The sequence below is a fragment of the Trachypithecus francoisi genome, unplaced genomic scaffold (genome assembly GCF_009764315.1).
Source record: "Trachypithecus francoisi isolate TF-2019V2 unplaced genomic scaffold, Tfra_2.0 Lachesis_group8, whole genome shotgun sequence".
In the NCBI taxonomy this organism is placed as follows: Eukaryota; Metazoa; Chordata; class Mammalia; order Primates; family Cercopithecidae; genus Trachypithecus; species Trachypithecus francoisi.
Genome location: NW_022681473.1, coordinates 61,804,245 through 61,876,333, shown reverse-complemented (window position 1 = coordinate 61,876,333; position 72,089 = coordinate 61,804,245). Strand labels below are relative to the sequence as shown.

Here is a 72,089-nt window from a genome sequence, read left to right as displayed (position 1 = left end):
CCTTGGTAAAGCACACCTCTCTATCTCCTGATCCAGTCAAGGAACAACTAATTATGAAGGATAAGTTTATTACTCAGGCAGCCCCTGATATCAGGAAGACATTGTAGAAATGGGCCCTGGGACCAGACGGTACTTTAGAGGACCTCTGAAAAGTGGCTACCTCAGTCTTTTACAATAAAGATGGGGAGACACAAAAGCAGAAGCAGCTTCTATGGCCACCAAGCAAGCCCACAAACCCCAGAATTTCCAAGGTGCACCTATTAATTGCTACAGATGTGGCAAGAACAGTTACTTCTTCTAAAGTTTAGCCACTCCTGTATAATTTTTTTTCACCAGGGCGAAACAGCTCAGGGTACAATGTTGTTAGTATATTTCACTTTTTATTTTCATAATCTTTGGCACTAGATTCTTTCCTTGTATAATGCACATTTAACCCATGCACACTTAACCTTATAAAACTATTTCTCTTGCCTGGTGACCAAATTCCAAATGGTCAGGCAACTGGAGCCTCAGACGATGGCTTCCCTTTGCCGAGGACCCTTAAATAAAACTCTGGGAGGAATCTGACTGCTATTTTCCCTTAACCACCACTCGTCAGCAGGAAGTAGCTAACATTGGTCATTATCCATATTCTAATGGCAGTTAGATGTGCCTCTTCAGAGGGGGAAATGATACAGACAAGAGACAGGGAAATAGACAAAAAAAGAGGGCAGTTCCTCAGCAAAGGCCCCATTCTTAAGCCTGGAAACCTGTGGTCCTAAATGGGAACAGGCATTCCCATTTTCATGCCCCAAAGTTGCCTTTTGTCCCACCATGCCCCCCCTATCCTGTACCCATATAAGCCCCAGACCCTAGGCTCCACAAACAGATGAGCAGACAAGGAAATGAACAGAAGAAAAGAACAGAACAGCGTGGCAAAGAGAAAAGGAACGTATGAACTCAGTTTGGCTGGGGGTGGTCAGAGAGAAGATTGACCACTGGATGGTCAAACTCCAGGGGAAGATTATCTTCCCAACCCATCCCCTTTCCAGCTCCCCACCCATCTGGCTGAGAGCCACATCCACCATTCAAAACCACCACATTTGTCCTTCAAGTTCATGTACAACTTGATTTTTCCTGGACCCCAGACAAGAGCTCAGGATACAGAAAGCTGTCACACTGGCCCTTTGCCCTTGTGAAAAGGCAGACGGTTCACTGAGCTGTTTAATGCTTAAGCCATCTGCAGATGGTAAGGATAAAATAACATACTGTTACACATCCACTTGGGCTTCGGGAGTTGCAGGTTCCTGCCCCTGCATGCTGCTGTGGGGCTGGAGCACCGGGTCCTGCACCTGCCCATCTGCCTGCTCCCCCTCCTGTAAGGTGTTAAGTGTGCATGATGGTTGAACAGATGAGCCATGCCCCTGTCACACATCCTGCAATGGGGGCTGGGGGAACTGTGTTTCACTAGGGTGGCTCTTGTAGGCCTGAGAAGTAGTGATGACCAGTGCTCAGCAAAGCAAAAATACTTAGATTGCCCTGGAAGAAGGTAGAGAAAGAAGAGGGACGGGAACATATTATAATATATATATATATAAGGGCAGAAGATTCAGAGGATTATGTCCAATGAGAGAATCTAGAGGACAATAGTCACACCAAGGCCATCATAAATGATCTGATGACATGGACACCAACACTATTTAGTGCAGTGATGACTTTCTTCAGGCCAGAACACATGGGAGCAGAAGTAGTCAGACATAGGCTCATCAATACCTATGGGGATAAAGGGGCTATAGTGAGGCCAGGTGGTAACATTTAACCCTGAGAAGTCAGAAGGCCGCAGTTCTGTAAGAGCTGGCAAGGTCAGAGGAGACACTAAGGGGGCTTGACCCAGAGAGAGTTGGAGATTGTTAAGCATTGTCCTCCAAGGACCAAATTAGATATGCAGCCAGCAAGGCTCTGCTCACCACTTATGAACAAGGCAAAAATGGAGGATCAGAAGGCTCAGATGGTCACTAATGAAGTCACAGTTTCTGCCTAGTTCCCCAACTTGTGTCAGTTTCTAGATCTAGAACTCATTGAAGAGGTACCTGAATTCTTAAGTAGAAAAGCCCTGAAAAAGCCCTGACTATATATCATGATTATCACAGTTCCTTCTCCAAGTTACCTATGATAATTTACTCAGGCCATTGTACTTTGGGGAAAGAACGACTAGACATTGAGGATTACTGAACAGTTTGAGTTGACATTGACATCCAGAAATTGGAAGCATAGTCGTTGTTCCTCTGTTTACTGCATAGACTAATATCTAGAATAGAGCCCCTACTTTAAACAGTCTCCCTGTATCCTGGTTCCACAGACCCACTCACTGGTTATTTTTCTAGTCACTTAAAGTTAAATTACTATACCAGGTTATTTGAATAACTACCATATAGACTTTGTTCTGTAACTGCCCTTCCCACCAAAATAGAAAGCTTTTTAAATGCATGATAGAGAACTTGGCAGTTGTATTGCTTTCTATTCCAGTTATAAGAGGATCAGAAAGTTCATATTCATATGGGATAGAAAATAGGACTCATACAGTTTGCCTCAGGGGCACATTAACTCTACTGTCATGTGTCATAATATAGTCCTAAGAGACAGGGACTGCCTGAACATCCCAGAGAACATTGCAGTGATCCAATGGCATCATGTTGATTGTGCCAAACACACACGAGGTGCTTTGTACAGTAAAGGCCTTAGTAAGACACATGCTCCAGAGGGTAGAGACAAATCCAAAGAATTTTTAGGACCCATCATGTCAATAGTATTTAAGTAGGTCCAATGATCAGAGTTACATTGAATGTCTCCAGAGTAAAGAAGCAGCCTTCATCTTGCATTCTCTATCCCAAAGAGGGCACAATGAATGGCAGGCCTCTTTGGATTCTGGAGATAACATTTGTCACCTAGAAATCCTGCCCTGGCCCATATATAAAAAGTCATAGAAGACTTCCCAACTTTAAGAGGGCCCAAAGCAGGAGTGAGTGCTATAGTAGGTCCAGGCTTTGGTGCAAGCATCACTGCCACTTAAGCCTTAGGAACTGACAGACTAATGTTGGAGGTACCAGTGTAGAAGAGACGCAGGATGAAGCTTATGGAATTATCACTATAGAGATCCCTGGTATTTTGAAATTAGTCTTATCTAGAGCAAAACAATTGTAGATCTTTTGAGAAAAAGCTCCTGGTATTTTACTGGGCTGTGGTTATGGGGTACCAAGTGATCATGTATTCAAAACAGCCTCTTGTGAATTGGGTTTGCCTGACTTACTACACCATAGACTTCCACTGGACCTGTCCAGGTCTATGAGATGGAAGTGGTTAATCTGGGAGCAAGCCTGACAGAACCAGAGAGCATAAGTAAGTTGCATGAGCAGGTAGCCCAGACTCATGACATCCACAATATTTGTACCAGTCCTCCTTCCTCACATCCCATCAGTGACCCTATGGAGTAGTGCCATATGACCAACTGAAGGAAAAAAGTTAGAGCCTGTTTACAAATGGGTTGGCAAGCCATGGTCGTGCATGGCACGTGCATTACCGGCATATCCAGGGGCAGTTTCAAGAGAGTGGAGAAGTAGTCTTCAGTTAGTGAAACTTGTTATACTTGGTAATCCACTTCCTGTGGAAGAAAAAGTGGCCCAAGATGAGAATTTCTCTAAATCCCTGGGTAGTGGCCAATGGCCTTCTGTCTGGTCAGGGGCTTAGATACCAGATGGTTAGAAGCAAGAAGGACTGGGAGAGGGGCATAAATGTGAGTATATGGGAGTTAGGCACAAATTGTGAAGATTGTGTCTTTAAAACACATCAACCAGAAGAGACACTGAACAATCAAGTAGGTGAAGTGATTCTGCCAGTTGAAGTTATCTAGCTTTCATTGTTCAGCTCAGAACTGGAATTATGGGTTACAGAATTGACATCAGTGGCAGCAGAAGATCCTATGTATGGTTCCAACCATGCGGGCTCCCATTGGCCAACTTTGACTAGCTGCTGCCACCCACCTCTGGATATCCAATCTGTCAGATCAACACTGAAGCCAGTGTTGATTTATTGCTCCTCAAGGAAGCCACTTAGTGGCAGTTCAGAACTACATTGAGCCTCTTTATTCTGGAAGGGCCAGTGGTTTCTACTTCCAGTTATGTCTGTTTTGGGCATGGGTTTCCCTTTCTTGTCCACAAAGCCTTGGCTATTAGTACTACTTTAAAGGCTTCCAAAATCCCTTGTCTACAGGCAAGGGACCCCACATGGCACAAGATCAACATAGACATGTTTCACAGCAAAGGATATGCAGGATAGAATAGGGCTGCTGACCATGGGATTCACTAGTAGCATGACATTATCTTGACTACCAGAAGCAGCTGGCCTCAGAATATTGAGGGTACCTTCTAAGAACCCAACTAAAGCAGCATCTCAGAAAACTCTCCACAGAAGCAGAATGTTAGCCTTCAGAATACATTGTGTGTCTTTAATTAGAGATCAATATGGTTCTGGGTCTCCAATAGGAGAAGTACCATATACCAGAAGCCAAGGGGGTAAAGCAGGAATAGCCTTATATAGTCATTTCTAATAGTCCACTAGGAGACTTACTTCCCATCTCTGAAAGTCTTGGCTCTGCAGGGTTGGAGATTCTGATTCCCAAAATAGGTTCACTCTGGGCAAGGGACTCAAGGTCCCATTGAGCTACAACTTACAGCTGCCATCAGGATACCTTGGACTACTATGACCTAGGACCAACAGGTGAGGAGGAGTTGCCATACTGGCAAAAGTAATTGATCTTGATTAGTGGGAAGACAGGGATGCCTTTATACAATGTATGAAGGAAGAGATATGTAAAATATGTGAAGCCAGGTGATCCATTTGGACATTTTCTGGTGCTTCCTTGACCCATTGTGACTATGGGCATATATATCTGGGGATCATTCCCCAGATAAGGGTATGATTAATGTGTCAGTCCCCTCAGGAATAAAGGATTGAGGTCACCCCACTAGGTAAGCCACCATGATTTGCAATGGCAATAGTGGAGGGTGAGAGGAATAGAGCAGCGAAGGAACGGGGGAAAAGTTGTGGCCTAAAACTTCAGAAACAAGGGTGGTAGTTTGTTCTACTAACCTTCCTCTAAGTTTCCTGTTCAGCAAGGGAGGCCCACTGGAGCTATGAAGATGTTCCCCACATCTGTTTGAAGGAGATCCATGCAGTACAAGAATGGACTGTGGTGGCCATGAAAACATGTCTTTCAGATTTGAATGCAGAGAACATATTTGATGGCCTCAATCACTGTGCTCTAGAAATACATGGCATTGTCTAGGCTTCGCTTCCCTTTGGTTGTTTCTGACCAACGATTGAGCACAGAGCTATTAAGACAGTTCTAATCCTGTGAGATGCTGTATTCCTTATAGGTGCCTCTGGTTCAAGGTCTTCATTAACCTTGCCAAAACTTTCTTAGAGATGCACAGAAACCTAAGACCCTCTTTATTTTCCTTCCGCCCTCCCAAAGGTGATACTTGGATTGTGACCTCATGGCTCTTCTAGCCTCTTGAGATCCCTCTTTCCATCTTCCTTTATGGCCATTTTCCCCTCCAGCCTCCTTCAATAAACCTGAGCTATCTAATTCCATCTTTATCTGTTCTTGGGAAGACCCATTCTAACACAATTATGCAAGTCGCACAGGAAAGTCTTCAACTTTAAGGCCACAGCAGTCTATCTTTGGGAAGAATACCTGTTATGGGTAGAGTCCTTTGAGATCTCTTTTCAAAAACTTCTTTCAAAGCCATTTAGGAAGGAATGAAGGAGGGAGGGGCCAAGATGGCCAAATAGAAACAGCTCTGGTCTGTAGCTCCCAGCAAGACCAATGCAGAAGGCAGGTGATTTCTGCATTTCCAACTGAGGTAACCCAGTTCAACCCACTGGGTGCAACCCACTGAGAGTGAGAAGCAGCAGCATGGGGCATCACTTCACCTGGGAAGGGCAAGGAGTTGGGGGACCTCCCTCCCCCAGCCAAGGGAAGCTGTGAGGGACTCTGCTACCTGGCCTGGGTAGTACGCTTTTTCCATTTTTTGCAATGCAAAGATCAGGAGATTCCCTTGTGTGCCTACACCACCAGGGCCCTGGGTTTCAAGCATGAAACTTGGCGACTGTTTGGGCAGACACTGAGCTAGCTCTGCAGAAGTTTGTTTCATACCCCAGCGCTGCCTGGAACCCCAGCGCTGCCTGGAACCCCAGTGAGACAATCATTCACTCTCCTGGAAAGGGGGCTGAAGCCAGGAAGCCAAGTGGTCTTGTTCAGCAGGTCCCACTCCCACATAGCCCAGCAAGCTAAGAACCACTGGCTTGAAATTCTTACTGCCAGCACAGCAGTGTGGAGTTGGCCTGGGATGATAGAGCCTGGTAGGGGGAGGGGCATCCACTATTACTGAGGCTTTAGTAGGCAGTTTTCCCCTAAGTACTAAGGAGACTGGGAGGTTTGGGTTGGGCAGAATTCATCACAGCATGGCAAAGCTGCTGTGGCTAGACTACTTCTCTAGATTCCCCCTCACTGGGCAGGGCATCTCTGAAGGAAAACAGCCCCAGTCAGGGGCTTACAGATAAAACTCTCATCTCCCTGGGACAGAGCACCTGGAGGGAGGGGCAGCTGTGGGTGCAGATCAGTGGACCTAATCTTTCCTACGTGCCAGCTCTGAAGAGAGCAGCTGATCCTGATGAGGGGGATTCTCCCAGCACAGCACACCAGATCTGTTAAGGGACAGACTGCCTCCTCAAGTGGGTCCCTGACCCCCCGTGCCTCCTGACTAGGAGAGGCCTCCCAACAAGGGTTGACAGACACCTCATACAGGAGAGCTCTGGCTGGCATTAGGCCAGTGCCCCTCTGGGATGAAGCTTCCAGAGGAAGCAGCAGACAGCAATCTTTGCTATTCTGCAGCCTCCACTGGTAATACCTAGGCAAACAGGGTCTGGAGTGGACCTCCAGCAAACTGCAGCAGATGTGCAGAAGGGCCTGTTAGAAGAAAAACTAACAAAGCAATGACATCAACATCAAGAAAGACCCTCACACAAAAACCCCATCCAAAAGTCATCAGCCTCAAAGATCAAAAGGTAGATAAATCCATGAAGACGAGGAAAAACCGCACAAAAATATTGAAAATTCCAAAAACCAGAATGCTTCTCCAAACGATCACAAATCCTCTCCAGCAAGGGCACCACACTGGACAGAGAATGAGATTGACAAATTGACAGAAGTAGGTGTCAGAAGGTGGGTAATAAACTCCTCTGAGCTAAAGGAGCATGTTCTAACCCAGTGCAAGGAGGCTAAGAATCTTGATAAAAGGTTACAGGAACTGCTAACTAGAATAACCAGTTTAGAGAAGAACATAAATGGCCTGGGGGAGCTGAAAAAACACAGCACGAGAACTTTGTGAAGCGTACACAAATATCAGTAACCAAATCAAATGAAGCAGAAGAAAGGATATGAGACTGAAGATCACACCTTACTGACATAAGGTGTGAAGACAAGATTAGGGAAAAAAGAATAAAAAGGAATGAACAAAGCCTCCAAGAAACATGGGACTATGTGAAAAGACCAAACCTATGTTTGATGGGGGTACATGAAATTGACAGGGAGAATGGAACCAAGTTGGAAAACACACTTCAGGATATTATCCAGGAGAATTTCCCCAACCTAGCAAGGCAGGCCAACATTGAAATTCAGAAAATAGAGGCCACCACTAAGATACTCGAGAAGAACAACCCCAAGATACATAAGCATCAGATTCTCCAAGGTTGAAATGAAAGAAAAACTGTTAAGGGCAGCCAGAGAGAAAGGTCAGGTTACCTACAAAGGGAAGCCAATCGGACTAACAAGCAGATCTCTCTGCAGAAACTCTACAAGCCAGAAGAGTGGGGCCCAATATTCAACACTCTTAAAAGAATTTTCAACCCAGAATTTCATATCCAGCCAAACTAAGCTTCATAAGCTAAGGAGAAATAAAATCCTTTAAAGACAAGCAAACGAAGAATTTGGTCACCACCAGGCCTGCCTTACGAGAGCTCCTGGAGGAAGCACTAAATATGGAAAGGAAAAACCAGTATCAGTCACTGCAAAAACACACCAAAATATAAAGACCAATGACACTATGAAGAAACTGCAACTAATATGCAAAATAACCAGGTAGCATTACGATGACAGGATCAAATTCACACAGAACAACATTAACCTTAAATTTAAATGGGCTAAATGCCCCAATTAAAAGACACAGACTGGCAAATCAGATAGAGTCAAGACCCATCGGTGTGTTGTATTCAGGAGACCCAGTTCATATGCAAAGACACACTGGTTCAAAAGAAAGGGATGGAAGAATATTTGCCAAGCAAATGGAAAACAAAAAAAGCAGAGGTTGCAATCCTAGTCTCTGATAAAACAGACTTTAAACCAACAAAGATCAAAAAAGACAAGGAAGGGCATTACATAAAGTTTACCTTTATGTCATCAATCCAACAAGAGCAGCTAACTCTCCTAAATATACATGCACCCAATTCAGGAGCATCTAGGATTCATAAAACAAGTTCTTAGAGACCTACAAAGTGACAGACTCCCACACAATGGCAGACTTTAACATCCCACTGTCAATGTTAGACAGATCAATGAGACAGAAAATAAAGATATTCAGGACCTGAACTCAGCTCTGGACCAAGTGGACCTAATAAACATCTACAGAATTCTCTGCCACAAGTCAACAATACATATTATTCTTAGCAAAGCATAGCACTTATTCTAAAATTGACCACATAATTGGAAGTAAAGCACTCCAACAAATGCAAAATAATGGAAATCATAATAGTTGCTCAGACCACAGTGGAATCAAATTAGAACTCAGGATTTAAAAACTCACTCAAAGCCACACAACTACATGAAAATTGAACAACTTGTTCCTGAATAACTACTGGGTAAATAATGAAACTAAGGCAGAAATAAAGTTTTTTGAAACCAATGAGAACAAACAGACAACATACCAGATCTGTGGGACACAGCTAAAGCAGGGTTAAGAGGGAAATTTATAGCACTAAATACCCACATCAGAAAGCTGGAAAGATCTGAAATTGAGATCCTAACATCAAAATTAAAAGAACTTGAGAAGCAAGAGCAAACAAATTCAAATGCTAGCAGAAGACAAATAACCAAGATCAGAGCAGAACTGAAGTAGATAGAGACACTAAAAACACTCAATATGCAATTTCGCAGTGCTTTCCCTTTTTCTCTCTAGGGAGATCAGCTCTAGTGCAGACATAAATCTGAATGACTTGGTGTTAGTCATCTCCTACAGCATTTTGAGTTCAAGGTACAGCCTAAATGCAGAGCAGGTCCCTTGAAGTTTATAGGCATTACATGCAGTTAATACACCTAAAGGGCATGAAAGCACAGCTATAGGCATAAGCTGTTAACTTCTCCGCACTAGCAGATTGACAATTACAATCCAGCTTGATTTTCTCCATTAGGAGCTTATTTTTATGTTAATCCTAGTTATGGATACAGAACTCAATACTCCTGCTTTAAGGTTTTTATTCTGAACTGCTCCTTTCTCCCCTTCCCAATTCTTGGACTCAGAACAAGTGGGAGGATATAAGAAATATGAATAAGTGCTTGACCTTTGCTAGGACAAAACTGGATAGTTCTGGGTTCTTAGAGCAAGCAGACTGAGAAATACCCTAAGCAGACTGAGAAATACTCTTAAGTTTTCACATTTATCTTAACTCAGGAAATTCAGTCTTTCAGTCACTCAGCTGAATTTTTAGTTGTATGGATACTTCCCAAGTGGAGGCCCCACTGTGTTCACTAAGGCTACTCTACCCTCTCTACTCCAGAGCCACTCTCGGCAGATGTCAGTTATTTTATGGCTCTTACCTAAGAGGAAAGTGTCAGCCCAAAACTAAAGCTTCCAGATTAGGACAGTTATAGCTAATGGTCTTTTCCCATCCTTAGTGACAGTGTTGAACTTCTAATTCATACATGAGATCGAAGGAGACCAGAATATGTTACCCCAAAATATGCCTCAACATAGAAGTTTGAACTAAAGCAATTAAGCAGTAAACAGGAGAGCTCTATCCTCCCCACTTTCTGCCTAAAAACAGGCTATCAGCTTACAAACCTTACTCCATTATAGTTTCTTCTCAGGTATTTACCCTCCCAGTTTCCTGCCTTTGGAAGCCTAAAGGTCACTTTGTTTTGTTTCTCTACAAGTTTTTTTTTTTTTTTATTTTGCGGTGTGGGGAGGGGGCCAGGGCGTGCTGGAGATGCTACATAACCCTAGGCTTAGATCTTAGGCTTATCTTTTGAAGTTTTGGCCTTGTGATATGCATGACAGGACACATTAATAAACTTGTTTTCTTGATAATCTCTTCACTGTTGCAGGAGTCTCTGCCAACTACAACCTTACCAGGGTTGAGAAAATAAGTTTCTTCTCCAGTGAAACATAGCTTTCTACTCAGACTGCAACCTCTATGCCTTGAATGCTGTTGAATAACTTTGGCTAAAAGCTTAGGGTTTTACAGGTGGATTCATTTACCTCATAAGTTAAAAAAAATCAGTATTCTTCTGTAATACAGAATCCATTACACAAATGTCACAAACATGGACAAATCTTAGAAGGGCCTATTAGAATCACAAAGTTGAACAAACAGGGTTAAGAGCAACTTTTAAAGACTGAGTCCTGAGCATTCCCAAAACTCTAGGTGTGAGGTTTTTTGGCAAACTAGCATAACTGCTAGCTCCTTTTCTACCAAGATCAGTCTGAGAAGTACCACATATACAAAAACACAAATTAGACTTTGAAGAAGGCTGGACTGAAGAATGATGGTAGGTTTGTGAGGGGTAGCCTTGGCCAGAGACAGGAGATACTCAAGCACTGCTATGGGAAGATGCAATAGAAAGCGAACTGTGAGAGTTTGGGCCTTGTTAGTCCCCTGCATTGCCTTGGAGCAAACAGTGCCTAGGTAACACTTGCATAAACTCAGAGCCCTGGTTCGTATGTCCCCAGAAATACATTCAGGGCAGCGCATTCATGAGCCCTGTGCTCATGAAAGTCATGAAAAGCAGGTAGAGAGTGATTTTAGGCAATAGTGTTCCCACCATTTTTTCATATTCTCAGCACTGGTTACTTATTCATGAAGAATTCTTGTTAGATCTGCTTCTCCCTAAGGGCCATAGGTTTCATTTTGTGGGGAGGGAAGGTTTGCTATTCATTTTTATTTTATTTTTTTGAGATAGTTTTGCTTTTGTTGCCCAGGCTGGAGTGCAATGGCCCAATCTCGGCTCACTGCAACCTCTGCCTCCCAGGTTCAAGCGATTCTCCTGCTTCAGCCTCCTGAATAGTTGGGATTATAGGCATGCACCACCACACCCGGCTAATTTTGTATTCTTAGTAGAGATGGGGTTTCTCTATGTTGGTCAGGGTGGTCTCGAACTCTTGACCTCCTAAAGTGCTGAGACTACAGGCATGAGCCCCTGTACCCGGCCTCGTTTGCTGTTCATTTTTGGTGTCTTGGCCTTTTCATCCTAGCACTCATTTACCCTCTCATGGGCACTGGGAAGTCTGTGGTGCATGTGCATTACCTGACTATGTGTTGTTCTATCCTAAACGCAATAGGACAAAACAAAGACATTTGAGAAACAAGTAGTTCAAAAGCAGCTGAATTGAGTCCATCAGAAAAATCATTAGAACAGTTAAGCCATTATCAGTAGTGTTCACAAGTTTGAATTAGTATGTCCATAAGACCCAGTAAGGCCTTAACCTGGCATGAAGTTTATACTCAGTTTTATAGAGTGGACAGGAAGTTGAGCAGTCCACTATCCTCGATCTCAATGAGAAGCCATACAACTGTCTGTCGAGAAGAGTCAAACGCTAAAGATACTTATTCTGAGCCAAAAATGAGTGACCATGGCCCATGATACATCCCTCAGGAGGTCCTGAGAACATGTGCCCAACGTGGTTAGGATGCAGCTTGGTTTTATACATTTGTGAGACATGAGACATCAAATACATTTAAGTAGTACGTGGGGTGGGTAGGGGGCGCTTCCAGGCTATAGGTAAACTTACATTTTCTGGTTGAAAAAACTTCTGGTTTATCTAAAAGACCTGGAATCAATAAAGGAAATGTTCAGATTAAAGATTGTAGAGACCAAGGTTCTTTTGAAGTCTCATAGTGGCTGCCCTTAGACAATAGATGACAAGTGTTTCCTATTCAGATCTTTAAAAGGTGCTAGACTCAGTTAATCTCTAAGATTTGGAAAGCCTGCAAGAAAAAGGATCTAGCTTTGTTAGATTCTTTACAGATGCAGATTTACCCCCACAAATGTCGGCTTTGCAGGGCCGTTTCAAAGTATGCCAAAGAAATATGTTTTTGGGGTGAAGTATTTTGATTTTCTTTGTCACGTAATGTTATGCCAGAGACAGACTGGAAAGTCACAATATATAAGAGTTAAATAAAACCCATCTGATGAGAATGTATGGTTTGTAGGACATGAGTCCCCAGACTCCTTAGACAGAAACTTGGGCAAGATTAAAAAAAGTCAGTTTAGTCCTCAGATCCTTCACGCCTGCAGGGATGTGAATGGTTGACAAGGATGAGACAAAAATGCATATGTGACACCTTGACATGGATCACTGCACTGGTATTCCAGTTTATCTCAGTTATATAAGTCCAAGATGTGTGTCATAGGCTCTTGAGTCCAGATATGATCGCTCTCAGACCAGTTTTGATATGGACAGGAGACAGAAATACTGGGTAGAAGAGGGCGGTTCCCTGGCAAAGCCCCACCCTCAAGCCTGGAAACCCACAGCCCTAAATGGCAACAGGTATTCCTGGTTTTGTGCCCAAAAGTTGCCATTTGGTCCACCATACCTACCTATCCTGTACCCTTGTAAACCCTAAACCCAAGGCGAGGAGGGCGGCGGGAGGAGGGCAGGACCCTGTACCCTTGTAAACCTTAAACCGAGGGCAGCGGGAGGGCGGCGGGAGGGCGACAACGTCTAAGAGAAGTTCAACTGGGGACAGTTGGAGAGGAGATTGGCCAGTGGATGGCTAAACTCCAGGGGAAGATCATCTTCCCACTCTGTCCACTTCTCAGCTCCCCACCTATCCCTCTGAGAGCCACCTCCACCACCACTGAATAAAACCCCTGAGTTCATCTTTTGAGTCTGTGTGTGACCTGATTTTTACTGGATACCAGACAACAGCTTGGAATACAGAAAGCTGTCACATTGGCCCTCTGTCCTTGTGAAAAGGCAGAGGGTCAGCTGAGCTGTTTAACACTTAAACTGTCTGGGGATGGCAAAGCTAGAAGAGCACACTGTAACACATGCCCACTTTGGCTTTGGGAGTCACAGGCACCCACCCCTGAACGCTACCATGGGGCCAGAGCCCAGGGTCGCTCACACCGGCTCCTGCATCTGCCCATCTGCATGCTCCCCCTCCTGTAAGGGGTCTCTGTGTACACCCCTCAGTGTGTAAGGGGTCTCAGTCAAACATATGAGCCACACCCCTGTCACACATCCTGTGAGAGGGGGCTTAGGGAACTCTCCCATTGCAGTTTCAAGTAAGTCGGCTCCTTTATACATTTTGCGTGTGTCTTAACTCAGTAATATGAGTTATTGGAGGGTCTACTCAATAGTCTAGTTGGAAAGCATCTACAAGCGTGTTATAAGGGTGTTGGGGGAGATACCTAACATGGAGGCTTGGAGTTCATACAGACTTTCCTTATGCTAGGAATTAATTTGGTGTATCTCTTATTCCATCATCAACTGCTAACCTTGGTTGTCAGGTAAAAGTGTTTCCTTATCAGCAGCAAACTTAATCTTATTAGAAAATGTAGAAACAGGTCACTTGGCTGAAAAGTACTTAGGCTTTGAAAGAAAGCATTTGCCAGTAGACTTTGAAAATAGTAATCCTAGGTCAGGCAGTTCCAATGATGCAATTCTCAAACATCTTATTTATTAAATACAAAGGATGCTTAGATAGCAGCACTTCTCTGGTAGGAATACAGACCTTTGAAATTCTCATGAAATGAGATTTGTGGATTTCTCGGGGTAGTGGGGGGATTGGATATGTAAGGGGAATATTGACCACTAGATTCCTGGGCTTTCTAGACTTTGTGGAAGGTAACTACTGAGTAACATAATATCTGTGAGTAACTTTATTAAAAAAAAATAGCTAGGCCATGACCATTTTACAGTCTATTACATTACGATATTTATAACCCTTTCCCCTGTGTTTAGGCTTAGGACACATTGATTGCATGTGTCTTCCTTCAAGGAAGGTGTCAACAGCTTGCTATGAGTTTGATAGTGATTCCCCTAATCCTTCCCCTAGGGGGACCTATGGTTATTCATGCAGGTAATTTCACACTGGAGAAAAGAATAACCAACCATTTGTAGAATGTGTGACCTAAGCTTTAGAGAACACTGATACCCAGCAACCCAAAATTCATTATGGCTCCCCAGTCAGTGGGGGAATAGGAAGCCGGGTAGTAGATTTTAGTTCATAGTGGAGTATAATGGATAGCCAGCTCATAGGGGATCCCCGATATTGGAATGCACCTGGGGATCATTTTCCTCAAAAACGTATACTCAGAAGAGATATGTCTACTTATAACTTTGGCCTATGAGGCAAGTGTTCTCAGTGGGGAAAGCTAGATGGAAGCCTTTGAAACTTCCCTTTCTCCGCACAAGACAGTAAACAGTGTTATGTAACAGAAGGGATACAGAACGTTAGTGACACTTAAAATGGTCTCAAGGATGCAGTTAATGGCCCTCATCATATCCCCATATAGTTCACCAGTATAGCACCCAAAACACAAAGATCCTACAGAAAGAGTACCTCACATTCAACCAAATGTTAGCCTCAATTAAATTGGTCTGCCAGATACGGTATCTGCCACAGCACAGTAACACCTGAATCAGCATCTGATTTAATGATCACCATACCACAGTCATTGATTTGGCAAATATTTTTCTACATCAGGGCAGGGACTTCAAACAGTTCACATCCACATGAAGTAAAATACGATCTATACACATAGGTTTGCCCTATAAAGACTTGGAGCAGTGCTAGGACAGAATGTTCTGATGGAAGTGTTTTGTAATCAGTGCGGTCCAATTCAATGGCCAGTCCCATGTGGCTATTGAACACTTGCAGTGTTGCATGTTGGTAGCTTTAAGGCTCATACACTACAGAGCATGAAGAACAAACACTAAGAAAACGCCTAAGTTTGTTTCATAGATGGATCACAGATAGAGTACGAGCCAAAAAAAAAAAAAAAAAAAAAAGATGGATGGCTGCTGCATAACTCCATTTAAGCATACCTTGAATGACAATGGAGGAAAATATTTCCAATGGACATATTCAGGTGGTGTCTGGTTGTTCATTGTGAAAAAGCCCTTCATTTCATGATGAAGTTACACACATATACTAATGTTCAATGGCAAATTGCTTTACTGCTGGTCAATGGCAGGAAAGGAGAAAATAACTGAAGACCTGTAACAAGTTGGAATGCAACAGAGGCATATGGATTGGAGTAGTGCATGAGCACATCTACAGAAGAGAAGCATCAAAATTCAGTAGATGCTGGGAAGATCCCAGAAATATTGTGAAATTTTGAAGTACCCACTTCATTTCACACAAGAGACCAAAAAAACAATGTGACCAGAAGGGGAAAGATGATTACTGTTACCAAAGTAGCTCTAAACCCGTTCAAATTCTATGGCATTGTTTTGCCCATTAATGGCTGGGGCACCAAGAAGTCTCTAGGAGATCCAGCTAGAAACCACAGGGTAAGACATTCCCCACAGACATGAAAAAGACACGGCCTAAACCTGACCTGCTAACCAGAAAGAGCATGATAAGATCCATTAAGTAACATAGAAGCTGGTGTTTCATTGCTCCCACAGGTAGAAGGGCTGAGATCCAGGAAACAGAGACTCTACTGGAAACATGTTCCAGATAGCAAGGTCTTTGAAGGGCAAGAGAAGCGATGTTGAAATGAAAGAGCTCTAGGAGGCGGCACATAAAGGATGAAAACTGTTACAGAAATTCAATTTACCATTCACCAAAACATCTTGGCTTCTTCAATTTCTGCCCATCCTGGCAGTTTTGAAGTTTTCAGCACCTAACCCTGAGATTAAAGATTCAGATGTGCCGATATCAGATGGAAGATGCCTGTTGAAACCTGTCCCCTCAATTTAACTCTAATACCTCCTGAGAAGGACAACAAGGTTGACATTTTAAATCTTGACATGCCACATAGTATCCTTTTTTCCAGCTATCAAGGTAATGGACCAGTTAGAGCATTTAAGGCTTCTTGACCTTGAGGTTTGACAACTTGAGGTGGGGTGCAGGGTGGCATTATTCGGAGGCATCTCATTCAGGAGAGCCATTGTCTTAATGTTCACTCTGAGTCTAAAGACTCTTGACTAAGACTCCAGCTAGGGTTTGCACACTGGAGCTGCAGTAAGCATTGTCCTGAAACTTTAGGACAGTATTTCAAGGTATATCACTTTCATATTGAACTTTGTATTATTTATTTGTATTATCCCACATTATAAATATAGGAATGTCCCATATTTCCTTCTATTAGCTTTTATTCTAGACCCCTTCCCCTGAGCAGACAAGGGGAAGCTAGCACCTCACTTCCCAGCTCAGTTCCTGAACTAGGTCTTCTCTGCATCCCAATACCAGTATCTTAGCTACTTCTAGTCAGTCACTTGGTCTTTGTGGCCTCTTACCATCTTCCTCTTGATTCCAAATCCTGACATATTATGTGATGGTTAATTTTATGTTATCAACTTGACAGGGCCATGGGGTGCCTAGACACATGGGCAAACATTCTGGGTGTCTGAAGGGTTTCTAGATTAGTATTTGAATTTTTAGATTAAAGCTGGCTACCCTCCCCAGTGTGGGTGGACCTCATCCTATCAGTTGAGGGCCTCTGTAGAAGAACACAATGGCAGAGTAATTGAGAGCACCCTTCTGCCTGACTGCCTTGAGCTAGGACATTCGTCTTTTCCTACCTTCAAGTCAAAGTCAAATGTTGGCTCTCATCTCGAGCCTAGTTTTTGGACTGGAACTTACACAATCAGCTTTCTTAGTCTTCAGGTCTTCACACTTAAACTGGAACTACACCATCAGCTCTCCTGGGTTTCTAGCTTGCCAATTCCTTGTAGTTCTGTGTGTACAAGCATTTTATTGGTTTTATCTAAAGAATCTTTTTTAATCTGGAAAACCCTTCTTGTTTTCCATGTCCTTTCTCTGGATTAACCCCTGAATCCCAGCCCCAAAATCCACCAACCCACCCCCCCCAACCACTTATGGTCTTTTTGTAGGCACAGTAACGTGTTTTTATCAGCAAGGATCACTTACTTGGTGGAAAAGAGGGAAGTTTTAAAATTAACTTATTTTAGGTTCAGGATATGCATGCAGGTTTTTATATGAGTGTATTGTGTAATGCCGAGGTTTGGGATACAAATGATCCCATTACCAAAGTAATGAGCATAGTACCCAATAATTGTACTCTTGCTCTCTCTCTCATAGTATACTCCAGAGTCTACAGTTGCCATCTTTATGTCCATGAGTACCCAATGTTTACCTCCCACTTATAACATGTGGTATTTAGTTTTATTATTCCTGTGTGAATTCATTTAGGATAATGGCCTCAAGCTCTATGTTGCTGCAAGGGTCATGAGTTTACTCTTTTCTTATGGCTGCATAGCATTCCATGGTGTATACGTACTACTCCCCCATTCACCTCCCCAATCAAATCTACCTTTTATGGGAGCTTAGATCGATTTCATGTCTTTGCCATTGTGAATGGCACTGCAGTGAACATAGAAGTGCATGTGTTTTGGCAGAATGATTTTTCTTTGGGTATATATCCAGTCAAATGGTAGTTCTAAGTTCTTTGAGAATGTCCCAATTGCTTTCTACAGTGGCTGAATTAATTTGTATTCCTACCAAGTGTTGGTAAGCATTTCCTTTTCTCCACAGCCTTATCAGCATCTGATTTAATAATCACCATTCTGACTGGTGTGAGATGGTGTCTCATTGTGGTTGAGTTGCATTTCTCTGATTAGTAATATTGAGCATTTGTCTACTGGCTGCTGGTATGTCTTTTGAGAAGCATTCACAGTGTCACTTTAATTTTTTTTTTTTTTTTGGCTTGTTAAGTGGTTTAAGTTCCTTGTAGATTCTGGGTATTAGCCCTTGTCAGATGCATAGTTTGTAAATATTTTCTCCAGTTCTGTAGGTCTGTTTATTCTGATAGTTTCTTTTGCTGTGCAGAAGCTCTATTAGTTAGGTCTCACTTGTTTATTCTTGTTTCTATTGCAAATGATTTTGGGGACTTAGTCATAAATTATTTCCCAAGGCCAATGTCCAGAATGATCTTTCCTAGATTTTTTTAGGATTCTTACAGTTTGAGGTCTTGCATTTAAATCTTTAAATCCATCTTAAGTTTATTTTTGTATATGGGGAAAGGTAGGGGTCCAGTTTCATTCTTCTGCATATGGCTAGCCAGCTATTCCAGAGCCATCCATCGAATAGGGAGTCTTTACCCCATTGCTTATCTTTGTCAACTTTGTCAACAATCAGATGACTGTCAGTATGTGGCTTTATTTCTGTGTTCTCTATTCAGGGCTATTGGGCTAAATGATGTTTTTGTAGCAGTGTCACGATGTTTTGGTTACTGTAGCCTTACAGTATAGTTTGAAGTTGGGCAATGTTATGCCTCTGGCTTTTCTTGTTTAGAATTGCTTTGGCTATTCAAGATTTTTGGTTCTATGAGTTTTAGAATAGCTTCTAGTTCTTTGAAAAATGACATTAGTTTGAAGTAGCATTGAATCTACAGACTACCTTGGATAGTATGACCATTTTAGCGATATTGATTCTGCCAGGCCAAAAGCATGTATATTTTCTCATTAATGTCATCTGATTTCAGCAGTGTTTTAGTCTCCTTGTGGAGATCTTTCACCTCCCTGGTTAGATGTATTCCTAGGGGTGTGTGTGTGTGTCTATTGTAAGTGGGATTGCCTTCTTGATTTGGCTCTCAGTTTGAATATTATTGGTGTATAAGAAGTGCTACTGATTTTTGTACATTGGTTTTCTATGTGAAACTTTGCTGAAATTATTTCAGTTCGAGGAGGCTTTTGACAGTCTTTAGGTCTTCTAGGTCCATGATTATATCAGACAGTTTTACTTTTCCTATTTGGATGCCCTTCTCTTGTTCAGTTGCTTTGGCAAGAACTTGCAGTACTACGTTGAATAGGAGTGGTGAGAATGGGCATCCTTGCTGATATGGTTTGGCTGTCTCCCCACCCAAATCTCTTCTTGAATTCCCATGTGTTATGGGAGGAACCTGGTGGGGGTAATTGAATAATGGTGGCAGGTCTTTCCCATGCTGTTATGACAGTGAGGAAGTCTCATGAGATCTGATGATTTTCAAAAGGAGTTTCCCTGCACAAACTCTCGTCTGTTGCCATGTGAGACATGACTTTCACCTTCCACCATGATTGTGAGGCCTCCCCAGTCACGTGGAACTAATACACTTGCCCTGTTCTAGATCAAGGGGAATGCTTCCAGCTTTTGTCCTTTCAGTGTGTGCTTGTGTCCTTTTCACCTGTGGGTTTGTCACAGATGGCTCATTTTGAAGTATGTTCCTTCAATGCCTAATTTGTTGAGGGTTTGTTACAAAGCAATGTTGAATTTTATCAAAAGTATTTTCTATGTCTATTGCAATGATCACGTAGGTTGTTTAAGCTCCGTTCACGATGAATCCCTTTATTGATTTGCTATATTGTACCAGCCTTGTATCCCTGGAATAAAGCATATGATTATGATGATTTGACTTTATGTGCTGTTGGATTTGGCCTGCTAGTATTTTGAGGATTTTTGTGTCCATTCTCAGGGATATTGACTGGTAGTTTTGTTATCTTTGCCAGGTTTTGGTGTTAGGGTAATGTTGCCTCATAATAGAATGAGTTAGGAGGCAAGTCCCTCCTCAATATCCTGAGGTAGCTTCAGTGAAATTGGTACTAGCTCTTTATATGCCTGGTAGAATTTGTCTGTGAATCCATCTGGTCCAGGGTTTTTGATAGGTCTATTACTGATTCACTTTTAGGACTAAATATTTGTCTTTTTAGGGTTTTAATTTCTGATTCAATCTTGGGAGGTGGTGTTCCCAAAAACTTATGTTTCCTCTAAGTTTTTCTAGTTTGTATGCATGGAGGTGTTCGTTACAGTCTGATAATATTTTGTATTTCTGTGGGATCAGTTGTAATGTCACCTCTCACCTGATTGCACTTACTTGAATCTTTTTGTTCCTTTGTTAGTCTAACGAGCAGTCTAGATATCTTGTTTATCCTTTCAAAAGCCAACTTGTGGTCGATTCTTTGTATGGATTTTTGTGTCTCAATTTCATTCAGCTGGTTTTAGTTATTTTTTTTTTTTGCTAGCTTTGGGATTTAGTTTGTTCCTGTTTTTCTAGTTGTAGATGTGATGTTAGATGATTAGTCTGAAATCTTTCTAAATTTATTGTAGGCATTAAATACCATAACTTTCAACTGTTTTTGCATCCCAGAGACTTGCATATTGCACTTGCTTAGTTATTTCAAATAATTTCTACCATAATTTTTGTTTACCTAAAAGTTATTCAGAAGTCAGTTGTCTAACTTCCATGTAATTGTGGTTGAAGAGATCTTGGTATCAATTTCTATTTTTATTCCATTGTAGTCCTAGAGTGTATAGTTGATATTTTCTGAATTAAGACTTGCTTTATGGCTGAGCATGTGGTTGATCTTAGATTATTTCCCCCTTTGCTGATGAGATGAACGTATGTTTTGTGGTTGATGAGTGGAGTATTCTGTAAATGTCTACTAGGTCAAATTGTTAAATGTCAAATTTAAGTCCAGGATTTGTTTTCTGCCTTGACCTAACACTGCCAGTGGGGTGTTAAAGTCCCTCACTATTGAGTGACAAAGTCTTCTCATAGATCTAGAAGTACTTGTTTTATGGATCTGGGTGCTGCAATGTTGGGTGCATACATACTTATGATAGTTAAGTCTTGTATAATGGAACCCTTTATCATTATGTAACTCCCTTTATTGTTCATTTAATGTCTGCTTTATCTGACGTAAAAGTGACTCCTTTTTCCCACTCGTATGATTTCTTACAATTCTTTATTAGATGTCATATGTATGGAGTCTTGTTTAATCCAACTTGGAACTTTGCCTTTTAAGTGGGGTGAAAAAACTGAGACACTAACAATTCATGTGATTTATTAGGTAGTGTTAAGCTTATGCTTTTTATATGCTGCTATGGTTTGAATGTGTACACACCCTCAAGATTCATAAGTTGAGACCAGGTAAGTGTTAGGGCCTTCAGGAGGTAATTGGTAGAATTCTTGTAAATGGAATTAGTGCCTTTATAAAAGGGTACCAGAGAGACCCCTGGTCACTTATATTTGGACCGCAGCTACTGAAAGTGCATGTTAGTACTTTCTTACTCCGAGGGCATTGCTGCATTCCTTGAAGGGCATCCCTTGGGGCCAGATACCTACAGTACCCTAAAGCAAGGTATTTTATCACCTTCTGCCAAGGTGTGGTCATTACTACCCATCACCACACTAGACAGCACTGTTAGTGGGTGGTTGGCCTGGTGTATGAACACATCCTCATCTAAGTTAAAGGCTCTGTAGAAGTTTATAAGGATATTTTTGGATTATGTTTCCTATCATGAGCCATCACAATCTGAAACACAGGAGTCTTTATTTTACCCTGAATCAAGATAAGCTCTTCAAAAGAAAGGCAGCCACAGGTGAGGATGGCTAGCTTTGCTGGTTTGACAGTCTCAGTATGTGATGAAAGGCATCTGTGAGCTCCTGAATTAAAGGCATAGCTCTGCCCTCAGTCAGGCAGAAGTAGCTATTCATGCAACCCCTACGAAAATGCTTTGAAAGCCCTTTAAAGCAATAGGCAACTATGAGTCCCTTACAGGAAGGACACTTAGATTTTTTTAAAACAAGTTTAAGGGTTATACAGTTTTGTTACATGGATGGTGGTGAGGTCTGGGTCTTTAGTGGTCATCACCTGAATGACATACATTTTTACCATTAATTTTTCATCCATCTTTCCCCCCTCTTCTGGGTCTCTAGTGTCTGTCATTCTACCCTATATAGCTGTGTACACTTAGGTTTTACCCGTCAACAAGGGTCTCAATGTACTTCATGACTTCTGCCTTTATCAGGGTTCTTCCATTCTGAGGGCAGAAATGTCTTGGAGATTGAGGGAAGGAAGATAACTTTTAGGATCAGCATCACAATCCCATTTACTGGTCCAATTCCATCCCCTAGCCATGTACATTTCAGAGGTATTGTTGCTTAGAGCAGAGAACATTGAAGTTAAGTGGAGACCCCTCAAACTGTAGGCTGAGGAACATCGAAGCAGAGATCCCTATTAGAAAGTGAGGTCAAGGCCGGGCGCGGTGGCTCAAGCCTGTAATCCCAGCACTTTGGGAGGCCGAGACGGGCGGATCGCGAGGTCAGGAGATCGAGACCTTCCTGGCTAACACGGTGAAACCCCGTCTCTACTAAAAATACCAAAACTAGCCGGGCGAGATGGCGGGCACCTGTAGTCCCAGCTACTCGGGAGGCTGAGGCAGGAGAATGGCGTAAACCTGGGAGGCGGAGCTTGCAGTGAGCTGAGATCCACTCCAGTCCGGGCAACAGAGCGAGACTCCGCCTCAAAAAATAAAAAAAAAATAAAAATAAAAATAAAAAAAAAAAAAAAGAAAGTGAGGTCAAGAAATCTGTAGGTTCTACATCAAGTATGGAAAAGAACTTGTGGGTCTAGGGTCCCACAAGAAAAGCAAGATAACAGTGTGATGATCAATTCTAGTCTAGAATTTTGGGGTCATAAGGGATCCTGAACAAACAACAACTAAGAAAGTAATCTCAAGGACTAAAACATCTAGGAACCCTTTCTTGAAAACACCTAGGAACCCGAGAAAGTATGTAGTAAGAGGGACCATGTATACTTCTATGAGGACAAAATAAGAAATGAGTTGTAAACTTCGATTTGTTTTGCGACAGTTTTGCTCTTGTCACCCAGGCTGGAGTGCAATGGCACTATCTTGGCTCACTGCAACCTCTGCTCCTAGATTCAAGTGATTCTCCTGCCTCAGTATCCTGAGTAGCTGGGATTACAAGCTCCCACTACTAGACCTGGCTTTTTTTTTTTTTTTGAGATGGAGTCTTGCTCTGCTGCCAGGCTGGAGTGCAGTGGTGCAATCTTGGCTCACTGCAACCTCTGCCTCCCAGGTTCAAGGGACTCTCCTGCCTCAGCCTCCTGAGTAGCTGGGACTACAGACATGTACCACCATTCCCAGCTACAGTTTTTGTATTTTTAGTAGAGACGAGGTTTCACCATGTTGGCCAGGATGGTCTCGATCTCTTGACCTTGTGATCTACCCGCCTTGGCCTCCTAAAGTGCTGGGATTAAACGCGTGAGCCACCGTGCCCGGACTGGATTTGTAAGCTTGAATGGCAAAGGAAGAGGAAGCAATGAACAGTGGCTATGAGCACACTAGGGATATGTCCATTTCCCAGTAAGTCATTCCCTAGCCTTGTGGTCTCCCAATTTCCATCAAGACAAAGGGAATCAACCTAAATGAATACCAAAGGGTCTTCTAAGTCTTAATCCACCAGAAAGGTCAATTGGGAGAGAAGGGAGAGAAGAAAACTTAAGTCAGAATAATGGAACTCTCATGTTCTGAAAAAAGGCTTTGTTAGGGAAAAAAGCCTTAGCCAAGGCAAGCATCCTAGAAAGTGAAATAACATTTAGTCCTTCCGGAGAGAATATTTGGATGGCTTCAGAAAAGAAAGCTATAAAATAAGTAAAGGCATCAAGAGGATGGGGTATGTATAAGCAACTTCCCTCTGATGGGGAATATTTTGAGTTGGTTGGAAAGTAGCTCACAACCTTCCCTATCAATAATGGTAAGGCCAGTTTGTGCCTGAGTCATAAGTGAAGCTTGAGCCAACCAGAGGTTTTTAAAAAAAAAAAACAACAAAAAAAACAGTTTCACTCTTGTTGCCCAGGCTGGAGTGCAATGGTGCAATCTCTGCTCACTGCAACCTCCTCCCCTCCCAGGTTCAAGCAATTCTCCTGCCTCAGCCTCCTGAGTAGCTGGGATTACAGGCATGCGCCACCATGACCCGCTAATGTTGTATTTTTAGCCAAGATGGGTTTTCTCCATGTTGGTCAGGCTGGCCTCGAACTCCTGACCTCAGGTGATCCGCCTGCCTTGGCCTCCCAAAGTGCTGGGATTACAGGCATGAGCCACCGCGCCCAGCTGAGAAGGTCCTTCTTCTAGCCTTCTGTTGTAAGGGACATTAAGCTTACGAATTAGAAATAGTCTTTCTAGTGAAAGCAGGGTTAATGCTCCCATCCCAGCTTCTTAGTGAGGCCCTTCTTTAGAAACTGTTCCCAGTCTGGGGTTACTCTAATGGCCCCACAATAACCACAGGAAGAAAGTGGTGAGAGAAAGGATGAGCTTTACCAGAACTAAGAAGTATCTTCTAGTATTTCACCAGCCCAAAGCATCTCAGTTCAGTGCCGATTTTCACTATTTCGTTAGTGAAAGTGAGGAATGTTGAGCTTGTTGTTCCAGTCTTCACTTCCTGGGCAAGTCGTGGGATTATGAAAGAGATGGAAGGAAATGGGACTAAACCTAGGTCCCTTATTCATTTTGTCTTTCTCAAAGACAATCAGCAGGGAATTTCTTACCTCTTAAAGGAAGCAGAAACAGAAAAAGCTGAGAGAAAGATACAGACAGAAAGGAAAAAAAACCTAAGAAGTTTCCCAGTCTCTACCCAAACTACTCAGACCCCACCCACCTCATTTCAGTCAGTGGCTTACAGAGCCTACAGACAGTTGAAGTTTAACTTAAGTAGAAGGTGAGAGAGTGCCATTGGTCAGAGTTCTTGAAGCCTGGATTAGCTGGAGCCACAGAGTCTCCTGAACTCACTAAACCAGAAGCAAAGTGGCAGTTGAGAGCTGGGGCTGATTTTTTAAATTGGGAGACTCCTGAGTGTGTCCACCTGTAACTATGGTATCATAATTCACCTTCCAACATTTAACATCAGGGTTCACAAGAAAAAAAAAGTTGCAATTGCCAGACATGGGCTAGAATCTTAAACTTGACAGTAAAATAACTCTGTACATTGTGAAATATACATCACTCCCTAGATTCTAGATCAGATCTAGAACCAACTCAGAATAAAGACACATAACTAATATTAGTTAACTTTCAGTGAATTTTTCCTATCAAAAAGTACCTTTTAAACTAGCAAAAGAAGAAGAAAAGGGAAGCATATGGTTTAGCATGGTAAGGACTCTCCTGCCCTAATTGTGTTCAGGACAACTTAGAAAACAGTCTTCTGGGTCCTCATTTCCAGCCTGTCAACTTATAATCACACTTGAGAGTCCATTTTCTGGGGCCATTCCTGCTATCAACTGTCTTAAGTTGGGTTCCTTAGAAACTGACTTTAAGACCTTTCCATGCTGAAAGTTTATCAGAAAGTAAGTTCAGAAACAATGTCTCAACAGGTGCAAAGGTGGCAGAATTTTGCAGAGGGAGAAGGTGAATTACAACGCAGTTTCATCAGACTTCCCAGCTGATTTACGAGAAACTCTGGAATAGAGATGGTCCTACACACTTGTCCTGAGTTAGGTAAGGGAGTCAGGCCTTTAAACTCACTATCAACTAGTCATTAAATACAATCATTGCAAATGGAGGGTGGCTAATTTAGGGTAATATACCTCCCTTTGGCTGAAGGTAATTCCTGGAAAGAAATGTAGGTGTGAACTACCAGCAGCTGATACTCTCAGCTTATGAGGTAATAAGTGCTTCAAGGGGGATCTGTGTGGAGCTACACAGTTTACAACTGGGGAAAGTAATATCTGATTAGTCTTCTGAGAGGACTTGAGATGGGTGTCAGATCCCAGAGTTCGGGTCCAGCCCATGCTGAAGTCTGTGAAGAGAGTGGATGGATGAACAGAACACTCGGCGGTCCGTAGGCAGGTGAAAGATGATTTCATTCAGCAGCCGTTCTTATTAACAACTTCCTCACACTGTCCACCTTAACTCAACTGTCTGCTCTGGCTCCTGCTGCCCCCATGCCTGCAACTGCATGGCTGGCTCTCCCTTGCCTTCAGGGTCAGCAGCTTACCTCTTTCTCTCTCTGGGCACCAGCGTGAGCCATGTTGTGGGGCCCCTCTGTCCATCTGCAAGATGGATAGCTTTGCCTGTCTTTCTCTGGGCCCCAGTGCCATATTGAGTTAAGCCAAGCCCCAAAAGCCCCTGTACAGTGTTAGCAGGGCGATTATACCTTTTACAGACACTAGTGGCTCAGAGTCAAGCATGAAGTTACACAAACAATCTATATAACAAGTAGAAGTGTGCACCTGTCCAACAAACTCGCTGAATCATGCAGGCCTGGATATCTGCCTTGGCTTATTCCTTGACCAAAACACATCCATATACCTTACAATGGGTGAAGGGAATAAATGGTCAGATTTTTCCTGATGATAGAATGGACTCTCCCATTGTTGCTCCCATGCTTCTTATCATAGTTCCTGTTTGTTAAGACATTATGAAACAGGTAGAATAAAATTAAACATAATTTAAAAATATAATGAGGACCAAAAAATAAACAAAAGTCAATAAGAAGCAATATAAGCCGACATAAAAATATATTCACCTTCTCAATTTTGATTTTTAAAAGATCCAGGCATAAAATAACAGAAACAAAACTATTAGAACTCAAATAACAGAGACAAATTTGGAAAATACATTTAAAGCTTGCTTAAAACATGCTTGTATTTATTGATTAGCTTTTTAGCAATGGAAACTGTAGAGAAGGACACACATAGAGAGCCGGAAGTGATAGATTCTCCTGGCAGGAGGCCAAAGACCTTAAGCAATTGATGTGTCTTGACCTGAACCTCAATCTCAAGAGACTCATTAAGCTCATCCATCTCTAAGGATATTCTGCTATTTGAACGATTCTGCTGCATTTTCTGTAATAAAGAGATACTTTTGTGAAGAAATAACCAGAATCTTATAGATTTTTTCATTAGGTGGTATTATGGCTGGCTCTTGATGGCCCAAAATGAATTTATTCCCTTGGAAAATATGACAGGGTTCTTCCTAGTGAAAATTAGCTCAAGCAAAAAGGGCTGTGTGATTGAAATGGGACTTGTGTATCAACACTTGGACGCATGCATGTATGCACACACAAACACATACACACACAAGCCTGACACTTGCCTTTATGCCGAGGTGGCAAATATGAACAAAGCTTTGGCCTAGTGAATTGTAGACTTAATCCCTAGTTCCCCTCAGGATAACTTCTGAGATTATAATGTCTTCAGGCAGTCAAAGATTTCCACTATACCCTAAAATCCAGCCACTTGTCAACTATATCATCTCTTCCTTTTATGGTATACTTTCTTCAGCTGTCTAATGTGTGTCCTAGTCCATTTTAAGTGCAAATTTCCATTATAAAAAAGACTACAAAATGGATCCAAACAGGTTGGAGTCATTAGAGTTACTGAATTCAGACCTATATGTCACTTTATCAGCTAGAACTTCAGCATCTAAATTCTCTTTCTTGGCTTCACTCTGGAGCCTAACATATCCCTGATGCCTACAACACTGATGTAAAAACTATACAACATATTAACATTTGAGAAGTCCCTATTCTAAAACACTCCAATATTTGCTAATATTTTATTTAGTATTTTTGGGTCAGTTCTTATAAGATTAGTCTTTAGTTTTTCTTTTTTGCACACTGTTTGCCAAGTTCAGTCATCAACACTAACCATCAGTACTGTGGTACCTCTTAAAGGGTGAGAAAGGCAGTAAGACAGGGTAACATGGAAAGCACTGTGTGTTTATAACTAATTTGGACAGTGAAATCTCATAGCTTTTGCAGAATTCTATTCATTAGAAGTGAACCATTAGGTCCAGCACCACTCAGGAAGAGGGGCTTACACTGGGGCACAAATGCTAGAAATGGAACACTGGGTTTCATTTGTGATAACTACTACAGGTACCTCCTAGGGAATCTTAGTAATATTTGGGGCAGGGGACTTTCAGGACCTCAAGATTCTGCATCAACTAATGTAAATAGCCAAGTTAATAGACTTAGATGACATGTGTGTTCCTGAGGATAGATCTTTATGTATTTCTAAATGCCCCTATTGTGTTGGAGTACAGTGTGGAGATTTGAAAAGGGAGAAGAAGGAACTGAACTGTTTTCTGAAGTTTGAAGACCTACATCAATATTTCTTAGGTTTCTTTAGCCATATTTTCTTGAACACAAGAAGGCAACTTTAGCTGGACACAAAATCAAACATTTCTGCTCAATTTTTGAGATACACAACTCTTGCCTATTTTTGTCTGCTTTTTCTGTTCTCTTATAGGCTATGGCCGCTTTGTTCAATGATTGGTTTTATGTCATCCTAAGCATTCTTCTATGTGATGTAGGTTATAAAGGTTGAATGGCAAGGACTATAAGCAAATAATGATAAAGGAGGCACAATCAAAGATGTTGAAAGCTCTTGCTTCCATATAGAATACCTTCTCTTGTGTCATTATTCTGTTACCTTAGGTCTTTGTCATTTTTGGAATATTTCTATTTGGAAGTCTTCCTCCATGGGATTGGGAATGAAAAAGTGAGTTTAAGGCCACCATCTGTTTGTGAGGATCCAATACTGCTCTGAATGCTTCAGTAGGAACAGGTTGAATCTTAGCAAAGAGTATCACAGTTTAGCTGACTCATCTCATGCTGGGGTTACTTAAATCATATCTCAATTGTCTTCTGCATTTGATTGTTCACTTATCAATGTTCAATATGCTTGCTGATGTTTATGTTATGGCCTGCTCTCTGAATGACTCTACAGGGAATCAGATTTTGGAGTTAAAGATACTAAGCAGGTGTTGGGAGGACTAGTCATTTTGCATGCTTGAAGAATGGGTCTTCTATCAGATGTTAAGTTAAACTGAAGTCCACCTGGTCTTTAAGAATGTGCTAGTTTAGGCTGAAGAAGGCACAAAGCCTATTCCCACTCCTTGCTCATCACCCCTCAAAATAAGACAACAAATGGCCTCTCATCATTCTCTTCATAAATACCTATGCCTCCATTGAGGTTTGGGAGAGCTGGGAATATGCAGCATTGTCTCCTGATTTTTTATATTTCCAAATATTTATATATTCTTTGCCATTAAAAATACAATCAACTTTGTATCTTCTGCCTGTTGACTTCTTTCTCTCGTTTACTTCTTCCCAAAGATGATGCCCAGGCAGAAGTCATGACCTTGAAAACATGGCCCCATGTACCCCTCTAGGCTCTTGTATTTTCATTCCTTTTGAAGTCCCCTGACTCTACCACCTCTGGTTTATTATCCATCTGGAGAATATTTCCCTTCTCATACCTTTGTGCTTAGGCACATTTCCTATCTCCAGTTTGAAAAGCTCATCTTTCTTGCTCTCCCTAATATCCTATTTCCCTTCTGCATTCAACAGGCCATTATAGTAGTGTCATGGGAGACATTTAACTAGCAAAGTCTACCTTGAGAACCCAGGCAGAATGAGGAAGAGTGACCTGGACTTTAAGATATTAAGTACACTGTTAGTGTGAACAATTCTACAATAAAATAAAGTGACTTATAGTTATCAGAATTTAGATCTTAACTCTCTCACTTACTAACTTTGTGACCTTTATGAACCTCAGCTTCATCTATAAGATGTCAATGAGATGATGACAGTTACTTCAGGAGGTTCTCAAAACTGACTAAGATAATTTTTGAAAAGCATTTATTAGGATGCCTGGCACATAGTAACCTTTCACAAATCCTACCAATATTTGATCTTCTTTTTTCTTTCAGTTTGTACTCTATACTCTTGGTCTAACTTTTAGGTGTCCTCTGAGGACTTGAAGAAACAAGGACTCTCCAGCCACTAAGCATCTGTCTCTTTCTGCAATCTGGAAAGCCCCAAGTGCCAGAGCACAAAGAAAAACCAGTCTCTGGAGGAGGTGCAGTGTTCGGCTGCTGGGCAGAGGCCAAAGTAAGGTGGGTGTCCAGGGACAAGGCAGGATGATAGAGTATCCAGAAGGAAAAGAAGGCTCCCAGTGGGAATTCTTTGGAAAAGAAAATACTCCTCCCCATGACTTTCCATTGTTTATTGTATTTTGTGTCATTTTTTCCGGCTCCTCTTGAAGAGTCCTGTACAAACCCCTCTTCTTTTGAGTAAAAGAAATGTGGACTACCAGGCATCAACCCATCAGGGAAAGTTGAACAGAGAAAACTCCAAGGATGTAGGTAACTGACCTGGGAATCAGGTGTTGGGCTGATAGAGATCGAATGTTGGGCTGATGACCTGACGTCAAGCCTGGGTCACCCCAGAATGAAAGTTACAAGCCCTCATGCCTCCCATATAGGGCTGTCTAGGTCTGGTGGTATATCCGCTGATATCAAGGCTTTATGGAAATGATGTCTGGATGAGGGAGGTAGAGAGGGAATGGAAATATGGTTACTTTGATTCAAAGCAGAGAGAGGAAAGGTAAGTCCAATTTTGAGTTGGTGGAGTAACAGTTTTCAGGGACCAAGAGAAGTTATAAGAAAAGAATCCAAGCAATAGGGGTGACTCTGAGTATGCTTGGTTGGACAGTGGAGGTACTCAGGAAGAGGCACAGGGTTGTCATAAAGGGAAAGGCTCTATTCAGATGAGTTACACATTAGTTATTTTACCTGTAAGACAATTTCAACTTGAATTATGTACTTCCCTCTCTTGTAATAGAAATGAAAAATCCTCACAGGTCTTGTGCTTTGTGAATCATGAGTTATTGACATTAAGAGACTTTTTATTTTTATATTTATTTATTTTTTATTTTTATTTGAGATGGTGTCTCCATTCTGTCATCCAGGTTGGAGTGCAGTGGCATGATCTCGGCTTACTGCAACCTCCACCTTCCAGATTCAAGTGATTCTCGTGCCTCAGCCTCCTGAGTAGCTGGGACTACAGGTGCTTGCCACCATGCCCAGCTAAGTTTTTGTATTTTTTGTAGAGACGTGGTTTTGCCATATTGTCCAGGCTGAACTTTTGAGCTCAAACAATCCTCCCACCCCAGCCTCCCAAAGTGCTAGGATTACAGACTGAGCCACCATGCCAGGTCGAACTTTTTAAAGCTACTTTTCAGTGACTGGGCCTCTAGATCTGCATGTGAAAGTTTCCACAGGATTAAAAACAAAGGCAGACGCGGGGCTAGAAATATGTCTTAGGAGAGCTTGGACAGAGCATTCTGAAAACAGTATGCCTTACCAGCCTGAGAGCAACAGTATGTATATCTTGGTTTATTTCTACATAGGTGTGTTCATGTGTTCACATTGTAATTACTCATCTAACTGAACACTTGAGATTTGTGCATTTTTCCAGTATGTCCATAATGGTTCAAAAAGAAAACCAAAAAATTAAGGAACAGGCAGTTGTCTGAAATGTTTTGGTAAAACAGAAAGAAAAAGAGTCACTGGACTGGCAACAGATCCTTAATGGAGATGACATTTGATCTTCACCAAGAAATTTTCAGTATCAATACATTGAGTAAAATATACATTTTAAAAAGAAACAGCCAACAAAATCAAATATCTTTTTCTTCGAAAAGATTACCAACAATTAAATCTCCAGCAGTGCTAATTAAGAAGAAAAGTAAATGAAGAATTAAAAAAAAAAAAAAAACACTCTCGAGGGCATGAAAGGTATGCCCAGTTAGTTTCCAGGGCTGGAGGATTGAGGCAAGCATCAGCTGAGGCTGCCTCCTGAAGAAAGATGAATTTACACAGGGCAGCCAGGGGAGGAATATCCTGCATCAAAGGTGAGTGGGGAAGAGGCTGTTTGGATCCCCAAGCTTTCTGCAGTCCTTTATGCAATAATGCATAAGCCTGAGTTTGTGGCATCCAGAACACATGCGGTAGTTTCAAGCATATCCTGAATTTTCTTTCACTCTTTACTACTATTCTACTTCAAAAGCTTTCCCTAATCTTCTTGTGACCCATCACTTAAGATGTCTCATCCAGTGTCCCAGCAGTTTACAGTAAGCCCCTATAAACTGACTGTGATGTGGAGCTCACTACTCTATTCAATCTGTTCCATGAAATAGCATTTCTTAAATTCAGGGATTTTCTTCTTGTTGTAGGTTCATTTCTTTTATACAGACCACAGCGTGTAATCATGTCCCAGAAATCTGGCTTTTTAGAAAACAGCTGAGGACTCCCATCACAGCTATTATTGGCATCTGGGTGTGGAGTCAATCAGTGCTAGGCTTTCTAGAAGGTTAATTGAAGGGGCAAGCATATGTCTTTTGGTTAGGATTGAGAACTTGGTAAACATTCCTCTAGTGCTCGGCTAACAGGGAAAATGTCTACTGCAGTAGATGGGATTCTGAGCATAGAATTCCATTAATCTGATCTACCTCATCACTCAGGCAGAACTGATGCCCCTGATGAGAACTTAAAAAGGGGAAACTAGAGACAGTATACAATGGCAGCTTCCTACTATGGAAATCCTTTATTCGGGAGACGCACAGGAAGTAATAGATAAAGCAAGCTAGTCTTGAGGTTTGGCAAATAAGCACACATCATTTAAGAGTGCCTGAACACCTAAGACAGTTCTTGGGCTATATATAACTACTGTTATGTCAACACAAATCACGCAATTGATGTGGTGAACTACTAGGCTGAGGCCTTGAGATATATAAATTAGAACCACGAGGGTTTGAGAAGAGAGCTCACATGTCCTTAACCTATTCTAGTCCATTCTTGGCATCCAGAGTTCAGGTCTGTGACCAACCTACATATCCATTTCTCTGGAAGCAAAATGATCTAATGGCAATAGGAAAAAGAGTTGAAGTAGCAATTTAGACTGAAAAAGAAATATTTGTCATACCTGCCTCTGCTCCATCCTTAATCTGAATTCAGTTTGGTAAGAGTTGTTATATGACAGCAGAAGTGGAGCTATTCTTAGGCTTTCTAATTAAAGAGGGGTTGTAGGCAAAATAAGGACGATGTTGTCACAGGTGTGATGAAGAAAGAAAAAAAAATAGCAAACTAGCAAACAAAAAAATTCTAAACTTGAGACCTGATCTATAATGGGACAGACAGTGGGCTCCTCATCATAGTCCAATTAGAAGAATCTTGCTGTGTATAGCCTGTGGGTGAGACATCTTCAGCGGTGGATTATGGGAGGACAGGAGAAAAGCTTCAGGCAATGTGGGTTGAGTGGCTTTTTACTTTTTAATAGTGGTCTTCAAGTCACACACTCTCATTTAAGGATGCTACTTGGAGCAATCTAAAAGTATGGGATTTATGCAGGGAAAACAGTTTCATTTTATATTAGCTACATTTTATTCAGCACCAAAGCATCAAGCATCACGCTGAGCACTTTTACAAAGCTTATCACTTAAGTCTCAAAATATCTCTATGATGTAAGTACTGTTACCTCCATTTTATGGATGAAGAAACTGGGGCTTGGTGTGTTTACATAATTTGACTAAGGCAAAGTGGCTAGCAAGTGACAGAGTGGATTTTTAAGTCTAGAGGTATGAATCTAGAACCAATGCTTTTTGCCTCTTGATGATGTAGGAACAGTACCACATTTTGAGTGTGGTGCATGAAACTATGCAGGATTTGTAGGCTGTATTCTGAAGAAAAAAACCTAGGGGTTCCATGAAGATCAGCCACTGTCTCCCAAAGCTGAATGTTACCATCAGAAGCAGCAGCAACCCTTGCAAAGAATATTCTTACATGGCTGGGAAAATGTGTCCATGACCAAACACCATATGAAATCATGGAAACCAATCATCCTATGGAGAAAGTAACTAAAGGGCTACCACATAGGACTGTAATGGTAGTTTAGGCTGACTACTTCTATTTTGGGTTCTCCAGCCAGATTATTACACATTATAGGATATGGTAACACTTGAGAGAGGCAATGGATGGTGAATGCAGCAATTAACAGAGCATCATGCTAAGCACTTTTACATAGCTTATCACTTAAATCTCAAAATATCTCTGTGAAGTAAGGATTATTAACTGTTTGATGGGTGAAGAAGTTGAGGCTTACGAGTTACATAATTTGACGCAAAATGGCTAGCAAGCGATAGAGTAGGGTTTTCAGTCTAGGAGTGTGACTCTAGAACCAATGCTTTTTACCACTTTGATGTTTTGCTATCCTGCCCCTTGATGATGTGGGACCAATAACATATTTTGACTAGGGTACATGAAAGTATGCAGGATTTGTATGCTATATTCTGATGAAATAGAATCTAGGGGTTCCATGAAGAAGATCAACCAATGTCTCCCAAAGCGGGTGACATCACTAGAGGAAGAAGCCTCCCCTTTTAAGGAGTCTTCTCATATGGTGGGGAAAATGTGCACATGACCAAACACCATATGAAATCATGGAAACCAATCATCCTCAGGAGAGAGTAACTAAACAGCTATCACACAGGAATGGAATGGTTGTTAATGCTGACTCCTTTATATTCAGGTTTCTCCACTTAGATTGTTACATATTATATGATATGGTAACACCTGAATGAGGCAATAGATAGTGAGTACATCAATAAACAGAGATCAACAAGTGGTGTACCTCAGCTGTTGGTTGTGCACAGCGGTAGCTATCTTTGTCTCATCAAACCTGGCCAAGTGAAGCCCCTAACCTTGTTTTATCCATAGTTGTCTTGTTGACTATCCATGTTGGGGTGGATGGACACCTGGGAGTCACAGCTTAAACCTAAAACTTACCATAGTCACACACTGACTACATGATCTTGGCTAGAATATTTAATCTAAATTATGCAAACTGTGTTATATGGAATGGATGTTTGTCTTATTTTACAAATGGAAAAATACACATAGATTATGAATACTACACTGTTTTAACATAGTACTCGCATATGCTATGTTCATAATAAAGTGCTTAACTTTTTTTTTTTTTTTTTGAGACGGAGTCTTGCTCTGTTGCCCAGGCTGGAGTGCAGTGGCCGGATCTCAGAAGTGCTTAACTTTCTAAAGGATAAAGCTTTCTTGTTTGGAATATCTTGGTTATCAGGAAGAGGGAGTTAGTTGCATTACAGAACCATAACTTATTGGGGAGGGGGGTCATCTATAAGGTAACCCTAAGATTTTCCTTGTAGTAATTTAATCTATTAACGGAACCAAAGTGAATAAGATCCAGGGTAAATTTAGAGAAGGATTATACATATTTATAGACAATTTATAATCTCCTGTAAAATGTGATGTTATTCTCTAATGGTTTTATTTTACTGAACTTATTAATGTATTTCATCAATCACAAGAATGCTGAATTTATGTTTTGTCTATGCAATTTACTGAGCATATAAAATGTGATGTTTGTTCTCAAGTTCTGGTTTCAATAGTAAATTAGCACACTGAGATAAAAAGACATTCTTTCCTGTTAATCATTCTTTCTGTGGAAATTGTTTACTGTATAAGTATATATATCTCCATTCAAGTGATATATCTTCATTCAAGTTGACTTGTGACCACAGCTATGGATCACAATCTTAATATAAGGCCATGAATAATAGACATGCACTTGAGTGCATACCACAAACTCATAGAGCACTGGAATTGTCGATTAAGTCCCTATTGGAGATTTCAGGAAGCTGCAAAAGTGGTAATTAACTTAACCTGGGCATGAGGTTGAGTGAGGAAGAGAGCAGAACACAAATCCCAAAGGAAGGAACTCACAATCTGATCCTTCAACAATAAATAGAAACTTGTAAGGAGGATGAAAAGTAGCATAGTATTAGAAGTCATTTTTCTGATCCTACGATACCACCAAGCTGAGAATAACCCTAGGTTTTCTCAACATCACAAATGGGAACTAATCTTAAAGGACTGCATCGTTCTTTTACATCATCTGTGCATTAACAGGGAAGAAGTCTCTCACCTGTGATGCTGGGTCCAGCCTAAAACCACACAATGGAAACCCTGCTTCCTTCCTCCTTGTGGGTATCCCAGGACTGCAATCTTCACATGTTTGGCTGGCTATCTCACTGAGTGCCATGTACATCATAGCCCTGTTAGGAAACACCCTCATTGTGACTGCAATCTGGATGAATTCCACTCTGCATGAGCCCATGTGTTGCTTTCTGTGTGTTCTGGCTGCTGCGGACATTGTTACGGCCTCCTCGGTGGTACCCAAGATGGTGAGCAAGATGTCTCTGCTCAGTAGACAGTTCCATCAGCTCTAATGTTTGTTCCACTCAGATGTTTTTTGTCCACTTAGCCACAGTTGTGGAGACAGGGTTGCTGCTGACCATGGCTTTTGACCGCTATGTAGCCATCTGCGAGCCTCTACACTACAAGAGAATTCTCACACCTCAAGTGATGCTGGGAATGAGTCTGACCATCACCATTAGAGCTGTCACATTCATGACTCCACTGAGTTGGATGGTGAGTCATCTACCTTTCTGTGGCTCCAATGTGGTTCTCCACTCCTACCGTGAGCACATAGCTTTGGCCAGGTTAGCATGTGCTGACCCCATGCCCAGCAGTCTCTATAGTCTGATTGGTTCCTCTATTATGGTGGGCTCTGATGTGGTCTTCATTGCTGCCTCCTGTACCTTAATTCTCAGGGCAGTATTTGGTCTCTCCTCAAAGACAGCTCAGTTGAAAGCATTAAGCACATGTGGCTCCCACGTAGGGGTAATGGCTTTGTACTATCTACCTGGGATGGCATCTGCCTATGGGGCCTGGCTGGGGCAGGATTTAGTGCCCTTGCACACCCAGGTGTTGCTGGCTGACCTGTATGTGATCACCCCCGCCACTTTAAATCCCATTATCTATGGCATGAGGACCAAACAATTGCGGGAGAGAATATGGAGTTATCTGATGCACTTCCTCTTTGACCACTCCAACCTGGGTTCATGAACACAATATCTGTTCAGATCTGGAGCATTCCAGCCACCTTCAAAGATGCCTTAGAGATTTGTGGAGCTGGATTGGTTTACCTGGTACTATAAGGAATTCTAAGATGAAGCTGTAAAGGATATCTTTGTGTCACTTTTAAATTTCTACCAAGAATATGAATGAAATGTTTCTAATTTTCTGACATTTTTAATGGGTTAATACAATAGTGTCTGAATCAGAGTAAGTTTGGTATAGAATACAGCTCTGGAATTTTTCCTTCTACAGCTTCTGACCCATATTTCCTACCTACTATCCTACCATCCCCTCTGCTGAAGAAACCAAGTGTTTGGTATCTCCCCCGAAACCTGACTGATATTCTCAGAACTGTTCTTTTCTCCAAGTGATTATATGGAAGAAGCTATTAATATATGACCCTGCCCTCTGGCCCAATAGTGATCTCACTCCATTTGGGTTCTATGTTCACACCTAGACCAGGGTCCTTCCCAAGCCATATGGTTTACTGTTTATCTAGGGAGATATAAACTTGGGATCAGAGATGGTGGTAATTCTACAACACATAAACTGGAAGGAGAAAATTGGGATTGGCCCATGCATCAAAGGCCAATCTCCAAGAACAGATGAAGAGAATAAGTCTTTGGTTCTCTGATTCCAAATCACTTTGGACACCCAGGTATATTGTTATGTTCTATAAAATTACCACTTAACTTTTAAGTGTATATCCTATTGTTAAGCTAGTTGGAGTTAGTATACCAATTACCAGCTTTTTGTTTTTAAGCAACAGAAGGTAAGTTAATACAAGTTTGGTTTTGGAAATCTTTCTTGTTGCTTCCTAGTCCCCATCTGTATAACTTAAGCTTAAGGCATAGAAGAGAGGGATCAAATATACACAGGTCTTTCTTCTTGTGGGCACCTCTCAGGGGGTGTGCTCTGGGATGAAGAGGTTAATACAGAACAATATAGATAAAGAAGTTGAAATGTAAGCATTCTTCTTCAGGTTACTGGATGCTTACATGATTTTTGGTTTTGTTTTTCCCTTTCAGAAAATCTTGAACTGAGTAATCAGTATACGTTAAAAGAAACAGATCTCATATATAAGAGATATGTACATTTAAAAATCTTAATAAAAAGATAATTTCCTACTAGTGTTAAAATTCACAGTGTGAGAAGAAACTGTTGACAGCAAGTTACTATACCTGAGTCTTAACACTTCCTGTCTATTGATAGAGAAAACAACATTAATTCAGAGTATTAAAAATTAAATAAATAAAACATGGAAAGCAGATAACACTATCTCTGACATATTGTATGAACTTAAAAATATGCCCAATACATTTCTAATTCCATAATTTCAAGGGAGTAGTCCTATACAGACCAGTACTCATATGACAATTCTTTCAAATAGACAAGCTCCTTAGTAACTTAACATCCATACCTTTTGCTAATATTAGACTTGTTTACCTGCCAAGAATGTATTCAATTTTTTGATACCAACAGAGTAGAAATCAACCTCTTAAAAATCTGATAATGATGTACTAAGGTCCCAAAGGGTAGTAAAGTGAAATTTTTTTCCCTCACAACCCCCTACCATAAAAACAAGATTATAAGGTTATAATATTTAAAAAAAAAGATTATAAGATTATAAGGTTGTTAAACACATTTGGTAAGATTTTCATTTTGAAATGTCACATTATTCTTTCTCCATAACTAACCTGAAAAATTGGCTAGGTCCATTAAATGAAAGCATATTGGATGCATTAAAGAATCTAATATAAAGCAACAAAGGTATAGTCCCGCCTGCACCCCAGACACTAATTTCTTCCCAGCATTTCCATCAGGAAGCTTGCCCAACCAGGTCTGTGTTTCATTCTCATTGTTTTTTTCTAAAAGCAGATGGAACCCACTGCTAGTACTCAAGTATTTACTGAACCACATAATTCCCAAAGTGTGCTGATTCCTTTCCATGGCTACCCCGAATGGAAACACCTGTGCTTCTTACCATACATTCAGACACTGCCCTGGCCCATCACATTAAGCAATGTGTGCTCTCTTAACCAGTGCCTGGGATGCACAGTAGACCCTTCATGTTTGGATTTTAAGAGATTACAACCAATCTTGATGGAAACAAATGAAGACTGCCTATCTGTAGGTAGTTGTGAACCTAAGGCTTTGCCCCTATGTCTCCTTTTCTTTCTTTTTTTGCAGTATCCTGGCATTTTACCCTCTTTGCAGCCTTCTCCCTTAAGGCTCAGGTATTGCCTCCCTCAGTTTCTCTGCAAAACAAGGGTAGGCAAAGCTCGTCCCTGCCTTGCAGTGAAGGCTTACACCAAACTGGGGATGCCACTCTAGGCATTGCAGGGAGCAGTGCAGGGACTCCACCTCCACGTGGCCACCTACCTCCTGCCCTACTAGACCACTTATGAAAGGTACGGTAAAAGAAATTACCCATTAAATTCATATTTGAACAGAAGCATAATTAGGTATCCTCTAGTTTTCACTGCCCCTTTTAGATAAAAACAGATTATTTTTGTTTTGATTCCAGTCATATGAATGAAAGTTCCCTCACTTAAATATTTAATACACACAGACACACACACACGCACATACACACAGTACTAGACTAGGGGTACAATGGTGAACAGACAAATAAGGTCCTTGCTTTCATATGGTTCTCAGGAGGGAAGTGTAAACAACTACTCTGTAGAAAATGGTTTTCAGGCACTTAGAGCTTCAATCTTCTTGTCTGGTCTTAAAATCAGACAATCTGTAATAATGTGGATTGTTTAACCTTACAACTCTTCTAACAAGTAATCAGAGTACCCAAACAGGCTTATAAATGTAAAAAACAATCAAAGTAACCTAAAAGAGTACATTGCCAATGACGCCATTTCATTCCTTCCTTCATTCTAAGTTTGAATGAATTCATCACCTAACAATCCTCCGTTTCTAGGAAACTTCCAAGATTTGTCCTAATAGCGAAAGAACAACATTGATTTTTCCTTAACCCTTTTGTGCCAAGTGTCCACAGACATTAACTGAAGTCCTTCCTAGGGACCTACTTCTCAATTATCCCCAGGGAATCCCCCGACAAAGATGCTTCTCTAATGGTGGCAGGCTCAACCCTTTGCCAGCACCAGGGTCTGTGACTCACCAGCTCATTCCCCTCCAAGCAGATGATGGAAACTTCTCCCCTTCTACTGCTAATTCTCAAGATGCAGCCTGGAAGCATGGTGGGCAGAATGATTTTATTTCTCCAAGTTTGGCCTGTTTTAACTCCTACATACGTGAACAGCCAATATAATACAATTAAAGTAGAAACACAATTTTTAGTATTCCTTATCACAGCCATTTGAAGCACCTTTCTGCCTGAAAGCCTCTAGACTATCAGGAGAGGCCCTGAGACAAAGGCACTGCTATAAGATGCGGGCTGTATCGTGGCACAGTGGCAAGGTCACCACGTCCAAAATCTGTGGCTTGCCTGCCTCTGTGCCTCAGACCGAACAAATGCATGGGATGGATCTGGGATCTATACAACAGTTCCATGAGGCAGGACAATAATATGAGGTTTTATGCTGAATTACACCCATTTTCCCAATGAGGACACATAAAACCTTCCAAACATGTGAGAAGTTTCAGATCCCAATATAATAAATGATGTACAGGCATGTGACCTGTGAAGTGAATTTGTCAACCTTGTTTCATATGAGTGTGAAAAATGCTTTATAATTTTTATAATCTCATCTTCAGCAGCTTTGTAAGAAATAACTTGCTCCAGCGGCCAGGCGTGGTAGCTCATGCCTGTAATCCCAGCACTTTGGGAGGCTGAGGTGGGCAGATCACGAGGTCAGGAGATCGAGACCATCCTGGCTAACGTGGTAAAACCCCATCTCTACTAAAAATACAAAACAATGAGCCAGGTGTGGTGGTAGGTGCCTGCTGTAGTGCCAGCTACTTGGGAGTCTGAGGCAGAAGAATGGCGTGAACCCAGGACGTGGAGCTGGCAGTGAGCCGAGATTGTGCCACTGCACTCCAGCCTGGGTGACAGAGCGAGACTCCATCTCAAAAAAAAAAAAAAAAAAAAAAGAAATAACTTGCTCCATCATTAAGGTCATTTCAGTTTCCCCATTCATAAAGTGAAAATACAAACTAAGGCTCACAGGTTTTCTGATCCTGCCACTTAGAGAAAAAAAGCAGGGCTAGGACACTGGTCTCCCAGGAGTCCAAGGGACAGTGATTTGCCCAGCTTGTGCTCAGAGAGGGAACGGCAGTGGGGTGGCTTGGGTGGGTCTGTGTCCCCCTGCTGCATTGAATTTCTCTTGCCAGGTGGTCAGAGGGTGAGGGTCACATAAAGGTTGCTTAGTTGTAGCAAACCTCAGGGGAAGCATCCTCTGACTGGCCTCAGCACAACAACCAGCTCTGGGTATGGGCAGCATTTTTTTGGCCTATTGGGAAAGCCTATCTAATGGTGTCCTGAAGATTGTGTCTACTTCATCATCCTCACTGACTTAACTGTGACACCAGACAGGAATCAGGGAAGGGGGGGGTTGGCTACTCCACGGACAAAGTCCTGATCCTTACCCCAACAAGTCACCTTAGAACTGCTCTGATCCTCACCATCAGCCCTGTCACGCTTCCCTCATGGGGTGCAATGCTCATTTGACTGGGCCTCTGCTTTTTAAAATAAGTGGTTTCATGACAGACTTTAGCCTGGTAGCAAACCAAAGGATCAGACAGAGGAATCCTTGGATTCTGAGCTCACGTCAGTTTCAGGGGATACCTATCAGTGGCTGGGTCCTCCAAGCCCCATGGGGGCCAGGCCCAATTCCAAGGACTCTCTGGTTAGGATGGTAGCTCTCTTAGTCCTCCCCATCCAGGGAGCAGATGGCCAGAGGAGCAGTATTGTTGGTTCCAATGCTGTAGCAAGGACTAAAATAGGGCAGGAGGCGCCCAGGGAAGGGATAGCGGGGGAAAGTGAAGATGTGGGAGCCATAGTCAGTCACATTGTAGAAGGAAATGTCATGGGCCTCATAATCCACGAAAATTCCCACCCGGCGAGGAGGGACGGGCAAGGACAGGAGGGGGTACTCATCGGTGCCTGCTCGGTACTCATTTCCTTTCCTCAGCCTTATCACCCAAAATCCATAGTGGGGGGATAAGTAGACCACCTCCTTCCGGTCTACATTTTGCTTACATACTCCCAGGCCCCACTCAGACCTGTCTCCCACCTCCACCTCCCAGTAGTGCCGGCCTGAGGAGATGCACTGGCTTCCCAGGACAATATTATAGCGGTAAAATCTCTCAGGATTGTCTGGCAGTTTCTGGTTGGTGTCTCCATAGTGCACACGTTTTCTGTCTTCAGACACGATGAGACGGGAGTAAGCAGTATCTGGATCCAGGCGCACATCAGCTAGAAAAAAAGGTCCTGGTTGGTAATAGTGATATCGGGCCACGGGGCATGGGTGAGGGCTGTCTGATAAATTCAGCCACAGATTTCTCAATAATGAGTGGGTGAGGCTGGATGGAGCACCCAGAGGGTACTGAACCATTGAGGGTCCCTCTGACTGTCCACTATAGTCTCCCCCAGGATCCATTACCTGCATAGGTCTTCAGGATCTCTCTTAGCCCCAGCACACGGCAATCTGTCTTCAGCTCCAGGGAGATTGGTTCTGGCCGCTGCAAGCTCCAAGATTTGCTCCTGGTAGAGGAGGGTGAACCTCAGGGCCAGGAGTCCCAGCTTTGCCACATGGGCCTTATCTTAGTACAGAGAAGAGGGGCTTGGCCAGGGACGTTGTAAAGTGCCCCACCCCAGCAAAGCCGAGACATGATGGTTATGGTTATTTGGCTGAGTCTCAAGCTGTTTGTGTGCAGAGGTGAGAACACCCGCATGCCCATGCTGTGGGAAGGGTTGGATGTATATTTGATTCTGGGAGAGGAAGAAGTGCACACATTTTCTGTTGGACATGAAGGAGTCATGGGCAGTCTTTTTTCCTCTTTGAGCAATCGACTTGAAACCACATATTTTATAGCTTCACTTGATATACATTTGATAAAGTACAAAGAAGAAAAAGGAAAGATCAACAAAGATTCCTTAGCCATTACCATGTAAGTGGGATGAGACTGTGGACCAGCACCTGCTTTTCTGTGTGCATCGAGTCTGTGCTCTGTCCCTACTTCTGGCTCCAGCCAGGCCCCACTATCCCCTACAGGGCTGCTTACAGGCTCCAAGGGTGAGAACATACCTGTTTAACACTTCCTGAATATCCTAGGAGGAGAAAAAAAATGCAACACCTGAGTATGTGCTATTCCTCAGAGGGAAAAGACATCAAACTGGCAGGGAGTTTCTCTACGGGAAGGGAGACAGATACCAAGAACGGAGAGATGCCATGCAGAGGTAAGGAGAAGCCTATGGAAGGATGGAAGAGCAGGCTGAGCTTTGGCTGAACTGGCCAACTTCAGGCTCCATCTCAAGACTCTCAGGCTAGAGGAGAGGGCCTAGAATGATGCCAGAGCTGCCTGAGCACTGTCCCACCTATGACACTACAACAGAGCAGGTCATCCACCAGCCAGGGAGAGGGAAACAGTAGGTATTCGCTGGGGAAACACAGGATCCATGATCAGCTGGCAGAGTGCTGGCAGTCCCTACTAAAGAGTAATGGATGCTCTTTCCTGGAGTCTCAGTCTATCTTCAGCTATCACTCAGGGTTACCAGGAAAACCTGCTACTCACCTGCAACATCCAGCGGACAGGCCTCTGTGACCTCTCTTTCAACTCCGCAATCATCCTCCACAGGACCCGGCTCTGCTGGATGAGCTCACTATGGTTCAACTCCAGTTTCTGCATGGTCTCCGCCGCCTCCTGCTGTAGGCTGGCCAGAGCTGCTGTTACCTCTGCCTCCAGCTGCCGATGTGGTGGCTGCTTTTTCTCCAGTAATCGCTGGTATTTCTCAAACTCCCATACAATACTCTGTTTTCGGGTTTCCACCTGTATCTGTGGAGCCAAGATGGAAATCAGCACTGATACTTTCAGTTATCCGGTATCGAGCATACTGACATATGCATACACACATACTCTGCAGCGGTACCAACCATGTGACAGGCTATGCAGGGGCAAAGATAAAGGATACTATTTTTCCTAGCTTCCTGTTCCAGCTCCACCACACGCTTCTAAGTCTCTATTGTCACTCTTACTGACTCCAGTAGGGTCCAGGATATTATCTAAATACTACAAGCTCTAGACTATTTTCCATTTTCAGAATAATGACAAGATGTCTTACATTTAAGTCTCTAAGGCAGTGTAACATAACTACACTGTTAGGTGGTTCATTTTCATGTTGATATTATATCTGTTCAATGTGCTGTTTTAGATTGGTTCAGTGTTACTTTCTGCTGATCAAAAGTTCTAATAGTTTGATACTTACTGGCCTCAAATTTATTTCAGAGGTGATTTTCCAATATTTTAATAACCAGACTCTTAGCAAATATGCTCTAACTTGGGAAAGTGAAAGAGAAACTCTGCTTTACTAAGCATGATATAAGCCACGCTGTTGTGAGCTGACACACGTGAGCATGTGCTTTCTCTTTCTCATATACGAGGATACAAGACCAGAGGTTATCCCTACATCACCAAGGAGAAACTGGAATTAAGAGGTGACATGGCCTACCTAAGGCCTGGGACAGAGAAAACAGGGATTAGAACCCCAGGCTCTGTGATTTCAAGCCTTACATTCTGCCTCACAGAGATAAGAATGCTACCCCAGGCCAGCTCCAGGACCGCACAGGACAACTGACACAAACTCTTTTCCCCACGAGGCAACCTGCCTTCCAGGTGGCAGTTCGTTTCCTTTCACCAACTTCCAGCTTCCAGGCCTCTTCTTGCTGTTTCTTCAGATGTTCGAGGGCCTCATGAAGTTCCCACTGCAAGAGACAAAACCCTCATGAGGCCACCTCCAGCAGCCTAGGCTTCCTAGCATTGGGAGGCTATGGGAGAACCAGGGTCCTTCAGGCAACCAGCCACAGTAAAGGCTGTGGGGAAAGGGAGTGCGACAGAGGAAGTAGACTGCCCAGATGACATCCAAGGTAGCTCTCTGGGCTGAGAATAATTTCAACTCCCACAGTCTCTAAATGTCTGTAAACTGGAAGAAAAGGTCCATTTCCAGCCTCTCCAGAAAAGTACCTTGGACTTTCCTTTCCATGTCAATTTTTATCCTTATCTTATTTATTTTTATCTTGCTGTCTGCCAGAACCTTGTTACTCCAAATGTAGTTCAAGTGGATCAGCAGCATCCACATCACCTAGGAGCTTGTTAGAAATGCAGAATCTTGGCCTCCCCTTAGACCTACCAAATGAGAATCTCAATTTTAGCCAGATCTCCCAGATGGTTCATATGCATATTAAGGGTAAGAAGCACTTTCCTAGAATAGTAATGCAAGGGATTTCTACTGAAAAGCATAAAGTGTGCAGACACACCATTTAATTCTGCTATTTCAACAAAATAGCAATTATTTTGTTAAAATTTATCAAAAGCTAGGTATATTTTAAGCTCTAAATATGCATGTGATATTTACAATCCCCTGAGCCTGGTATTAACCTCATTTTATAGGCAAGAAAACTGAGGCTTAGAGGGTGACCTACCCAAAGTCATTCAGGTAATAAATGGTTGGGCTGGGATTTAATCCAGCCCTTTACCCCTGTGTTATACTATCTCCCTTTTCTAATATTCTCAAAAACAGAATGAGTTAGTAAACACTTTTCATATTTTAGAAATCCCTCCCATATAGGAAAAAAGCTATTCAGGGTATTTGTCTTACACTCTCACCTTCCTATTTCAACTCCAAAAAACAGAATTAAGACCAATGCTGGATCACTGGTCACAGAATCACTGAGATAACGGTTCCGATAAAGGTGTCATTATGGGCATCTGAGGAAGAGTAAAGAGAAGCCCAGAAGCTGGAAGTTGATGAGGTAAGGAACAAAAAAGGAGTCCCAGGTTTGTCAGAGATGACTTGTCAAACAAACAAACTTGGGAGAGGAGAAAGAGCAAGAAGACTTGAGTCACAGCCTCTGATCTTCCTTTCGCTAACTGGACCTGAAGTCATAAAGGACCTGAGAAGATTATATTAGATGACCTCTCTCACTCCTGTGATTCATTCATAGTTCTTTCCACCTCTAAAATAAATTACCATGTTTTCAACTTTCTAAGCCTCACTTTCGTCTATAAAATGAAGGAGTAAGTGATCCATTCAATGCCAAACGACTACTTGCAGCATTGCCAGGAGTTTGCAGGTCAGGTGTAGCCTTGACCATCTATATAAAAGCCTCATGCCTAAACTCATCCAAGGCATTCAGAATCTAGTTAAAACCCAAACTGATTTCCTTTACATTCTCAGTATTGAAATCAGCCTTGGGTTAGGCATTGAGCCATGTTAGGATCTGGGATGGGGTGTAGAGGAAGTGGGAGGGCAGGAAATCAAGGAAGGTCATGAATACAAGGAAAGGTATAGCTCCCTGTATCAGATTCCAGGGATCTGTGGGTGTCAGGAACCAAAGGAATCAGCTCTCAGTCTGTGATGCTGGTGGTCAAGCCCTTGATCTAGAAATAGCCAAGTTGGCGCCGGGGGAAGACTGGAGTGGCCAGTTTCCATCTCTCACCTTGTACTCCCAGGCAACATCTTCCATTGGGACAACACTGTGGGCCTCATGCTCTGGGGACCGGCTGCAGGCCTCGCACATTATCAGGACATCCTCTTTGCAGAACATCTTCAGCTTTTCCCCATGGCACTCACACAGATCACCCTTCAGCCCCATTCCTGGATGTAGCCTTAGCAGACGGACTTTTTCTACAACATTGGCCAGCTGCCAATTAGGCCGCAGGTTCCTTGGCTGGACAGGAGCTCGACAGAGGGGACAGGTGTAACCCCAGTTCTGGGATTCTCCTGGGATCTCCCAGAGTCCGGAGAGGCAGCTGTGGCAGAAGCTGTGGCCACAGTCAATGCTCACAGGCTCCCTCAGGAAGGTCATACAGATGGGACAGGCCACTTCTTCCACAATGGCTTCCACCAAGGCTGTGGGATCCATGGTTCCTTCTCACACCCTCCTCAGAACATGAATGAAACCAGGGAGAAGTAGTAAAGGCTGAGAAGAAGAAAAGAAAGACAAATAAGAGAAAAAGGTAACAGAGGAACAGAGAGATCAGTAACAGGAATAATTAATTTCTGGGGAAAAACCACCTTCCTTTTGACCCTTTACTGACCTTCTTTAATAAGCATTGGCCTTTCCAACTGAAGGGTGCATGGTCTGAATGGGTTACATTACTCACATCATGAAGGGGATAATGGGGATGCCTAAGTGAGTGAATATTGGGAGTCCTCAGTCTTCATTCACTTGGCCAACTCTGATTCTCCTCTGGGTTCGTTCTACTAGACCATTACCATTCCAATCATGCTCTATAAATCAGCATTATTTCTCTTAAACTTGGGTAAGTTCATATAAAATGTGGTATTTCAGTATCTGAAGTAAGGCCATAAATACCTCCAGACTCACTCTCTGGTATCTTTATATTTACATTTATACAACTCAAAGTGTCAAAAGGTAGTATGCCAGAAGCGCATTGCCTACACGCTCAATTTATTTTCTTGTGTTGCACACTAAAATGTAAAAACTGTGAAGGAAACAGCAGTTCTTTTCCCATGCCTTTTAAACCCCTGCCCACTAACGTACTTATTATTCACCAAGACACCAAGACATTCTTCTGAGCTTTTAGTGATATGTTATAAGCAGAGATGAAATAACATCCCTTGGCGATTAAAACAAAGATCATTTGATGATCATCACACCCATATTGATGAAATCACTACTCCAGCAAGAAATCTGAGATTTTTGCCAAGGCCACATATGGGCATGGAACTTGAATGGTCAATGGCAGGCTCTTGGCTCAGTTGGCAATATTTATTCATTCACTTTGCTAGTTCGTGTTACCAGCTAGAATCTATACAAGGAAGGGCCATGTTGGTCCTAATTCCTGTTGCATCCTCAGCACCTAAACAGTACCTGCAATGCAGATATTGCTGAGTAAATATTTGTTGAATGAATAAACCAGCTAGACATAGAAAATAGTTCCTAAACCCAAAATCCTTTTAGAATTTGTGAGGTAAATTGAGAGCATACATGAATAATAAAAGCAAGTACTCTTTGAGCACTTATATGATGTGCCAAGCACTGTTCTGAGCACTTTACATGAATTAAGTTGGTTTATTTCACAACCCTAGGCAGAGACCATTATTGTTCTCATTTTACAGATGTTTGGCTTGGGGCTCTGCCATCTATCTTGGACAAATTTCTTAGCTTCTTTAGCTTTAAGGTATAATACAAATTCAAAATGAGAGAGAAAAATCACTAAGGTTTAGGGCAGTCCAGTAGTAGGAAGCAGGGCAGTAAATTTTGCAGGACTCTGATATGCCACTGGCAGGGTGTGCCTTCTCACTAGACTCCCTGCCTCCTGCTTTTCTTCCTCCCACTATCACTACCAAACTGTGGGATCCAGTATCCTAAAACCTCCTTTTGGTAAATCACTAACTTACTAAAGAATCTATCCTGGCTCCCGGTTAACAAGATATCTCCTTGAAACAGCACCTGTGCCCCGTTAGGCAAAGGAATAAACTTCCGCACACTCCCGCAAACTCCTCGTCCATTAAATCTACCTGACTTGGGTTCCTGCTATTCTCCCAGTTGAAAATGACTTCTACATGATCCTGCTTTTGACGTCATTTGCCATGTGTTTGTCTATTGTCTTACTTCCCATACTAGAACTTTTTCATGCAGATAGGGTCATTGTCTGTTTTGTTCATTTCTATTTCCCCAATGCCAAGAACAGTGCCTCAAATACCTGTTGAATACGTGAAAACTAAATGTAAATGTTGAGTTCCAACTGATAGATTGACTAAGTGGAGGATGTGTTAATATCCTTAGCTAAGTCAGTAGAGACATTAAGAGATACGATCTAAAGTCAATAGAACAATAAATGGAAATTGATACCTATTATTTAAAGCTACAAATGGAAGACCTAAAATAGCGATAGAAAATTGACAAGATTGTGGCAGTAGGAAAGCAAGGCAAAGAAATATCAAAATGATAAATCCAGAAATACAGAGGAACGCACATTATTTTGATTTAGGGTGATAAAAACATCTAAATGGAGAAAAATTAAAAGTGGCAGCCTCCTGCAAAGATCTGGGGATGGGTAGGCATTGCTCTTCAAAATAAGACCTGCTTCAATGTTTGACTTTTTATTATACATGAATTACTTTGAGAAAATTCAAATAATCAAACGTTCGGTTGCTTTGACTGTGCCTTCCATAGGGTACAGTGAGAGTCTGAGAAGGGCATTTGAGAAGGGGGCGGGGCCTGGAAGACTTCCAGGAAGGACCCCAGTGGGAAGGGGGCAGAGGGGCGGGCGGTAACCTCCGGAGTCAGGGAGCAGCTGGGGACAGTAAGCTCCTGGCCTGGCCACAGGGCGTTGGGCAGGTCCCCAGGGCAGCGGGCGGGTCGGGGTAAAGTGAGCTTGCAGGATCTGACTTCAGAAAAGGCAGAGTTCTCTACCCACCTCCCTCCTGGGCCCGGACTGGCGCTTCGCGGCGGAAACTCAAAGTGAAGAAGCCCGGTTCCGCAGCGTCCAGTGGCCCAGCGTCAGAAGCGGCCGCTCCCGGTAGCTCAGCACTTAGGGCCAGAGAGCGCCCGAGGCCCAGAGTCCAAAGCCCGGCAGTGCAGGCCCAGTAGCCCGCAGCTCCTAGGATACTACACCCGGCTCCAGGCCCAGGTCGCAGGACGGCAGCCAATGAGCGGCCGGCTGGGCCCAGGGTGGCTTCGCCCAGGGGGCGGTGTGTTTGTGGGGACAGCCAATCACAGGCAGCGACCAGGGTAACCCTAGACAATTGGTGATGAGACGGGGGTTCCGGCGCTTCTAGGCATGTCAATGCTTTTTCACTACTTCCTGGGTTTTTCTTGTCCCTTCACCCACTCAGATTCCCTTAAAATGTAGAGGGTTCCAGAAGTTAGTTCCAGGATAGGTCAAAGGATTGAGGCTCCCGAATGATGCCGCTCAGGCTGTGCATTGAGAGACTCAGGTGGCTATTCATTTGCCAGTTTGTCTTGTTAAACTCAGAAGCTTGAGATTGGCCACTCTGGTTCTGTGACCCAGCTTAGCATAGGGTTGGGCACACATATGGTGTGGACTCTGCTGTTCCTGGGAATATTCGCGACCTCTCATGGTTCCAGGCTGCAAGTACTGGGTTCTTAAACAAACAAAACAAAACAAAACAAACAAAACCTCTCTTTTTTCCTGGCACACTCTTACTGTTCAATACTTAAGTAACCAGCTTGTCATCACTATTGCCACAATCCACTTTTAAAGGTAAAAACAGACAACAGAGACCGAGAGTTAATGGAGAAATTGAATCCCTGGTCAAAAATTGTCGTTAAAACAAGAAGAAAAAAATTAAACAACTGGTATCCCTTCCTCACCCAAACACATAGACACATGCACGCGCACACAAAAACTGTTACTTAAGACAGCGATTTGGGTTTTTCTTTGTACTCCCAGGGCCTTGTCCTTCTCTTGACACTTAGGTTTTAATAAGCAAGTGAAGGCACCTCCTATCTACGTAGAAAATAACCAGGAAATCCTCCAATTGAAGCTCGGTTCCAAATTATATAATATCTTAATTATTAGGACAGAGACTCCAGAATGCTCATGCCAGTGTCTGAGCACAGGCCATGGTTAAAATTCTGAAGGGTGAGGCCCAGAAATTTCCTGCAACACATAGGGCTATGAGAAAAGACAAAAATATCTTAGGTCTGAGCTGGACCGTCTGTCTCACCCAGTTTTGGAGAAATGGCTGCTCTAATAGAATAATGAATTAATTAATTGAAATAAGCCATTTTAAACATTTATTTAACATCAATTTTTTTGACAATATTATACTGGGTGCTGGGATTACAACTATGGTACATATAGTCTCTGCCTTTAAGAAGTTGAAGGTCAAGTTGGTTGTACTGCTCTGGAATCTCTGTGAAGTTAAAACAGTTAATGAGAAGATCATTTTCGTGTGTAAGGTGCAATTTGTAACTGTGACCGATTGTCAAGAACCGTGGCAATCAAGGTAACTGGGGGCGGGGGCTTGTATTCATGCGGGGAAGGCTGGAGAGAGGGCTTTTGAAGACAGATCAGTTTACTTCCAAGGCATAGAAGCTTTCCTTTACAGATATCTTCAGAGTGTTTTGTTTGTTTATTTGTTTGCTGTGAGACAGGTGTGTCCAGGTGAGGCTCTGTCTTGGACAAATTCCACAGCTGTAGCTGCAGACCCCAACCCTCTTCCCTGAATCCAAGATAGACCAGGACAACAAGATGAGTGGCTGACTGTAGGATGGTGCCCATCTGTGCTGTAGGGGAGGAGTAGCATCACAGGAGAAGCAAGAACTGAGAACTGTTTGGGGAACAGGGAAAGAGATATAGGCACTAAAGAAATAGGACTAAGGAAGAGTTAGGGAGTTAGTACAAATCTGAGGTCTGATATTCTGGAAAGAGACCAGAGACTGACTATATTGCATGTCATACAACATGCTTGCTTAGAGACCCCTAATTTATTTTCTTCTCTTACTCTTTCCGAGGAAGTATGAGCCACACCCTCAATTAGTTCTGTACAATCTTAGGCTTGAAGAATATAATCTTAGGCTTGAAGGCTTTAAAGGGGAAGAAATAGCTGTCTGTGTTAGTGGCATGTCAGTCATCAGGAGAACCTGCTAGGGGTGGAAGGAGGAGGGTAGGAGTATAGCCCAGACCATGGATAGATACCCCACTCCACCTTGAAAGTCTCCTCCTGGACCTCTTATGAAGGAGTTAATACCTCCTGTTTCTGCTATTCCAAATTGTTTTCAGTTGCCAGAAGGCGAAACTGACATATCCCAGGAGTCCAAGCAGGAGAAGTTAGGGCCTCCCTTCCCTGTCTGCTCAGTGCTAGCCTTGGCTAAGAGAGAGGAAATTCCTGCCTAGAGGGGCAAATCTGCAGGACTTTGTTACCACTTGCACTTTGGCAGAGGAAGGAGGTCAGGGATTGGAAGGGGTGATGAGTCTAGAAATTAAAACACAGCATTCTGTCTGGAGGTGGTGGAGAGCCTTTCTGAAAGTGCTTCTGGGTTGAGGCTGTCACCTAGATTGTATATTAGGGTTTAAGTGTTCCAAGAAATTGAGAAGCAGGAAGTAGAAAAGAGAGAATAATTTCAGAAGCAGATGAAAGGAACAGTAACAGGAAGATCTAGCAAGGATGTGGTGGGGCAGTTTCAGTGTGAGATGCCATGGACAGGAAAATGACAGCATATATGTATGTGTGTGTGTGTGTGTGTGTGTGTGCCTGAGACAGAGAGACATAAAACTAACTAAATAACAAGGTATATATCAGAATATAGATGTATATTACAATAGCAATTGTTAATAGTTACACACAACTAACAGCAAGACCTTTGTACAGTGGGAAGCAGAACAAGCCAAATACTGTTATTGGTTTTGATATCAGAGTTGTATTAGATTAAAACAAGAAGTAGCTTTATAAGTCCTTGTATTTGATGTCTAATTCAAGTTCTTTAAATGTCAAATCTGTTTCAGTAAGTTACGATTCTCAAAGTGTCAGTGTCTTCATGGTTATGAACAATTACACAAATAATTATTTTTATTTTTATTTGTCTCTACTTCTCAGTTTTTCCCTTGATTCTAATCCCTGATATTTTATATTTACCACTATTTTATGTTTTTTTTTTTCTGAGCGACATATCTTTCTTTCCAAAGATCTGTCTAGTTGATTGTTCCTTTCAAAGAACCTGTTAATTTATTTCATTTTTTTTCTGATTTTATCTGTATTATTTTTTCTTGATTTATTTTACTTATATTTATTATCTTATTTTTCTTTCTTCTTGCACTGACTGAGGAGTGTAAAGTTTTCCCTAAATATAAGTCAGGTTATATACCATAAATCATCATGGTGCTTTAATTATCATTTGTTATTAAATAAATATAAGCACAGTTTTAAATTTGGTTTTCTCCTGAAATTACATAATTTAATTGAAATTCTATATATATATAATTTATTTAGGTTTGTTAGCATTTCATAACCACGATGCAATAAGAGTTTTAAAAATGCCATTATAACTTATCCTTTGGGAAACTGTTTTGTGGCCAGCTATATAATTGCATTATATAATTGTTCAGAAGGTGCTGGAAAAGAAGGCATATTCTCTATAGTGGAAAATACTAAATTATATAGTCTTATCGAGTGTAAAATGTATTTGTAGGGATTTGGCCTAACTCATTGCCATGTGAATAGCAGACAACCGAGGGAAGAGCCAGTCAATCAAAATGCCTACTAAAAAACAAGAGTTGAAAACACCAGAAACCTATTTTAAGCACAAAAAGGACTTATTAAAGAATATTTGGTAGTCCATTGATGATGTATGATGTATGCAGGAACATCATCAAATTACCCCATAGGTCCACTCTGATGGAGCTATCACTACTGCCTCCATTGAGCATAGATAACTCGGATCTCACTTCTACACCTGGGTGCAGAGACTGACACTAGAACCTCTGCCTCTGATACCTCTGGAGGATTTACTCTTCTGTCAGCACTCTTCAACAGAATGATTCAATGTGGCATATTCGCTTTTATTTTCCTAGCTTCTGAATTGTCTTCCTGCAGGTGTGCATGATTGACAGCACTTAGACAAAATGCCTTCTCCCATGGTGGGTGATTATTCCCATCTATTTTCTCCCTTTTTGTGAGGGGAGCATACAATCTCATCTGTTGCCTCATGACCCACAGTGCTTCCCAATAGCTGGAAAATGCTTTCTAAGACATTATGAGACTTGGCTATATGACCATCTTGGGTTATTGAAATAGGAATAGAGGGAAGTGTTTCAGTTCCATACAGAAGCTCTAAGAGACATTGCATGTTTGTACCGCCTTTTGTTTTCTCATTGTCACAATAAAGGCATGTCACAAAGAGAGGCTCCTGCTTCAGCTTGAGTCCTGCATGAGAAGACATGTGGACTGGGATCCTAGCAGCCTATCTGCAGCCAAGGGCATGATGTGTGAGTGAAAACATTTGTTGTATGCCCCTGAGATTTTGGAGTTTTCGTCATGGTATAAAAGCTGATTAATTAGGTAGGAAGGTGATTTTTATGGCTTTTCTTGGGGGAGAAGTAGATGCCCCAAGAAAAGGAAAATTGGTCAAACATAGGAAGATCATTCAAGTGCCAGCTACAGTGAATGACAAATACCCACCACAAGCACAAGCTCCACATTCACAAAAATTTAGAAAACACGAGTAAGTCCTCAGAACAAAATGTGGCTACCATGTAGTATAATAGCTCATTCCCTAGTCAAAGAGAAGTTTAGATCCACATTGCCATCACTGGCCACAGTCCTTAAGGAGAATTATAATGCTCTCTGGGGAGAGACCAGAAAGGAAACACAAGGGGAGAAAACAGGATTGATGGTTTCAGGTTTTCAGAATTGTTTTATTTGTCAATTGGTGTCTATCATTTGGTGTCTAGAGCCCAGAAATTAACTCAGAGTATTTCCAATTAAGAAGTTAAGAGTGACACTATGATTTTCTTACAATGTGAGAAAAATCCACCTATTTAAATAATTTTTTATTTGAAGGAAGTGGTGTATGAAACACTTCTGTTTTCTCAAATTAAAATTTGCAATATGCCATTCTTCCCTTAAGTAGTATGCATGTTACAAAACCTCCACTCTTTCTTTTCCATCTCCTCTTTGTCCATTTTGTTCCAAGCACCCCAGTGCAGCATTGAGAGTATCCTTTGGGGAGAAATAGCTACATTCTTTTGAGCACTCTGAGTCAGTTTATGCTCTTATGACAAAATACCTGAGACTGAATAATTGATAAAGAATAGAAATGTATTTCTCACAGTTCTGGAGACTGGGAAGCCCAAGATCAAGTCACTGGCAGGTTAGGTGTCTGATGAGGGCCTGGTCCCTGCTTCCAAGATGGGACCTTGAACTCTGTGCCCTACAGAGAGTATGAATGCCTTGTCCTCACATGGCAGAAAATGCAGAAGGGCAAGAGGGCTTAATGCATCCCTTCCAGCCCTTTTATAAGGTTGCTAATCATATTCATGAGGGCAGAGCCCTCCTGGCTTAATCATTTCCTAAAGCCTCTATTACTTAATACTATCACATTGGGGGGGCAGAGCAAGATGGCCGAATAGGAACAGCTCCAGTCTCCAACTCCCAACGCGAGTGACACAGAAGACCGGTGATTTCTGCATTTTCAACTGAGGTACTGGGGTCATCTCTCTAGGGAGTGCCGGACAATCGGTGCTGGTCAGCTGCTGCAGCCTGACCAGCGTGAGCTGAAGCAGGGCGAGGCATTGCCTCACCTGGAAGCGCAAGCAGGAAGGAAATCTGTTTTCCTAGCCAGGGGAACTGAGACACACAACACCTGGAAAATCGGGTAACTCCCACCCCAATACTGCGCTTTAAGGAAACAGGCACACCAGGAGAATATATCCCACACCTGGCCGGGAGGGTCCCACGCACAAGGAGCCTCCTTCACTGCTAACACAGCAGTCTGCGGCGATCTATCCGCAAGGCAGCAGCGAGGCTGGGGGAGGGGCGCCCGCCATTGCTGAGGCTTAAGTAGGTAAACAAAGCCGCTGGGAAGCTCGAACTGGGTGGAGCTCACAGCAGCTCAAGGAAGCCTGCCTGTCTCTGTAGACTCCACCTCTGGGGACAGCCCGCAGCTGAGGTCCAATAGGGAAAGCAGCGGGGGGCCGGTGCAGAGGCCAACGACTCTGTCTGACAGCTTTGGGGAGAGCCGTGGATCTCCCAACATGGAGGTTGAGATCCGAGAACGGACAGACTGCCAGCTCAGGTGGGTCCCTGACCCCTGAGTAGCCTAGCTGGGAGACATCCCCCACTAGGGGCAGTCTGACACCCCACACCTCACAGGGTGGAGTCATCCCTGAGAGGAAACTTCCAAAGGAAGAATCAGACAAGTACACTCGCTGTTCAGCAATATTCTATCTTCGGCAACCTCTGCTGCTGATACCCAGGCAAACAGGGTCTGGAGTGGACCTCAAGCAATCTCCAACAGACCAACAGACAGTCCTTCTGACTGTCAGACGGAAAACTATCAAACAGGAAGGACACCTATACCAAAACCCCATCAGTACGTCACCGTCATCAAAGACCAGAGACAGATAAAACCACAAAGATGGGGAGAAGCAGGGCAGAAAAGCTGGAAATTCAAAAAATAAGAGCGCATCTCCCCCTGCAAAGGAGCGCAGCCCATCGCCAGCAACGGATCAAAGCTGGTCAGAGAATGACTTTGACGAGATGAGAGAAGAAGGCTTCAGTCCATCAAACTTCTTAGAGCTAAAGGAGGAATTACGTACCCAGCGCAAAGAAACTAAAAATCTTGAAAAAAGAGTGGAAGAATTGACAGCTAGACTAATTAATGCAGAGAAGGTCATAAAGGAAATGACAGAGATGAAAACCATGACACGAGAAATACGTGACAAATGCACAAGCTTCAGTAACCGACTCGATCAACTGGAAGAAAGAGTATCAGCGATTGAGGATCAAATGAATGAAATGAAGCGAGAAGAGAAACCAAAAGAAAAAAGAAGAAAAGAAATGAACAAAGCCTGCAAGAAGTATGGGATTATGTAAAAAGACCAAATCTACGTCTGATTGGGGTGCCTGAAAGTGAGGGGGAAAATGGAACCAAGTTGGAAAACACTCTTCAGGATATCATCCAGGAGAACTTCCCCAACCTAGTAGGGCAGGCCAACATTCAAATTCAGGAATACAGAGAACGCCACAAAGATACTCCTCCAGAAGAGCAACTCCAAGACACATAATTGCCAGATTTACCAAAGTTGAAATGAAGGAAAAAATCTTAAGGGCAGCCAGAGAGAAAGGTCGGGTTACCCACAAAGGGAAGCCCATCAGACTAACAGCAGATCTCTCGGCAGAAACTCTACAAGCCAGAAGAGAGTGGGGGCCAATATTCAACGTTCTTAAAGAAAAGAATTTTCAACCCAGAATTTCATATCCAGCCAAACTAAGTTTCATCAGTGAAGGAGAAATAAAATCCTTTACAGATAAGCAAATGCTTAGAGATTTTGTCACCACCAGGCCTGCCTTACAAGAGACCCTGAAGGAAGCCCTAAACATGGAAGGAACAACCGGTACCAGCCATTGCAAAAACATGCCAAAATGTAAAGACCATCAAGGCTAGGAAGAAACTGCATCAACTAATGAGCAAAATAACCAGTTAATATCATAATGACAGGATCAAGTTCACACATAACAATATTAACCTTAAATGTCAATGGACTAAATGCTCCAATTAAAAGACACAGACTGGCAAACTGGATCAAGAGTCAAGACCCATCAGTCTGCTGTATTCAGGAGACCCATCTCACATGCAGAGACATACATAGGCTCAAATAAAGGGATGGAGGAAGATCTACCAAGCAAATGGAGAACAAAAAAAAGCAGGGGTTGCAATCCTAGTCTCTGATAAAACAGACTTTAAACCATCAAAGATCAAAAGAGACAAAGAAGGCCATTACATAATGGTAAAGGGATCAATTCAACAGGAAGAGCTAACTCTCCTAAATATCTATGCACCCAATACAGGAGCACCCAGATTCATAAAGCAAGTCCTTAGAGACCTACAAAGAGACGTAGACTCCCATACAATAATAATGGGAGACTTCAACACTCCACTGTCAACATTAGACAGATCAAAGAGACAGAAAGTTAACAAGGATATCCAGGAATTGAACTCATCTCTGCACCAAGCGAACCTAATAGACATCTATAGAACTCTCCACCCCAAATCAACAGAATATACATTCTTCTCAGCACCACATCGCACTTATTCCAAAATTGACCACATAATGGGAAGTAAAGCACTCCTCAGCAAATGTACAAGAACAGAAATTATAACAAACTGTCTCTCAGACCACAGTGCAATCAAACTAGAACTCAGGACTAGAAACTCAATCCAAACCGCTCAACTACATGGAACTGAACAACCTGCTCCTGAATGACTACTGGGTACATAACGAAATGAAAGCAGAAATAAAGATGTTCTTTGAAACCAATGAGAACAAAGATACAACATACCAGAATCTCTGGGACACATTTCAAGCAGTGTGTAGAGGAAATTTATAGCACTAAATGCCCACAAGAGAAAGCAGGAAAGATCTAAAATGGACACTCTAACATCACAATTAAAAGAACTAGAGAGGCAAGAGCAAATACATTCAAAAGCTAGCAGAAGGCAAGAAATAACTAAGATCAGAGCAGAACTGAAGGAGATAGAGTCACAAAAAACCCTCCAAAAAATCAATCCAGGAGTTGGTTTTTTGAAAAGATCAACAAAATTGACAGACCGCTAGCAAGACTAATAAAGAAGAAAAGAGAGAGGAATCAAATAGACGCAATAAAAAAGATAAAGGGGATATCACCACTGACCCCACAGAAATACAAACAACCATCAGAGAATACTATAAATGCCTCTACGCAAATCAACTAGAAAATCTAGAAGAAATGGATAATTTCCTGGACAATTACACTCTCCCAAGACTGAACCAGGAAGAAGTTGAATCCCTGAATAGACCAATAGCAGGCTCTGAAATTGAGGCAACAATTAATAGCCTACCCACCAAAAAAAGTCCAGGACCAGATGGATTCACAGCTGAATTCTACCAGAGGTACAAGGAGGAGCTGGTACCATTCCTTCTGAAACTATTCCAATCAATAGAAAAAGAGGGAGTCCTCCCTAACTCATTTTATGAGGCCAACATCATCCTGATACCAAAGCCTGGCAGAGACACAACAAAAAAAAAGAGAATTTTAGATCAATATCCCTGATGAACATCGATGCAAAAATTCTCAATAAAATACTGGCAAACCGGATTCAGCAGCACATCAAAAAGCTTATCCACCATGATCAAGTGGGCTTCATCCCTGGGATGCAAGGCTGGTTCAACATTCGCAAATCAATAAACGTAATCCAGCATATAAACAGAACCAAAGACAAGAACCACATGATTATCTCAATAGATGCAGAAAAGGCTTTTGACAAAATTCAACAGCCCTTTATGCTAAAAACGCTCAATAAATTCGGTATTGATGAAACGTACCTCAAAATAATAAGAGCTATTTACGACAACCCCACAGCTAATATCATACTGAATGGGCAAAAACTGGAAAAATTCCCTTTGAAAACTGGCACAAGACAGGGATGCCCTCTCTCACCACTCCTATTCAACATAGTGTTGGAAGTTCTGGCTAGGGCAATCAGGCAAGAGAAAGAAATCAAGGGTATCCAGTTAGGAAAAGAAGAAGTCAATTGTCCCTGTTTGCAGATGACATGATTGTATATTTAGAAAACCCCATTGTCTCAGCCCAAAATCTGCTTAAGCTGATAAGCAACTTCAGCAAAGTCTCAGGATACAAAATTAATGTTGAAAAATCACAAGCATTCTTATACACCAGTAACAGACAAGCAGAGAGCCAAATCAGGAATGAACTTCCATTCACAATTGCTTCAAAGAGAATCAAATACCTAGGAATCCAGCTTACAAGGGATGTAAAGGACCTCTTCAAGGAGAACTACAAACCACTGCTCAGTGAAATCAAAGAGGACACAACAAATGGAAGAACATACCATGCTCATGGATAGGAAGAATCAATATTGTGAAAATGGCCATACTGCCCAAGGTTATTTATAGATTCAATGCCATCCCCATCAAGCTACCAATGACTTTCTTCACAGAATTGGAAAAAACTGCTTTAAAGTTCATATGGAACCAAAAAAGAGCCCACATTGCCAAGACAATCCTAGGTCAAAAGGACAAAGCTGGAGGCATCATGCTACCTGACTTCCAACTATACTACAAGGCTACACTAACCAAAACAGCATGGTACTGGTACCACAACAGAGATATAGACCAATGGAACAGAACAGAGTCCTCAGAAATAATACCACACATCTACAGCCATCTGATCTTTGACAAACCTGAGAGAAACAAGACATGGGGAAAGGATTCCCTATTTAATAAATGGTGCTGGGAAAATTGGCTAGCCATAAGTAGAAAGCTGAAACTGGATCCTTTCCTTACCCCTTATACGAAAATTAATTCAAGATGGATTAGAGACTTAAATGTTAGAGCTAATACCATAAAAACCCTAGAAGAAAATCTAGGTAGTACCATTCAGGACATAAGCATGGGCAAGGACTTCATGTCTAAAACACCAAAAGCAACGGCAGCAAAAGCCAAAATTGACAAATGGGATCTAATTAAACTAAAGAGCTTTGCACGCAAAAAGAAACTACCATCAGCGTGAACAGGCAACCTACAGAATGGGAGAAAATTTTTGCAACCTACTCATCTGACAAAGGGCTAATATCCAGAATCTACAAAGAACTCAAACAAATATACAAGAAAAAAACAACCCCATCAAAAAGTGGGGAAAGGATATGAACAGACATTTCTCAAAAGAAGACATCCATACAGCCAACAGACACATGAAAAAATGCTCATCATCACTCGCCATCAGAGAAATGCAAATCAAAACCACAATGAGATACCATCTCACACCAGTTAGAATGGCAATCATTAAGAAGTCAGGAAACAATAGATGTTGGAGAGGATGTGGAGAAATAGGAACACTTTTACACTGTTGGTGGGATTGTAAACTAGTTCAACCATTATGGAAAACAGTATGGCGATTCCTCAAGGATCTAGAACTAGATGTACCATATGACCCAGCCATCCCACTACTGGGTATATACCCAAGGATTATAAATTACTCTACTACAAAGACACATGCACAGGTATATTTATTGCGGCAGTATTCAATAGCAAAGACTTGGAATCAACCCAAATGTCCATCTGTGACAGACTGGATTAAGAAAATGTGGCACTATACACCATGGAATACTATGCAGCCATCAAAAAGGATGAGTTTGCGTCCTTTGTAGGGACATGGATGCAGCTGGAAACCATCATTCTTAGCAAACTATCACAAGAAGAGAAAACCAAACACCGCATGTTCTCACTCATAGGTGGGAACTGAACAATGAGATCACTTGGACTCGGGAAGGGGAACATCACACACTGGGGCCTATCAGGGGGAAGGGGGAGGAGGGAGGGATTGCATTGGGGAGTTATACATGATATAAACGTTATGCACATGTACCCTAGAACTTAAAGTATAATAATAAAAAAAAATACTATCACATTAAGGTTTAAGTTCCAATATATAAAGTTTAGAGGGACAAATATATTCAAACCATGTCAAACAAGATGCATTCTATTGAGCAAAAATACATTTCAAGAAAAGTTTAAGTCCTGACATTTTCCACAGTTCTTATTACCCCTCTTTTCTTTGTATTTCATGGCGTCTATCACAAATTTCCAAGGACTCTTTAGCTCTTCACCAAAGTGCCTTCTTCCCGCACTGGAATTCGTTAGGTCTGTGAGTCTGGCTGTCCACGGGAGGTTTACTATTGCTGGCCACTTTCATGAGAGCTATAAAATCATGATCATCTGGTTCCTGAACATAAGCTTCTGTTTTATTCCAGAGCCCAAGCCTTCAGAGACCCAGAGACCTATTCTTGGATATATACATCATCTGAGATTATTTCTTCTCCTCACTTAGACTTTACGTTCTCCAGAATTTCTATATATGTTGTTACCTCTTTTACTAGGTAGTAAGCTATGACTTTAACTTCCTTTAATACTCTATTTCCCTCTTTTTTTCCTGTCAGTACAAGTAGGTCCATCTTTTTTTTTTTTAAACGTATTATCTCCATTTTTCTCTACCACTTATAGGAGTCACATATTTGCTAGATCAGAATGTCTTGCCATACGCCCTCATTTTCTTTTTCTACTCAACTCCTAAGGATTTTTTTCCTTCAATTGCTGATACACTCTTACTTTGTTTCCACTTCTAAAGCTGAAACTGTCTTGTAGATACCTCTGTATCTCTTCATCAAGACACTCTGTCATTCTTTTATCTGATGACTAAAATGATGCATCTGACACTGCTATTTCCATGCCAATCTGATTAAGAAAGCAATGCCATTCTTGTTACAGGTTTCCTTTCATTATTTATTGGCCTTAGGATTTGTGATTATTTTATTCCCGCCTCCTGCCCCCCTGCCTCCCACATTGGTTGAAAATGAAACTTCTTCTTTATCTGCTTATGATGTTATTTGCTGTGCTTGGACCCATGTTCCAGAGCTCTGCAATCTACATCATTGATCAAGGTTTAACCAAGAAATGAATCAGAGGTAATTTGTGAAATGTAGTTGGTGCCCAGGGAAAGACTATAGATAAGATATGCAGTTTCCTGAAAGTTAGTCATCTCTCTATTGTGATACAACTTAAAACAGAATTTTAAAAATCCAGAGAAACATATATAATACAGTTTACTAATTCATGGCTGTAACAACCCAAAGGCCTAAAATATTCTTTATAGATCTGTACTTACTTTGAATTTAATTTACTCCAGCCCAGGTAGAATTATTCCACTTTTACCATTTGACTGAAGGAAGAAAACTTTCCTGCCCTGTAAGGTGAATCCCTGGCTCTGCAAATCAAGATCTTGTTATTTTGTATGCAATACCATTTGCACTTGGATGCCTAAATAAGAGGGGATCCTTCCCCAATTCAGCATCTTCAGCTGCTCCTCATGGTACTTTGCTTCCCAATGACCGAACCTGGTCTTGTTTCTCCCTCATATGCTAACTATGCAACATACCATTGGTCATCTTAACAAGAATAACTCGACAAAATGGAAGTATATTATTTGGTTCAGAGTGGTTGTAAAAGGTCATAGAGATAAAGGCAGCAGATAGACAGGTACTCTGATTTTGCTAAGGGAACAGATTTAGTGAAGAACAAGAGGCTAAAGATACAAATGAGATGTATATTGATAGGATAGGTCCTAGAAGATAGGGGAGGGCGTGGTATTCAGAGAACAGGTGGAGAAGTTATCTTGGACAGGAGAGATACCTGACTCTATATACAGAAAAAGAGACAAGAATGGGTGTAGATATGTTTATAGATGGAAGGATCATCTATAAACCTAAGATTCTTGATGATTTCTCCATAAATAAGATGTATACCAGATGTTGTTGGTGCCATGTCTTACTGCAAGCCTGTGTCTCTTATCTGAAAGGTTTCCCTTGTGTGGCAAACCAAGAATGCCAGGGAGTTAACAGTCCTGGAGCATCTCTTAGCCAGTGAAAATGGAAGTTGGAGGATCATTACCCAACTTCCTTATTCTTTGGGTGGTATAATTGAGTGATGATTCTACTCCCTCCCAGAAATCTCTAATGGAACTGAGTTTTAGTTGCCCATAGTGGTAACCTACGTGAAGATGTTCGCTTTCTTACTCCTCATGTAGTACAACTCTCAGGTGTGTTTTACTTCCTCCAAGAGATCTTTAAAGGAATTGAGACCCAGTTGCCCATGGGGATAAACTGATCCCTTTATTGGTTCCCTTCCCTTCTGTTCCCCTCCCCTCCCCTCTCCTCCCTTCCCCTCCCTTCCCCTTCTTTCTTTTCCTTCTTCCTAATTCCCCATCTATTTCATCTTGCAATCATCTCCCAAATAAACTACTTGAACTAAAATCAACATTTCAGTTGTATTTCTGGGCTCCCAAACTATGATAACTCAGATTACCTGCTAAGTCAATTCTCAAACAACTTCTCCATCCACTTTACTCTCTTTCATACTATTGAGTTTTTAGACACCAGAAAGTCTCCTTTTTTTTTTTTTTTGGTAATTGAGGGTTACTTGTTTTGAGGCCTTTGCCAATAGCTTAATAAATAGCTTAAATTGATACTTCCCTGACACTATAACTGTAATTTGGGATTAAGGGTGGTTATGAAACACAGACCCAGATGACCAATGCACCTCTGGACATGGATAATTATCACATACATCCAGGAACATAATTTGATTTTTTAAAAACATATAGAATATCTAATCTTTGAATTATATGTAAACAACACTCGAAAGATCACTATTATTATTGATTTTGTGCTAGTAAATTTATATGCATTTCAATTTTTATAACATCTCTATGAGGATTTGTCATATTCATCATACAGATGAAGATTCTAATTTATCTACCCAAGAGCCCAAGCTGAGATCTGAACCCTGGTGTGCACGAAAATCCTTTTTTCCTTCAGCTCTATCAATGTAGCATCCCTGAGTTTGGGAACATTTTATTTTTGAATATTGTGGCTGAGTGTCCTTCCCACAGAGCTATGAACCTTTAGCATGGCATATTAGTCAGTTCTTGCATTGCTATAAAGAAATACCTGAGACTGGGTAATTTATAAAGAAAAGAGGCTTCTGGGGAAGCTTCAGGAAACTTTGACTCATGGTGGGAGCAGGCATCTCACATGGCTGAAACAGGAGGACGTAGGGGGAAGGTTTTACACACTTTTAAACAACCAGATCTCATGTGAGAACTTACTCACTATCATGGGAGCAGCACCCCTGGGGAAATCTGACTCCATGATCCAATCAACTTCCACCAGGCCCCAAGTCCAACACTGGATTGGAGATGACAATTCAACATGAGATTTGGTTGGGGACAGAAATCCAAAACATATCACACCATATAACATGTGTAGTGATATTTTGGTTGAGAAGACACATACATATGCACACTCACACATACTCATATACACATGCAGGTACAGTGTATTGTGTGTGCGTATGTACATATATACATAGTACATTGCATATGCATAAATATATGTATATAAGTATACATTTAAAATATACCATGCTATTATTTACAACAACTTCATCCAATTTGTCTTTATCAATCCTTTGCTTATTCGTAGGTTCATAGACTGGGCAACCCTGAGTAGTGGAGAGATCACCGGCCATGTTTCAGGTTGTACATAAATTACCTGATTTCTCCCTTTAGGCCTGTTTCCTGTCTTTAAATTAGGTTTAATAATACTTATCTCATAAAATTGGTGTTTCCACTAAATAATGATGTATCTACCACACCTACTAATGTATCTACCATGTCTAACAGTGTTTTGCAGTTACACATGGGAACTATAAAGGAAGGAAAAACTACTTGATGCTGTGTGGTACAGGATTGAAAACACCTCCCCACACTGGAAATTTGGCAGTGGTTCAAAGTTTGTGACGACTACGCCTGTTCAGTTTAAATTTGATGGCAGGTATTGATCGTCACCGTGTCATCAGCACCAGGATTGTGCCTGACATGTATTAGATGCTGAATACAATTCTGCTGAGTGACTAGAACAAATTGCTGTGGAAGCTGAGTGGAGTATTAAAAAGACCTGCTAAGAAAGGACTCACTGCCTGGACCTCATCCTGCAATCTGATCTCACAGCAACAGAAAATGGAAATGCTGCCATAGGGAAGGGAAGAGAAGTGTTTGCTTCTACTTTGAATCTTCATAGAAGCCAGCCCAACCATAAATAATTGTTGGGGGCCAGACCCTGGCACCCAAATGTGCTTTGAGGACTTTTCTGCCTATCCCTGGGAAAATGTTTTTGAGTAGTCAGTCGAAAACAGGAACAAGGGCCATCCCAGCCATTTGGAGATGAGCAGAGACTCCTGTAGTCCCTCTGTACTGAGAAAAGAAGGAGGGGGCAGGGAGCAGTTTCTTTCTGAGCCTGAGTTTTTCCTGCAATTTCTTTGGCTTCCTGGAAAGGGACAGCCAAAAAGAAGTGGGTATTAAATGTTCTCTAAAGCTTCCCTCTGCCTACACATGATCTTTGGAGTTGCACGTCGGCTACTCTCTCCTACACCACCTTCCCTAGTCTGCAAAGATGTGAGATGAAGGGTACAATTGACACACCGTGTAAACAATAATAATGCAGTCCTAATTCCACAGAGAGATAGCCATAGTCAGATTTGATTTAAAAAAAAAAAAAAAAACCATTCCTGGTAGAATGTACATCAAATGCAAAGACACAGAGGCACAATAGAACGTCACACAACAGGAAAGTCCCTGGAGAAGACAGCAGGAACTAGATCATGCAGGGCTATTCCCGTTGCTAAGCAGTATGAGTATGAACTTTATCCAAAGGATAAAATCATTTGAATGTTTAAGATAGGGAATGACATGATGGGATCTGAATGTGTACTAGACAATAGGTACTTGCAAATTTTAACAAATTTATTGGCCACAAAGTTTATTATAAGATGATCACTCATCTGATAATAAGCTTGTGTGATCCAGTGTGGCTTGTATAGCATGAAATCAAGAAAATATTTTTGCCTGTTCAGTTCAGTTTATAATTCTTTTTCTTTTTCCATTAAAAATGCTGCTCCAAACATCATACGTTCTCACTGATATATGGGAGCTAAGCTACGAGGATGTGAAGGCATAAGATTGATACAATGGACTTTGGGGACTTGTGGGAGGGGACCAAGGGATAAAAAGACTGCAAATAGGGTGCAGTGTATACTGCTGAGGTGATGGGTGCACAAAGATCTCACAAATCACCGCCAAAGAACTTATTCATGTAACCAAATACTACCTGTACCCCAATAACCTATGGAAACATAAAAACAAAATAAACGACAACAACAACAAATGCCGCTCCTTACCTCACTGCGCCATTTGTCTCTGCAGTGACAGCAAAGCTTTTTATGAAGGCACTGTGGTCAGGCATTAACATCCCATTTCCACTAAAGTCGTTCAAGGTTCAACCTGCTAACTTTTGTGAAGTTTAGCCTAAAACTGCCTCCTTCCATATTTTAAGTTCAGTCTAAATGTTTCTCTTTAGTAGTGAACTGTAACCTAAAGAAATGTGTAAAGACTAAAGAGTAGGTTTACTCTTGTATCAAGCAAAGTTGTAGCCAATCTGTGAAAAATACCCTTACCCATCCAAACCCAAAGAATGGACTCAGAGACCCGGAGAATAGCAGAAGCAAGACTTTTAATGGCAGTCTTGCAATATTGGTGTCTGGCATGCAGGCACACCTGGGATGGTTACAACAAGCAATTTATTTCCTAGTGAGCAAGTCCCTCCTCAGTTCCTCGCTGGCTGAATACTATGAGGTTACAATCTTCCCGAACGTCCCCTATTGGTAGTTGGGTTAAGGCTTCAAGTGTGTTCTTTAGGATTTTCCTGCTGCTTTTTATTGCAGCCCACAACACATTGTGACTATTTCAAGACTCTTTAAACATTTGACTTATGGCCCTAGTGGCTGTGCTTAGCTGATAAGAAAGGGTATAGTTATCTAGGTTGTAAACTAGCCTAAACCAACTTCTTTGGTGGGGTGGGAGAGGGGAGTTAAGAGGCGGCCCGACCGACAGGCGCCTAGCTGTTGGGTGAAAGGGGAAAGCAAGAAGAGGGGATGGCTTAGTACCTCCTGCTTCTTTGTTTCTTTGTGGCCTGTTTAAACCTATTTTAAGGCCTTTAGAATTGAAAATGGACCACCACATATATGTTATTTTCTACAAATATCAGGCAGTCAACTGTTCAAACCATGTTCAAGGAAGACAAATGCTCAACTGTAACTAATCTGGCTGTTTCTGCACCTCACTTCTATTTTTTTCTATGTCACTTTCCTTTTCCTCTTCATAAATATTAGATCATGTAGCAGCCCCGGAGTTGCTCTGAACCTATTCTGGTTTTGAGACCTGCACAATTCACAAATCATTCTTTTACCAGTTAAACTCTATTAAATTTGTCTTAAGTTTATCTTCTAACAGATGGTGTTAGAAGTGGGATTAAGGCCGGGCGCGGTGGCTCAAGCCTGTAATCCCAGCACTTTGGGAGGCCGAGACGGGCGGATCACAAGGTCAGGAGATCGAGACCATCCTGGCGAACACGGTGAAACCCTGTCTCTACTAAAAAAAATACAAAAAACTAGCCGGGCGAGGTGGCGGGCGCCTGTAGTCCCAGCCACTCGGGAGGCTGAGGCAGGAGAATGGCGTAAACCCGGGAGGCGGAGCTTGCAGTGAGCTGAGATCGGCCACTGCACTCCAGCCTGGGCAACAGAGCGAGACTCCGTCTCAAAAAAAAAAAAAAAAAAAGAAGTGGGATTAAAACTAGAGCTTTCGGTGACTCCCAGGAGCATCGATTGACCCAGTGAGGTACCCATCAGACCCACTGTGTCCATTGCTCCCTCACAGTAAGTGGGGAAGCGAGGGTCATGGGTATGTTCTTGCTCCAATTCTAAAGCTCCATGGATTTGTGTTTTGAGTTATATGAGTTTGAGCACATTTTTTATCTGAATTGGGCTCAGAAGTTGTGACAGAAACTCGACTGGGTGAAGGATCAGACTGGCTCTGATAATCAACTGGATTGGATCTAGTTAGAAGCCTCGAATAGCTGACTGGATCAGACAGAAACTGGCAGTAAATGGCAGTACTGAAGCGGCTACATTGTCTGGCGTATATACCCTGGGGTTCGTTGTCACGCACCAGGAAAATATAGAACAGAGACATACATGAGGAGTTTAAGAGCAGAGGTTTAATAGGTAGAAGAAAAGAAAAAGAGAAATAGCTTCCTCCATAGAGGAAGGGTTCTCTGAGCAGAAACGAGCAAGTGGAAAGGACTGAGCAGAAGAAAAGACCAGAAATATTCCAAGCAAAATTCCAAAAGTTTGCTTTGACTTTCTGAGTGCAGTCCATTTAGTTCTTGTTTTGCTTGACATTCATGAACATTTCAGTTCTTCATGAGTCCCATACATTCTTTCTCTATTCCAATGTTACAATCTTCAAAGCTATTAAAAACCTGGTTTGAGGACAACTGTTAAAGTCTTATAGCTTTACTATAGCCCATCTTTTCAGAAGGAACAAAGCAAGACAACAATTGTCTGCAAATGACAACATTTTCATGGTAGTTACAGTTAAAACATGACTGACAAAGAAGTTTAGTTATCTCCACGGCTTATGATAACTTTACCCTTAATTATGACTGATAGCATATATTCAGACATTAGAATTTTAGAAATCTCATACAATTTTGGAACACACATTAGTATTATTCATCAAAATATGACTTAAAGAAGATTGGTCATCATTTTGGGAATCTCATGTGACTAAGCATGTCAAATAATCTTGTTTACCTCTCCTCTGGATGTTTCAGGGGTCCTCAGAACCATCCAGAAAGCCAGGCAGCAGGAAAGACAATTTTGAAACTTGAGGTTTGATTTTGGGATGTCTGTTAAATGTTAGAGGTTTAAAGCACTGGATGTTATGAAGTAGAATTCCAGAATGCTATAAATTATTTATTTTGCCAAAATGATAACTCAAAAGGCAAAAACATTTTAGTAGCATTTACTATTACATGAAAATCCTGTTTAAAGCCATATTTTACCCTTGCATTAGTGTATTAATGTTAACCCAATTTTATTTATTTATTATTTTTTTGAGACAGAGTCTCACTCTGTCACCCAGGCTGAAGTGCAGAGGCACAATCTCAACTCACTGCAACCTCTGCCTCCTGGGTTCAAGCAATTCTCCTGCCTCAGCCTCCCGAGTAGCTGGGAGTACAGGTGTGCACCACCACGCCCAGCTAATTTTTGTATTTTTAGTAGAGATGGGGTTTCACCATGTTGGCCAGGCTGGCCTTGAACTCCTGACCTCAAGTGATCTGTCTGTGTTGGCCTACCAAAGTGCTGGGATCACAGGCATGAGCCACTGTGCCCGGCCCCAATTTGTTTAAATGAAACCTTATAGATGATTCCAACTAATCTTAACCAATTTGACCATGAGGTGAAATCTTTACAAACTTTTTATAACCCTTTTGCTAAAGGCCAGATAAGCATCTTAAGACAACCTTGCTGTGCTTTTATTTCGATGCTCAGTTTATGAAAAGACTATATATTCAAAAGATCATTTTGAATTAATGTTTACACACTTTTGCAAGGTTAATTTTTATAATCTTTCTATAACTGGCTTAAACCTCTAGCTCTAGCTTATCAAATTTAATATAATCCTTCATCCCTGGGCAAAATTAACATTTCCATGCTTTCCTATAATCTTTTACTAAAAACACATTTTACTGTTTTTATATGCCTTTAATATAAAATAATTTAGTGATCTCAATACATGTTGCACTGTTAACTCTTAGCAACTTTTACTTTTGGTGAAAAACCTGGTTAGTAAGTGATTTTAATTATGTACCATGTGTGTAGCTTAGGACCCAGACAGAAGTGCAGATAAGGCTTGTCTCTTTCCAGCTTCTAACGCCATGGGTCTTACCTAACTGTAAAGCAGGCGGTAAACAACCTTGAACTATTTAGCAAACCTAGTATGTAAGTTGAATGATTTAGACCACCTATTTGCATTTTGATGATACTTGCATTTTACCAATAATCCTTAAGACTATTTTTACTATTAAAGATTAAACTATCTGCTTTTAATTCCTGGGGTTTCATGAGGAAAACAGAAGTTTTTTCCCAAAACGGGGTCTGTGGTGCCTCGGAGTCCCATGCTACCAGAAATTATCTTAGGGCCTCTCATGCATGCATTAAGAGTGGCAAGACAAAAAGTGGAGAAAAATAATTCAGTCGACTGAGAAGGAAAAAAACCTTTTTCTAGAAAGACAAGATCCAAGAAGGGAAACACATAAAGGCCTTTTAACTATACCTATAACTTGAATATCCACTTTTAATTAAGCTGAGAGCTTTTTAAGAAAATCCTTTTAAATCTCTTGTTACTAGACTTTAGTCATGCCAAGCAATTAAGATTTTCAGGTTGTGAACTTTAGAAAAGATAATCTCATAGGTGAAACTTACAAGCCTTAATTAGGTAATGACTTAACCTCAAGTGTACATGGTGTTTTCAAAGGGGCGATCAGCAGCTTTTGAAACTATCATTGCAAAATTGTGACTGAGACAGTGGAATAGATCTGACCCAACCAACTCCATTTTGTTTCCAGCCCCCAAGCTGTCCTTGCCCATCCAACTTTGGGAGGAGCTGGGTTTATAGTTTATAGTCTAAAACAAAGATGGTAACAGCCCCTTCTTAAGATATGCTTACCTCTTGCCTGGGGAACAGACCAAGAAACTAGCCATAAGATTAGAAACCATGGCCTAGGAGTCAAAGAGCTGAGGCTACAAGATCCTGACCCTTCCTTAACTGCTCTCAAGATTAGTTCTTAAGATATTTTGTAAACCCTGCTCTTGATGGACCAGCTGGCACCGCCTAGATCGACAGACTGGCTTATCTGATTATGTGGCCTCACCCAGGAGCTGACTTAACACAAGAAGACAGTCACCATTGTAAAATGGTGGAGACCAAAACAAAGTATTGCCACGTGGTTACAGGTCATGTTCCCAAGGACATGAAACAAGATGGAGGTCTGTAGTCAAGTTTGTTACTATTTTGTTGGGTTGGCTTGAACAGCAGGCTTATGGGGTCCTGGGCCTGCATTCTAATCTAAGGTACCTTTCTTTTGACAGAACCATACAGAAAGACACACAAAGCATACCAGATTGGCTATAGCTTAAGACTAACCTCACAAATTCTTTTTCATTAATTCGAACTTTACAGAGAATATAAACAATAATCCTTAGTATCCCTTTTGCCAGTTTTCATAGGGGGAGAGAAGCCAAAGGTTAAAAAATATTTTACCCTTTTGCTGGCATGTCAGGCTTCTAGGCTCCCTTCCTCCTAGCTGAACTCTAAGCCAAGCATTTTAAGATTTGGGGAAATTAACTTTTCCCAGATAGGAAGAACATTATAAAAGAGCCATTTTAAACTGTGAAAGAAGGAAAAACACCATAGAAAAGTCAAGGAGTTCCGATGAGGGTTGTCAAGAGGTACTGTCTCTCTTCCTATTGGGAATGGTATTTCCCCTATTTCTTCACCTTTCCTATTTTCTCTTTTCCTTTTAGGCCTGCTATCGGAGACATATTGCTCATCTCAAAATTTCTCTGCTGCCTACAGAATTGCCTGCTTCTCA

At 41.8% G+C, this 72,089-nt stretch overlaps 2 protein-coding genes and 1 pseudogene across 2 annotated transcripts; 1 reads left to right on the top strand and 2 right to left on the bottom strand.

Annotated features, from left to right (window-relative positions):
• Window positions 1-14,732: 14,732 nt before the first annotated feature.
• On the bottom strand, window positions 14,733-26,369 carry CUNH11orf40 (chromosome unknown C11orf40 homolog; the record flags this gene model as incomplete). Its single annotated transcript, XM_033207426.1, is given in 7 exon segments — window positions 14,733-15,077; window positions 15,079-15,164; window positions 15,167-15,227; window positions 15,873-15,897; window positions 15,899-16,009; window positions 21,605-21,765; window positions 26,244-26,369. Coding segments are annotated over 7 exon segments (630 nt in total), but the record flags the coding sequence as incomplete, so codon positions are not given.
• A 9,703-nt stretch (window positions 26,370-36,072) lies between these two features.
• LOC117080041 lies at window positions 36,073-37,065 on the top strand (annotated as a pseudogene).
• Window positions 37,066-40,290: 3,225 nt separating this feature from the next.
• On the bottom strand, window positions 40,291-49,892 carry TRIM68 (tripartite motif containing 68). Its single transcript, XM_033204523.1, has 7 exons — window positions 49,660-49,892; window positions 46,710-47,192; window positions 44,880-44,975; window positions 43,789-44,049; window positions 43,302-43,324; window positions 42,657-42,757; window positions 40,291-42,469 (listed from the first exon to the last, which is right to left on the bottom strand). The coding sequence occupies exons 2-7, from the start codon at window positions 47,133-47,135 to the stop codon at window positions 41,919-41,921; spliced, it is 1,458 nt and encodes a 485-aa protein (XP_033060414.1). The 5' UTR covers window positions 47,136-47,192; window positions 49,660-49,892; the 3' UTR covers window positions 40,291-41,918.
• Between the last annotated feature and the right edge of the window lie 22,197 nt (window positions 49,893-72,089).

What these genes read in the sequence shown, in the direction of transcription:
- TRIM68 (XM_033204523.1), bottom strand. Translation starts at nt 47,135, where the DNA reads ATGGATCCCACAGCCTTGGTGGAAGCCATTGTGGAAGAAGTGGCCTGT. An exon ending in AACGAACTGCCACCTGGAAG is followed by an intron (nt 44,050 to 44,879) that starts GCAGGTTGCCTC and finishes TTGGCTCCACAG; the next exon opens with ATACAGGTGGAAACCCGAAA. An exon ending in GATCCTGAAGACCTATGCAG is followed by an intron (nt 42,470 to 42,656) that starts GTAATGGATCCT and finishes CTTTTTTTCTAG; the next exon opens with CTGATGTGCGCCTGGATCCA.